A 52,637-nucleotide genomic window follows, 5' to 3' on the forward strand; every position below is an offset into this window, starting at 1 on the left:
ACCAAAGGTTATTAGGAAAGACGAATATATCAGTGATAAGTGGGATGACAGAAACAACAATGACATAAATGATAGGACTTGTAAAACGCAATACATATGGACAGATGTCAGTAAATCGATAAACGGTTACAATATATTCAACAGTCAGATGGTGACAAAATGGTATTTACTATCTTATTTTCGACTTTATTAGTCCACCAGAAATTCTAGAAATTTATCCTAAAGCTAGTTACTAGTGTATACGCTATAACTATTGTCACTAAGTTTGGTGGTTTTATCACTATAACGCATTGATAAGGAATTCCAAATTAGGATAAAAACAGTTGTCCGAAACAATACCCTAGTTTTGAAATGGTATTACAGTCGAGAAGTGTGATTTAATTATTTTTGTATTTGAGTTACAGTTCTATTCTAACGAAGCTAGGTAAGATTCAATTTACTTATCAATGTTTTGAACAGACCAAGGCTAACTGTGATACATGTACTCATTATTACGTTATTACCATTATTTTTGCTACTATTATTATTATTATGGAAGAGTACATAATATTAATATTAGTTTGGTTTGTTCCCTTTTCAAGGTTTACCAAAGATACTACACACATTTCATTTTTATTAGTGACTTGTGACATGAATTGAAACCAGTCATAATATTGTAGGATGTATTCACTTCTCATCAGTGTGTTTCTCACTGTTAAGGGTCTTTAGTTGTTTCTAATCTTTGACACACTTTATTTATTAACGGTTATGAGAAGATAAGTGACTTTTTATGTATTTCCAATCGGTAGGGCTTACCAAAATCTATTGATTATAGTTGCTTCATTGTTTTCAATACAGTGAAACAAACAGATAACAAAATGAAACATTCTGTTTGCAAGTCAATTCGGTCAATATCGTAAATTTAAAAAATGTTATAGATGATAAGGAATTTCATTTTTTGTTTTATCATAATACTTATTTCACTGTTAATAATTATCTTTGTCGTTGAAACCACTAATGAAAACTAGGAATCATTGGACGGTCGTCTCGTTCTAGTATGGGACTCCTTGGCAGCTCTGTTCTACGAGCTGCACGCAAGAATCGAATCCAGGGCCTACATTCTCGTGTGCAAATGCCTAACTTCTAGACTACTGCGCTGGCACTCAATGGTGTCTATATCGAATTTCAATGAATCTACGATGGTGCACAACCTTTCACCCATTCTCTGCTTTGAGTAACTACCTCACGCCCAACAAAGATTTTTCGGATTAATAATCTGGATATATAATTGTAGAACCTGAAGAGAATTTATCGAAAAGAATATCCTTCGTTCAAATATTAGTCTTTTAAAGATTGGACTCCACTTATCACGACTTCTCCTCAGAACTCCAGTAGTACATTTTGAAGCTGGTCACTACTGTGCACACGATTGTTATTAGGACTGTGGATTTGTGGAGAATGTAATATTTTCACTGTTGAAGTCGTCTACAAATCGCCTACACTATTAATAATAACCTGATTTAAACAAAAATAATCTATCCAAACGATTTGATAATAAGTTTCCTCCTATGCATCAAAAAAGTAACTTTTTTCGTTTGAAAATTAGTAATTTAACAGAAGGAAAATTAGACAGAAATCGGGTGAGAGAAAAAATGTTGTCCTCAATCTAAATTGTACGATGACCTGATAAACTCATTATCATTATTCTCTTAACAACAGCTAATGATCTTTATCAAGACAGCTAAACTGAAATATCATGTGGGTGAGATTATTCAAGGAATTGACCTTATAAAAAACGTCTATCAGTAACATGCAGGCATTAGACAATTTAGATAATAATAATAACTAACGACAAATAATACTCATACGTAGAAAGTGTGGTAAGATAATGAATAAAAGTCATCAACTATACACTGGAGACTGAGCATTTATAATGGTTAACATGACCAACATACTTATAACAACAGTAAAATTTAGTAGTTTTCCTAGTTTTAATAAAACTGTATTTTCTCTCGCTTCTGTTGGATTACGTCCATAATTATAGTGATATTCAATATGTTTTGTTTACATGTGTCAGCCATACAAAAGACATTGCTTGTCACATTAGTCACATATTTCCCCTGATGTTATGGCGTGTCAAATATTACCGTAGTTGTTGCATCTTAGTTGTTTGTTTTATAGGTCGCTCCGTTGAACATACTATTCATTGCAGTTCTACATAGATTTTAAGCTAACATATACTTTGAGGGATTTCTTGTTCATTCTAGAATTAAGAACATTGTCCAATATATATATATATATATATATATATATATATATATATATATATATATATATATATATATATATATATATTTATAATTAGACCCGTGAAACTCAATCCTTGGAGTTTCATCTTATTTCAAATAGGTCAGTAAAATAATCATTCTTTGCTCTAATCTATTATATAATGAAAGGTGGATAATTATTATTCTGAACATATATTCTTTCCTCCAAACTTATCTTCAGACTGCTTAATTGTAAGATTTACTTCTTTAATTTTTCAGATATTCTTAAGAATCTCTTGAACGTCACAATAAGTCCTTTTGCTTTGTATTCATTATAACTTACACTGAATTTTTCAGTATGTAATAACATCTGTTTTGGAAAGAAAAACTTATTCAAAAATAATTTAGGTTAAATGATATTAGTACTCGCATTGTTAATAAGCAACTCTTACAGATACTAGATCACAAATTATCATTGACTTTTGAACTCATTGTTTGGATGATAACACTAGAAGACATGACAAAATTAGATTTTTAGTATCAGTTCTTTTTTTATTTTATTTCGGAAGTGCTCATGCTTTTTCTCAAGAAATCACATAGGATAAAAACTATGATTGGAATAAACAATCCTTTACAAATTAGTCAAATGAATAATGTTACTGTTTCTATATAAATGAATGTTGTAAACGAATGAAACTAATAGTGTTTTGGTGAAAAATGTTACGTTCAGTACCAGTCAATCTTTAGGACGATAATAAAAATTAGATCATCATCGTCATCATCGTCATCATCGTCATTATCATCCGAATCATTCTAGTCATCATCTACAAGTGCGTCTCCGAATCTTCAGTAGCTTTCAATCAATTTGATACTACTCAAACCTATTATGGATGTGTCTGGTGTTACTCAGCCGAACAAATTAGGGTCTTAAATTAAATAAAAAACAGGTAACATAAAGATCAAAGAGTGTAATACCTACTAAATGAACAGGACAGTGACTGGAAATGTCAGATTCTACAATATTTAGTTTTTAGTGCCATTATGCATAGAAATTCTAGTGAATGTTTTAAGAAAAAAGGGAAATAAAAAACTGGGTTTATTTTTAAGATGAGAATCAACTGTCTATCGATCTCTACAAAGTGAGAAAGGTGCTAGAAAGCAAAGGTATAAAATATTAAATATTATTATTAAATACATTATTTAGATAGTTTTTATTATAGATTGACCGGGATTTGTAAACGCTTTAATTAGGGACTCCTAATAAGTGTATACAATACTTTTCTGGAACAGAGCTCAGGGAGAAGTCTTTACACTTGAATCACAGAGATAGAATTTGATAATCTAGAATTCCAAATTCAGTCAATTTACGATTATACGATCAACATACTACTCCATCACTTTAAAAGCCATCTAACAAATTAAGTAGGAATTAAATAATTCCTAGAAACTTCTATGTTGTTAAAATAATAATGATAATAATAATAATAACGATAACATTGATCTTCCACTGACCAATGAATAGTTACCAGAAATATTCCCGGGGTTCTGGTGAAAGACTATGAGATATGTAGTCCTCCATTAGATGATAGTTGTGCTATATTTCTAATCGTCTTAGACAGAAAATATGGAGCACTACATCTTGCTTCCGTGATCTGAACATAAGGCGCTTGTTATTAGATCAAGATAGGGAAAGCCGTAATATATTACATCATAGCTAAGTAAAACAACTTACAAGCATGATGTCATAAGAAACATTCCAATTAAATCGACTGACTTTTTACTACTTAACAGCATTGAAATCCGCCATCATTTGAAGTAGTTGACCTTTTGATTTAAAGTAAAACTATTCTGTATCACCCGTTTTGTAATGATGTTCTGACAATCACATATATTTATTACTGAACAGATCATTTGTTAAAGTTCTTTCGTCTTATCAAATAATTGTGTCATTGGTAAACAAACTATGCATTATGATACTCAAACACAACGCGTTAAACATCATACAAATTTTGAACAAACAGTAAATGTTTGAATTGTGGATAGATAGTCATAGTGAACTCAGAATTACACAATCTGTTTACGACTGACGTATATTATCGAGTTTATTTCCATACAGAATTGTTATTATCAACTGAGCTGTAAATATAACAAAAATAGATTTTTAATGAGGTATCGTAGAGTTAAGGTTTTCCGAATGTTGTTACATTTCAATAAGAATTATTCACAACTCGATCACTGCATAGTGTAAGATGTAATTACTAACTTACATATTTATTTCTCTATCTTTTTTTATATATCCAGTCAAACAGGTAGTATCAAAATCATTGAGTAGTATATGTGAATAGGTCTTTTAAATTGTGTGACATATCTCCATAGTTTTTTTACTAAACGGGAACTTTATCGATTATCTTAGTTATTTAAACCAGTCACTAAACTGGCATGTTTTTACTACAGTACAAGAACACACTCGGAGATGATTATGGCAAATCTATCTGAAATTCAGGAAGATAGGTTTATTTCACAGAAAAAAACTTCCATACAAATAAATAGAGCAATTAAAGTTAAGAATCAACAGTACAATAAAATTTTGAACAATTTATATGGTTAAAACGAGTAAAGGCTCTTTATAAGTATATATTTGTTCATACCTTATACCAATATATAAATACCAGTAATGAATAACATTTGAAAAAAAAAGAAAAATGTACTATCTTTCTCATAACTATTGGGAGACATTGTTAAACGGTATAACACCGTCAATAACAACAGTTGCACTAAATTGGAGAAAAACGACAAACAATCGATTTAGGGGAAGGGTAAAGTCCGATTTGCCCTTCCTCATATTGCTCCCTGGATAGCTGGTGATCTTTTTCTCCATGGATTAACGCAAGTGGCACATCAGACACTGGACTGACCACCCACTCTACCAAAGATGGAGATCGGGGTAATCATCCACTCTGTCTTAATTCTGATTAACAAAAGATATATTAAATCTGAATTGAGAGTGTGAATGTGGAGCTCGAGAAAGCTTTATTTTGGTGCCTGAACAGACTGTTTGGAAGAGCCCATAAGGTCTGAGCGGGCCAGAGCGAAGGCCATAAAGTGTTCTGTAACCAGTGCACATAGGTCGACCCTAAACCTGCTTGTGATATGAACGTGATGTGAGCATATCGTTTATGACGACCCATTTTATATACTAATTTGAGTACTTGATATTCATTTAGTGATTAAAGCTTCTAGGCTACGACCTGGGGGTGATCTCATCTCTACCTATATACATTCTGTGGCATGGTTGGCTCTCAGTCTATGCGTTTGATATATGCAGGTAAAATATGTTTGCAAGCAGAAACTTCTGTACCTATCTAGACTCTTAGGAAGAGTGAACTTGTTTGTGCATTTTATGATTAGATGTACCGTATATCAGCAACCGCACTCATCAATACCTATACATGTATCACTGGAATATATGTATTTCTAATGTGAGAATTTCATTATATGCATACATGACATACTTGAAAGTTCCACTTTCTCCACTGGCTTACATAAAACCATTCGACATTGATGGGAAAGTGTAGTGTTGCCAAAATGTGTCCGTCTTCCCTATATGTTGGTTAGTTAAAGGAGTTTGTTTTATTAATTTTGCAAATTATATGGATACGTTAAACTATTGATTAATTAACATTAACCACTGACAGTTATTATTATGATTATCGTTATTATTATTATTGGCTTTATTCAGTATTATACTTTTTGGTACAATGTCGAATTTTCAGCACAAAGTATTTCAACAAGTTTCTTCTAGGAAACTAAAATAGAAAAAAAGCCAATAAGTGCATACATATATACAGAAATAAAGTGAACAATTCACCTAGAATTAAATGAAATGTATTTTTTTTTTTAGGAAGATTAGATATATACACAGCTTTTAATTAGAAACATTTTCAAGAATACAAGTTCGATACAATCAAATTTAATTGTCGACCAAAAGTTTTAAAAAACATATATTTCACTGTATATTTGAATGTCATCAATGATGGAATCAGTGTTTCTGGTATAAACAACTTTTTACCAACAGTCTTGCATTCTCCTTTGTATTTATCCATTGTTGTCTTATTACATTGAACAAATAACAAGTAACGGTCTAACATCACATACAATACAACAGTAGAGTAAAAATTGGTGAGACTATAATTTATGGACAACCATTGAGCAACTCTAAAGTGACCTTGAGAATATTCACTAACTTACTAGAGCTAAATGAGGGTTATAAAGCTGTGTGAAGAATAAAGATTATGATTTACAGTTGATGGTTAAGGTGGGGAATTAGATTTAGGGTTTTCATCACGAACTGATATCAGCTATAATGTCAAAACTCTATTTAGCCAAATGGATGGATGACCTTCGCGCTAAGATCCAAAACCTGTTGTCCTAAATTTGATTGATTCGTCCACAAATTGTAGTCTCGCCATGTTTAAAAGAGAGTATTTGTCAGTATTCGTCTACCATAGTAATAAAATCCTTATTTGATGGCATTATTCACCAATTATTTTTCAATTCATAGTCTTATTTCACAACTAGAAGGACTTTATTAGTTAAATGTTTTGTCATTGATTTTTACGAACCTGAATCTATTGATTTAGTCATGTTGCTACTCAACTCAAGGCCTAAGTTTTCCTGTTACCACACTTTTTAATCTTTATTTTATGACTTTCATAGTATGATAATGAATTGTATTCGTAAGATTTAGTGAGGATTATTAGAATTCAGATGAAATTACAAAACATTGAATATTATGTTACGTGTTTACACTACCTTCTAATCAACTCTGCTTGTTTATTTAATGTATACTTAGGTGCTGCGGACATCCTTTTCGCAGTAAGCTATAAAAAAATAGAGCCATCTTACATTATCATTGTATTTTACTAAGATACGAACTGACGTTTTTCTTACTATTCTATGAAACTTTTTCTGCTTACTTGTAATTGAAATTTTATCACGGCAATGTTTGTCTGCTATTTTACACTGTTTCCATTTCAGTAACAAAGTACGTAAATCATTGGTTTTTTTCAAGCAATTCCACTCCTTAATTAAACACACCAACATATTTACTCATTTTCTCTCAACCATAGAAATTTTACCATTAAATAGTGACAGCAATAGAAAAAAAATGTCATTTAGCAATGACCTATCAGATGCACCAACTAATAGATTTCAGAGGTCTAGAGGACTAGTGTAGTCTGTCAAACCCTAGAAAAAATTGCTTTGATTTGGTTCGCTTGCTTTGCACAGGGTCAAAATTACGCCTCCCCTAGTTTTAGAAACCAGACATGTATGTCAGTTTAATCTGCCTGCCTCTCTAATGTATGAATCAGTCGATTGGCCTAGAGGATAGACAGACACATATAAATTGAAATCGCTCGTGTCACTGAGTCAGCCTGGTCTTCAGGATTGTCCAGTGTTTGAGCCTGCGTGCCAGAATTGGCATCAAGCTTGGCATATGTACTGTAACTATATATAGGTTGTTATTCAGTACAGCTGCAAACGTTCGCTTCTCTCAGGATTCGAATTGGGATTGTTGTTGATGGTGGTCTATTTTGCCTTGCGAAATTGCATAGAATTTCAGTGAATTTGCACATGTTTTCGGTCTTCACATCCCTAAATATCTACTGATTATTACATCATTCCTGCAGCCCATTCTGGCCGTGGATCACGTTAAATCGTTTGCTTCCATGTCAACGACGGTTGTAGGCCAGAGGCCGGCTCCTCATCGCCCTTTCCGAGGTTTAGTTCAAGTGGGCTACACTCCTTCACGAGCTACACCCCCAGCCACGCCTGTTGATGCGACGACAACGCGTGAGGAGGCGCTTCTTGCAACTTCCGTCAATGGATGTATTACTGGTGTCAGTCATATAAAACCTTTCTTCCTACCCCCTCGTGGCCAAGGAGAGGGAAATCATGGCTCTGTGGAGAAAGGTTTGGGCTACGGGGCATTCGGAGTTGTTTGGTGAGTCGTATATTCCTTGTTTTGTTTTTTTAAAGAAATATCACTGATTTTAAGATCTACGTTGTTAACACAATTCCACATATACATATTAGTTTCGTGTACTCGTCAAGTCTTAAAATTCATTTTGGAAGATAAACTGCTACATCGGTTTGTACTTGAATAACTTCGACAACTGTTGTGAGTTTAGTCAGTTGTTAGCATAGTTTTGCCACTAAGCAATATCCTTTTTGAATACATGCCATGAAGCTTTGTAGTCCAATTGAATCTAACTCTGAAAAAAATATGGTTAGCCGATCGTCACTAGTAGGCACTGGTAGTAGTTTACTCTCCATTTTATTCTCTGAATGATTTTAAGGCATCAATTCTGCAAAAATTAAACGCCGCAACTCCTTGCTAGTAGTGAATTTTTATGTAACCGTTTTTTCTCAATTTCCGAAGAAAAAAAACAGTTGTTAATTGACCTTCTACAAGGCTATGCTACAAGAGAACTTCTGCAATTGAATAATTATCATTTTGTCACTGATTCTATTTCATGGTTCTTCCAAACATCGTATAAAAACGGTCATATTGATGTATGATTGTGGTTGAGATTCACGGATGGAAAATCTTAATGGTAGTAAAACACTCCTCTCTAAAAAGCTAAAATGACTGACAACTTTGCAAAGAACGCTTGTAGAAATTTTTTCTTCGTTGGCTTCATTGTCTATTTCTTCGTTAGATTTCGTTTCAAGGATTCAGTTAATGTGTTCATTTTATTCTGTGAACCCATGTTTAAGCTTGTAAGGTAACTTGTTCAATAAATTTTGTAAAAGATACTTAGAATACTCACTTGTTCATGAATGAGGAATTTTTGCTAACAGACAAAAGTTTGACTAAGGCCTTACACCACTTATTATCGATTTTTCTTTTATCAAATTTGTCATGATTGATAAAACTAGTATACGGAGTACTAGATAAATGCATTTTCTCAATCACTCTATTATTTGAGGATAACATACTGGGCATTTACACTTTATTGTTTAAAAGGCAAATATCAAGTAATGAGTTTTGTCATGTTTTACTAGAGGATGACCATAGGGTGTGTATTCTGTCCATAGATTCGAATGTATTTGTTTACTAGAGTGATGAAGCCATTCTAATGTTCACTGTATTTCCGGTGTAGATTTAACTACTTCATCTTGTCTTTTTCTGATAACTGCACATTCGTGATCCTCCATTCTAGCAAATTTGATCAAACTAATCATAGTATTTGGGATGAGTCAGTAATAAGATGGTATAATTTCGCTGATAACCCTTCTGTGAGTGTAACAGTTGTATCTTTTGAGTCGGTAGTTAGGTGAAGCGAACAGAACAGTTTCTTCATGACTTCATTGATATATTTGAGTGCAGACTAGAATACTGCCGAAGCCCACAGATCGAAACAGATATCTTTCTTTAGTGGTCACTCCCAGAGCCTGAAATCCCAATCCACAACCTAAAATTCGTATATTAGGTGAAAATAAATAATAGTCGGTAGGTGTTGTGGATTTAACGCCAGCCCAAATCTATTGAAATAAATGTTTCAATCTTAAGTAATTTTCTTACAAAGATCCAAACGATTGCATTATTGATTCTAATCCAGAATATTCAATCGACAAGTTGAAACTTAGGTCAATATATTTCGGTTAGGTCATCTGGATAGTATTGTTGTCTTTAAAACTGTAGTTCGAAGACGAATACATAAATCTAAATGAATTCCATCATCAAATTATATTTTATGCGACATACGATACTCATACTGTTAACTAATTCATCAAAGGCATTAGTTTCTGTCCTCAAACGTTCAACCAGTAACTTTGTAGATTCTATGTGAGATTTTGTGATGCGTCGAAGGTTTTTAAGAGAAGGTGGAAGTTTACATGAGCGCAAACATTTTAAGAATTGACGTGGGAAACGGCATGACTTGAGACATTCATCAAAAAACTTAAGTCGGGTAATTTCTCTCGATATTCTGCAGCGTATTGTCACTAGGCGATTCAGTGACTTGAATGACTGTGCAGGGAGACGCATTTTCAAAAATTTCATACACATAGTTCCCTTTATTATTTTAAAGAGAGTAAGAACAAAGGTTGGTGCAGAATAATATGAATTCATTTTATTTCGTTAGGTTCTCATCAGCTGCTTACAACCTAAAATATTTGAAATTCAACGTTATTATAGATATTGACATACTTATATAATAGAGGGCGATGAAGGATGAATATATGTAACATAATGTGGTAAAGATTTCGTTAGAGTGATTGAGGTCATAAAATTTTTTTGCTGGTAAGTTTATGGTTTCGTTTGATGTGACATCATTGTTTACAAAAATACCACTTCTTGAAACCATAGACATAATTTGTCAACATCCTGATATCCTACCTCTACCAGCAATAGAATTCAAACGTCTATTACTCTTGTGTACAAAAGATGTTCAGTTCCAGTTTAACAATACTATATACCGACAAACCGATGGTGTAGCAATGGGAAGTCCGTTAGGCCCCGTCCTAGCAGATATTTTCATGGCTAACCTCGAAAGAACCAAGCTCAAAGGAGCGATTGATGAAATGATGTATTATTCGAGGTATGTTGATGATACATTCATCTTATGTAATAATCAACAACATGCAACAAATCTGTTAAAGTTTTTCAATGAAGCTCATCCAAATATTCATTTCACTATGGAACATGAAAAAGAAAACATGTTCCATTTCCTCGATATAGCGATAAAACGAAGAAAGGATGGCACAGTTCAACGCTCAGTTTATAAGAAAGACACATGGAATGGTAGTTATCTCAATTTCAACAGCTTTTGTCCAATCAATTATAAAAAGGCGCTTGTTAAAACACTGTTTCATAGGACAGAAAGAATATGCACTGCAGATACAATAGAAGAGGAAATTATGAATGTTAAAAAGTGTTTAAGAAATAACGGATACCCATTGAAATTCATTGAGAAATATGGAAAACGTGAAGATAAAATACCCAAAGAAACTACAGTAAATAAAAAACTTGTTTTTATTCAACTTCAATTCAAAGGCGATAATGTCACAGGATCGATCAATATGAGACTAAAAACTGCACTGACAAAAACATATCCTGCAGCTAAATTGATTGTCCTGTCCAAAACGACATGTTCTTTGACACAATCAAAGGTCGACAGGTATCCCTTTCATGTTACCACCAACTGTGTATACAAATTTACATGTATCTGCCAAAGCAGTTACATTGGTAGAACAGAAAGGAGAGCCTACGTCCGATTCAAAGAACATATTCCGAACAGTTTGAGATCAAACGGACTAAAAACATTTAGCAGTGCTGTCGCAAGACATCTCATTGACACAGGACACGAAGTCGATATACTGAAGTCCTTCAGGGTGATCAACAAACAATCAAATTCAAACCTTTTGAAATTCGCGGAAGCAATAGCAATCAAACGTTTAAAACCAGATCTTTGTATACAAAAAGAAACAGTAGTAAATCTTTCTTTGCCCTGGTAACATTCACCCCACCCCCCTTTTATTTTATTTATTTTTACTACGTCATTTCAACTCTTTCTGAATTTTATAATTACATCACTCATAACTGACCAATTTCAATTCATATCTCTCTTTATTAACATTAATCTATTTTCAGTTACTTCATTACATAATCGTCTAATGTGTTTTAATTCCATGATTTCTAATCACTATTTCAATTTTCTGGAACCTTCCCTCCCAAACTCTATATATTCGAAACAAAAAGAAACTTTATGACCTCAATCACTCTAACGAAATCTTTACCACATTATGTTACATATATTCATCCTTCATCGCCCTCTATTATATAAGTATGTCAATATCTATAATAACGTTGAATTTCAAATATTTTAGGTTGTAAGCAGCTGATGAGAACCTAACGAAATAAAATGAATTCATATTATTCTGCACCAACCTTTGTTCTTACTCTCTTTAAAATAATAAAGGGAACTATGTGTATGAAATTTTTGAAAATGCGTCTCCCTGCACAGTCATTCAAGTCACTGAATCGCCTAGTGACAATACGCTGCAGAATATCGAGAGAAATTACCCGACTTAAGTTTTTTGATGAATGTCTCAAGTCATGCCGTTTCCCACGTCAATTCTTAAAATGTTTGCGCTCATGTAAACTTCCACCTTCTCTTAAAAACCTTCGACGCATCACAAAATCTCACATAGAATCTACAAAGTTACTGGTTGAACGTTTGAGGACAGAAACTAATGCCTTTGATGAATCAAATTATATATTTTTTGACTTGATAGGGAATTTGACACTACCTACATTAATGTTAATTTCTGTCGTGCCAAATTTTTGATTATTGTAACTTTTAGCTGCTACTTATTCTCAATTATCTGCAAAAACGGTAAAATTGTCACGAACATTACATCATTCCTAGAATTTCATACCCAATGATTCGTACTGTTTTGTTTTAAGTTTGGTATCACTTTCGTAGGTTATGTTGATTATTCCTGGCTCTCTAGATTTTAGTAGATAGAACTGTGTTAAATCTTCATTGATGGGTAAAGTCAAGTACCTAAAACACCGGGCAATCGATATTTATTCATATATCTTCAATGATGAGTTGTAAAAGCGTAATTTGATATCACTTTGGAATTTGGGAATTTCGTCAGTGATTGACTGAGTTTACTGATCAGTGAACAGTTGTTTACATTAATTTGTTCATAACATTTTAAAGATTTATGCGTTGCATATAAAATGAGTTCTATTTAGGCAGGTATTCCGTTTTCAGCTATGAAATTCACATACGAAATCTCTACATCTTTAGTATCGTTTAGTTTTCTCATAACATATATAGTTTGGTTTCTAGAGTACATAAAACTACTTTTCTAAGTACGTCCGGCTAAAAGATTCCCTTTCTACTCATCAGGATTGTTTAGAGGATACTGTGTTTCTGTTGAGTGGGATTAGTTCCTATCATTCTTAAGATACAAATCAAATGGTTCAGTTATTTCTAAAGCTACTTTCATTCAGTTTATCTACCATATTTTAGTATAAAACCTTTTATTTTGAATAATGACAGTAAGGAGTTATAGTATCTTGGTTAATCTGTATTACCATCTTTATTACATACTTATTGAAATGAGATCCTCAAATCGACTATAGACAAAAAATATATCTAAAAAAGCTTATTCGAATATCCCTTTCGTTATTGCAGCAAATACGTAGTGGACATTATACGGAGTTGATGAACGATTTAATCTTTGAATGTTCACTACTCTGATCGTAATTCCAACCCCACAGTCGTTATTGTGTGATGTTGAAAATCATTGTGCCCAATAAAGTTTCTCATAGATGTATGTATCTGTCAGAATTGTACTCTCTCTCACGTCAACAAAACTTTTCATCAAATTCACAGCGTAGCTGTTTGGCTGGTATATTCCATGTACATGCTATTAAAATATTTAGGCATCTATAGTTATTATTGGATCTTTTTTTATTTTGACTATTCTGAAGCGTCACTATCTGATCAAAATGTACGTCAGATGTTTAGTTGAACTTTTTGTAATAATCATTATCTAGTTCTGTGATATCTGACTGCTACTAAATTCTGGTACGTATATGAAGGGCATAAGTAGATTACTATTAATATATATTAGACACCAATTTGTAGTAGAAAACTGGTCATATTAATTTTGTGTGTAAAGTGCGGTGCGTGTGTTCAGACCGAAGGTCCTGGGTTCGAGTCCCGCGTGCGGGATCGTGGACACGTGATTCTGAAGAGTCCCATACTAGGACGAGACGACTGTTTCCAGGTTTTCAATGATAGTCTAACATTGATTTATTCATGATATCAATCTAAAATGTGTGTTGTGTTGAATTACCATATCGTATTTTTTGTAAATCAAAAATAACTATTACTAGCCCTTTTTTAATAAAATACAAAAGAAGTACAACTACTTTTCACCTAACGATTCTCATCCCATTTCCAATCTATGTGTTTGACCTACAAATTTTGAGACCTTTCTCTAACGTGGAAAAATCAAAAGTTACTGGTCAATAGTTTTTGTCTCAAATAAAATCCATTTAAACTCAATCACTACGTTGAATCGCACACACTGAATCACACTTTATTTTTTAGTGTCTTAGGCATCTTATTTCCCTTTGTTAATTTTCTGAAAACTATCTTTTCATCGCTAATTTTATCTTTCTACACTACTGAAGTGTCAAAGTCTAAGCCTATGTACTTTCTTAGGTGCATTCACTCTTCACTTCTCTTACATCATAAGCTTCTAAATTCATCATAATTTTTTATTTCATTAATTTGTATTTAAACCAGTCGAACCTTCCATATCTAATCTTATTACCATAAATACCTTTGCTACCTGTACTACTCTGGGATTCGCCATGACAACCCACTGTGCTAATATGGTACAGTGAATTGAACAGATGTAGACATATGCAAAATTCTGCGTTTTGACTGATCGTGTACTTTCGTACCAGTCTGTATGTTGATATATTTATCTAATAATCACTAAGTCATTAGTCAAAGGAAGCATTTCCGGTTTTTGTAAGTGCGTTCATTATCATTTTCGGAATGTGGAAAGGTATTGTCATTTACAATAATGGAAAACATCAATGTAATTTGTCCAACTTCAATTAAACCAGTTTCAGTCAGTCAGCTACAACGCAGGACTAGACACATGTATGCATCGGTCCAAGTTACAACACCTCATCAGCGCTACACGATGAACACCAGATTCATAGTTAATTCAGTGATGGTAAAATATAAGGACATAATGCAGGAAGAAAGAATCAGTTCGTAGAAATAAAGGTATAAAGCAATTAAACTAGCTTCCTTCATATCCCACTGTTAATTTAGTCTGTATCAACGTGGATATCCTACTTGTCAGTGGAGCGACAACTAATGGGTTTTATCAAGCTACCTACGTGTATAGTGAGTGTTATTGTTTGAAAAGTAAGCTTGCAAGGGTGCTTTCATCAGCGAATATTGTAATTTGGTAGTTCACTTTTTCAGTCGTGCTCCGATTTTCATCAGTCTTTAAAACAAGAATTACGATTAAATGGTTATTGACCGTGGGACTGTTGATAAGTATATATTTCAGCACAATTAAACCAGACTTCTAACATGACATATAATACCCTTGAGTCCTATCTCATTTCATTCATTTTAAATGAAGATTCATTCAGTCAGTGTACATAGATGACACAGTTCCGTTTGCTGGCGAGTAGCAATCTCATGAACACAGGGTAAAAATTCAGAAAATATTTAAATGTATTCCTTACCTCCCCGAATGTAACATAATGCTTCAAAACTGGCATATGTTGGCGCTCCATTTGATAATAAGGAGTCTAATAGTTAAACACTAAATATTTTGATCACTTTGAAATTTCCATCAGTAATGGTAATCTAGTAGTTGATGAATTCTCACCACGAATGTGAAAACCTATTTTAACTTTTGCTAACTATCACATGTGATATACTTTGAAGCCTAACAAAAGACATGCATATCTCATAACAATCCTCTTTGTTTTTTTGTGTGAATGTAAAGCAATATAATATGCAATCATAGGTGTCTTTAAATAATTGTTCGTCTGAGGTTTGGTGTTATTATCAAATGAGCAACCTTGATCTTAGGCATGGAATACTAACCTTGATAAGGTTGTAAATCTTCACTAAGTGATATGGTTGGAGGTACGTGTTATACACTGTTTAGATTTTAACATAACACTAGTAATAAGTCAGTATCTTTCCAGTCATAATCGACGTAGATCCAGGTATATCTGTGAGCTGACCCACCATCTTTTCACTACCCTAACTCAGTAGTTGGTCAGCCAACTAAAACGTAGAACCCGGCGCATGTGTGCATCGGTCTAAGTTGTCATACTCTATCAGCACAGCGAAATGAAGTTGACAGAGTGAATTTTTCGCGAAATTAGAGCATACATATTTGAGCTGCAGTGACGTATCTTCTTATTCGGTCAAACTGGATGGTTTAGAAATGCAGCTTACAGTTGTGTAATGATTGTGTACTCTACATTTTTTATTGACATAGCAGTAAGTAATTTGATACTCCCAAGTGCCCTGGTACGGCCAAGGGTGAGGAGAATCAGCTCTCCCTTTCGAAATGCTCTCATATGGCCACGTGCATACAACCACTGCCAGGGTAGTCCTACTCACTAACTTCTCGCGGCTGGGGTGTTGTTTACGAAATTGAGAGGACAAAAAGCGAATGTCTGGCGCTTTAAAGGGGTCGGTGGATACGGAGGGTCCACCTAGAGGAGTTGGAAAACCTTGATTCCAAACCAATGGTGTACATGGGATTCAGGATCCTAAAGAAATAAATGGTATATGAACCTATTGTTAGTCACTGGCTACCATGAGACTGGATCTCCTTACGTTGCTTTACTGTCTTGTGGATTAGACCTCTAGGTCAAAGGCTCGGTGTGTGGGGCCTCCTTATATGAGTGACTGCGCAATATGAATTTTTATCAGATTCCTTTTCTCATCATTATAATACTAGTGTTCATCTACAAAAATAAATGAAATCTCAATCAGTATTGTTGTAAGATTTATATATGCTTGTCCCCGAATAATTGATTTTCTTATTATTCTCGTGAAAATTCTAGGTCAGTTATCGATCCACGTGATGGTCAGAAAGTGGCACTCAAACGCATACCACGGGTTTTTCATAATCCTATTACAGCTAAACGCGTTCATCGGGAATTAAAAATGCTCTCTTGTCTTAAACATGAAAATGTAAGTCGAAATCAATGCATTGATGATTGTATATTAGATGTTAATCAAAGTCGTGTTGTAAATAATCGTGTTTATTTCGCATAAATATTTCATCTTTATATCAGAACGTGTATCTCCTATACATAAGTCTACCTTTATGTTGATTTAAACTATACGTGAATTATTCCATACGACTAACCCTTGTTTGATGTATATTGTTCGCTTCACTTCGAAGAAAGCAAGAATGAAGTTTTGTGTAGAGCTTACTGGAAAATTGGTTTTCAGTCTTTGACAAATTTGTGTAAGAATTCCTGCATACTTTGCATTGGAGAGGTCTTGGATAGGTGGTGACATTTTTTCGACATATCTAAATATTCACTAATAGTATTAATCCCTCTTCTCAATTGTTCAATCAGTAACTTTTTTAGATTCAGATCTTGGTTTTTGCTCTCGCCAAAATAATATTTGCGAAAAAACCCTCGACGAACTTGATAATTTGACGTTGAGAAGTGGATTTATTCACCTCATTTCTACAAAATAGAATTCTTGATACTTTATTAGATAACTAGTTTAGGTGAACGTGATGTAGTTGAACGCCTATTTCCGTTCTAAAATTGGCCTCAATATTGAAATGAAGTCAATTTGATTTTTTCATCTTGTCAACAGTTGGTTTTTTCAACGTAGTCAGCATATATTGTTCATTGAACTGATAATCTGAAGGATCGTTGGTTCGAAGGCTACTTCTATGATATAAATAACTTCCTTTTAAGTTCTAACCATTCTTAAATTCAATATTAATTTCAATAGCTGTGATCTATTAAACTAAGAATATAAAATAAAGTGTTCGTTGCAACAGAACAGATAATGTTAATAATTCTAATATGGTATTGCAACTTGGATTAACGTATATTTGGACGAGTCTCTACGTTGATTATGACTTACCGAATATATAGTATTTTTAAACCACTACAGCAAAATACACTTAATGGTTGGTAGTATTCGAAATTTTGATAATTTTTTAGTTCAAATTGTTATTTACTGTAATAGTTAGAATGTGGTATTCACTGAATATGCTCCAAAGTTATCTGTGTTGAAGTATATGATTAATAGCGTCCTAAACAAACTAAAAGTCTCTGTGATTTATTAGCGTGGGGAATTGCTTGCTAATTAAGTAGACTATAAGTCCAAACTCTTTCCACTCAGTGAAGTTCGGTCATTTCGATGGTAGGAGATTAGCTTCGCGCACTTTGATTTGTAACCTAAAATATAAATTCCTATGTAGTTCTCAAGTTAATTATTATTTTATATTGCCACATTCCTCGTTGTAGTTATATTTAACATGATTAAAAAATATTTTTTCCTGGAATTAATTGTCTTCAACACTCAAACTACTAAAAATTTACGTGAAATATTTCTTTTCCAATTTAAGTAAACTTTTGTGTCTTGAATCTAATTAGCTTGGTATTACTTTGTGTAACAAATTCTATTTCTTACTTTAGTTAGTAACTGGTTAATTATAGCTGTTTCGAGTATCGCCGGTGAACTTTTGTAGTACATCTCTATATATTTATGGATAAACAATGTATATTTTCTAATAGATAAATATAAAATTAATTTAAACAAATTAGTTTTGATAATATGTGAATAACTAAATGAGTTTGGATATCCCAGACGCTGCGGAATCATTGAAATACAATTATAATCCGCTCAGACCACAATCCAGACGACTTCATATTAATACCGTTGAATAGCTTGGCAACATGTGGTTTAATTGAGCACGTGACTAATTGACTGACATACAAGACCAACTTAGAGCCTGGTATTAACAGTAGCATATCGGTCTATGTTTTGGATAATTTGATTCCATTTGAATTTGAACATTTTCCATCGTGCTTCTAAACAGGGAACGCTTTAACTATTATATTTGCACAGTTTTCTCTTTTGTTTAAAAAAACATGAATAGTGTAAATCAGTTGTTCAAAAGCCTTTTCTAAATAGTTTCTTACTACCTGTTACCCTTCATAAAGCATAGGCCTCTGACCAGGATTCTCCAACCAACTCTGTCCTGGTTTTCTAAACGGTACATTAAGTTAACTTGATATGGGTGCCCGTGAATATATATCCCATATGTTTTTCAGTGTTAAATGTATGTGTAACGGGTGAGGGCTAGATGGATATCAAAGCACTACAGTGGCGTGTTCATAGAAAATATATTTGTGTAGCTTCAGATGACTGAAATGAAATCCGTTGTGAAATTATGCTCTTATATCCAGAACTCACCCATTAAATGAACGTGAAAACCCTAGACTCTACATTTACTGAACATTGAAACAAGTATGGATAACCTCACACCTTAAATTCACTAGTTTTTTTAATCATTTTGTTTGTTATATTTTGAAACAAATGGAATAATACATATCTTGTTTTGGTTTTCGTTTCAGATTGTAAATTTAATCGATGTAGTCAAATCGGAAAGTTATTTGAATTTCGAAGAAATGTATCCTTTCATAATAATCATTATATATCATGGTAATGTTGTGATTATTCTTCTTACTGTAAGGACCAGTAATAAACTCAGCTTTATTTTCGCCGCTTGCATATTCTTTTGAGTTGGATAATTTTAAGAATTAACTAGTCACCAATCTAATGTTGTCTATCATGACAACAATGAAAGTCTTGAAGTTACATCCATCATCCCAAGTATGAGAATACTACTAGTACTATACCACAATAATAAAATCTACAAATTTTCTGCATCACTTCAAAATCGTCTCCTGTTTCGACCATCACTGATTAATAAATTTAATCATAATTCATTTCATGCTTTGTATTTTCTTTCCTATTTATTATTTAGCCTATTAAGTGTGTAGGTTTATCAAGTTGTATTGTGTCGCTCTAAGCCTTGTGTATAATGAATTATTATGCTACATAATATATATAATTTGAAGGAGCCCTTCCTTCATAATAACAATAGCGCTTTATGGTTAGTTCTACGTAGAAAACAGGGTTAATGTTCTTTGTCTTAGTTCTTTTTACCTTATTCTGAATTTTTATGTACACATCAACTGTGCAAACAATATTTCGTATATAGATGAGACTTGCTTATTTATTCAAGTTTTTATTTTCTAATTTTAGTACTATGACTCATCCATTATATCCTGACAATCTATTCATTATCTTCATATGTCCTAAGGTCACGTCCTCTAAACCTCCATATAAATGAATATATGCATGCACATATGTATGAGTGTTCTCCCTCCTCCCTATAAATTTGGTTTAAGGTCAACTGATTCTGATGTTTGGCTGCTTTTTCATCTGTGCCTTGAAAAAAAAGATGGTATGAAAATAGTGGTCTGATATGCATCATGCTTTGTCCACAGTTTTCTCTTCTACTATTGGTTATTGTCGCCTAAGGAAGCTGTGATTACCTACTCATAATAATGATTATTATTATTATTATTATTATTATTATTATTATTATTATTATTGCTATCATGAATTGTTTTTAAATGTTGAGTAAGATTTCTTTGTTCTCAGAATGGGTTTTGTGGAGAGTTTTTTTAGAAATTTCACAGGTTGAAATCATGAGTCGATTGAAGTTAGACCACCATGGAAAACCTGGAAGCACTGGACGGCCGTTTCGTCCTAGTGTGGGACTCAGCACTGCGCATCCACGATCCCGCACCACGCACCACGATTAGTATTTACTGTTATTACAATTATTTTTTTTCAACCATGTAGATAAATCCATAGTACTATACTATTACACCATCTATTAAAAACTGTATCTTACATAAATCACAACCTATCTGAAAACTATTCAACTGTAAATACTAAAACTATAAATCGATTCAATTCGTTTAATTGTGTTCATAGTAGCTAATTTGATCAAAGTTCATGGGTTACGTAATAAATAGTTTATTGTATTGAACTAATTAAATTACAATGAAACATTAAATAGTTATAATTTATTATATATTTTGCATAGATTTTGAACTAACAAAGGTCATAGTGATGTTCTAGTTATTATCGATTTACTAAACGTTTTATTAATGCTTGTTATAATGTATCGATCACATCATATGATGACCAGATTTTGATTGTTTAAATAAATATATATAATACATATTTATATCGGTAAACACAAAATGATCATTATTACTACATAATGAAAGTATTAATAGTGATGTAGATAACTGTTTTTTAGATGTTAGAAATAAGATTTGATAATATGTGTATTATGTGAGAAAATAGTCTCTTTATGTGAATAGATCTGTTAAATTGTAAATAGGGAAATATCATCTTGGCTCACACATAAATAATAAGAAAATCATATTCGTGATTTCTAAATAACAACTTTGTTTTTACATTGTTCTGGGTATGTTATGTAAATACCTAAATAATGTTTAAAGGAATTCATCGGTTTATTTTTATTTGCTTCAAAGAATAATATATAAAAGATTTCTGTAAGCAATGATGGATAGTGGCTAGCAGTGGAATCCAGGACGCGCGTTTCGTTCTATTTGGGACTCGTCAGCTGGATGTACTTGCACCTCAGAGTTGATAACAGATTGATCAACTGCAGTCTTAAACCTCAATGGGAAGATACAAACCAAATAATACCAATTGAATTGGAATTCACCCCATTGCACAAGCAAGTGGCTATCAGAACTCAGTAGCTAAGTGGATAACGCAATGGCGTCTGAAGCGAATGGTACTGAGTTCGAGTTCCAGAATGAACATCAACTCAGGTGCAGGTACATCCAACAGACGAGTCCCAAATAGGATTACACTGCTTGCCACTATCCATCATTTCTTACAAAAAGCTTGTGATTTAAGGTAATATCGAGGCATACACACAGTATACACATATACCAATAACAGACTAATCAATTTCAGTCTTAAACCTCAATGGGAAGATACAAGCCAAATAATACCAAATAAATATAAAAGATTTTGCTTTTATGTTCATCGATTTTCTCTATTCCGTAAAGTATAAAAAAATATGTTTGTTTTCTTCTTAACTAAATTAAATCGATATACGAATTTTCCAATTAGTAGTTAATTGAGCAGTTATGGTCAATTATTCATAGCTTTAAAATTTTTTTACTGTTATTGATTTGTTACAATTGACGCAATCGTGTTTAAACTTGACTATGATGTACATCTTGAATTTTTAGCGGAAATGTTTATATTGTCAGTTAATTTACTTTCTTTTATTCATGATAAAATTATACTTCAGTAAGAGAAGAATTATTCTTTGTTATTAATAATGCTTAATAAGGGTATTTAGGTTTCAGTGTATACTTTTCTAAACAACCTGTGTATAGTAATTACCTTAACTAAATTATTGTTAATTATAGTTACTTTTTGTTTGAATTAATGCAAACGGATCTGCACAAAATTATTGTCTCACCACAGCCATTATCTTTAGACCATGTGAAAATATTTGTTTATCAAATATTACGAGGTAAGTCGATCATTATTATTATTATTATCACCATTATTATTGATTAATATGTGTTGTTATCTTGCCAATATCAAAGAATAATGTATTACTTCTCACTGAGAAACGAGAACTGAATAAATAAATGCAACAGGAAATCATTTGCGATCGCTTCATCTCACTACAAATTATTATACTGAATAAATCAGGTATTACACAGTTAATATTTAAAAGTCTATCATGATCAATTGGTCATCTTCGTGTATAAAAAAATGATTACTTTCCTGAATAGCTCATTACTTATTATAGCACGTACTTATTACTAATTTGATAGTGATGGTCTGTTAACAACTAATGAATGTTTTAAATCACGTTGAAAATACTGTGATTTTCATTTGAATTTCTTCTTTAACTAATTCTTTCGTGTTTTTACTCAATAATAAATAACCAAAATTGTTTGGTTAAAAGTGATGATAAGAAGGCATAAAGTGGATCATTGGAAGATGTGGATAGATGGAAGGACTAGAATGAAAAAAATTCCTGATACTAATGTTTTTTAACATGTTAAGGTAATGATAAATAATGAAGGTGGAGCGGTGGCTTAATGTTTAAGGTGTTTGACTTTCATCCATTAAGTCACAGCTTCAAATTCTGTTCAACTTACATCGGCTTCGACAATTGAACAATAACATTGGCACTCACATGTGGAGTGTACAAATCCAAGTACCTTTTGAATGAGTTAATTAAGACAATGAGCATTTGTATACAACTTAGTCTTTACTCTATAAGCAAACCTGATTTCTGCATCCCTTGATCTCCTAGTCTGTTTATTGGGTTAATACTCGAAATGTGAATGAATGTGTGAGAATAATCTAGTTAAACTGGGTTAATTTTATAATTGGTGACTCTTAAACTAAACATAATAACATAAATAATTTGGTGAAGTAATTTCACGGCATAGGGAACCTAAATAGATCTCAATTCTTTATGACTAACGTTTGTTAAAATCTATTAAACTGAATTCAAATACGTAGCAGATTCGGTAAGGTTGTTGATCTTAGTATTAGTTTTTGCCATCTGAGTACTTCTCATCAATTTTTCGTTATCATGTAGTTTATTTAATAGAAAATGTAATTCAAAACTCATTTATTTTGTGTGTGATATATAGCATCAAGTAACTAGAATTTTCCACATGGAGGACATATTAGATCCCCTGTCATTTATTTATAGAATTACTGTAGTCTACGTGTTTATCTCATTACTTATTCATATTTTATCTAAATGGGTATCAGATGATGTCTTACGATCAGTACTTCTACGTATGATTTTTGTTAATCATTCTGCATAAATATAACTCAAATGTTTTTCATTCTCTAGAATGACTAATGATCTATACTCTTTATGAAAAAGGGCGTGATTTGTAGTCTGGTGCATGAGACTACATTATCTATACATAATTCATAAGCTCAGCCGTAAACACTAAAATACTGATAGAATGTCAGAATACTCATGCTGCCAAAACAACGGTTTTGAATTTATTGTCTATTCTAACCTAAATGTTGATTTAATTGTTAACAATTAACACTTTTTAACCTATAAACTGTACTTAGTTCATCTTAAAAGTGAAATGTATTGTTTAATTCAGTCCTAAGAAGAATAAATATTATTCGAGTGATATTTGTTATAATTTAATTGAAATAACTAACTACTTCACCAACGTTTTATAAAAGGATATTTCTATCTTTAGATTAACCTCTATTTCAGTGGGTTTTTTCCTGTGTTTCTCTTTTGAAAATATGATCATTTTGCTTTGTTTTTTTACTTACCTTTCCCATTATTATATACGGGATACATAGGTTTAAAATATCTTCATTCAGCTCGGATTATACATCGTGATATTAAACCAGGAAATATGTTGGTCAATTCGAACTGTCTGCTAAAAGTAAGCAGATAACAATTTTTCTTGTTTACTATCAGTACAATCCATAAATTTCGTTAGATATTAGTGATTACATAATGACTGGAATATATTTTTTTGCTCATTGTTATGGAGAATCGGTTTAATGGTTAATACATGCAAATTTCAAGGACTGAATTGAATGGTTGGAAACCAGTTGAATAGTATCACATACTCTTATAAGTGTAAAGCAAAGTGGAGCACAAGAAACGGTACTTCATTTTGGAACTTTATCATTTAGTTTTGTGGTTTTCTTATTACAGTTAAGGTTTGTCCTGTTATCATGACTTAAATTCTCTATTCACTATGTTACTTGGGATTCAATTATATTAATCAATTATAAAGTTAGGCAATAGAATATTTGTTTATAGTAGTCTGAACAAAGTCTGAAATGATTTTGACTTGTCGTTAGATTGTAATTATTCTATTCCACTAACTATGCGAACTTAGTCTACGTTTAGTGTGTGTGTGTGTGTGTATGTCTGTGTGTGTAACATCCTCATCAAGTAATATCCATTGTCAGTAAAGGTATCTTAATTAGTGATAGAATTAATCTTTGAACTGCTGTGACGTTATTTGTAAGGGTTTATTTGTCGGTGTTGCTGATGTTAAGGATTGAAATTGGTCAGTTCCTATTGGTATACGTGCTTTCTGAGCGGATTGCCTCGGTGTTTTCTTTTAATTACAAGTTCTTAGTACATTTGTTTTGTAGGTAACAGTGAAATCCTAGGTGTGCATTCTTCCTACTTGAGGTTTGTTATCTGGTTCAGCAGCTTATTGAATAACGCGTTGGCATTTGAAATGATAGGCTCTAGTTTCAAGATCATTACCGTTATATAAATCCATCAAGCTGATGAGTCCTAAATAAGATGAGAAGCACTCACAAGATAATTCCAGTATTAATCTCAATCAAAATATACTACAAACTGTGGCACTGGTTCTACAGCTTCCATTACTCAGTGCTCGTATTTGTAGTTTTAACTAAAGTATAATATATAGTTTACTTATGATATATATATCTGAAACCCAGATAATGTAGAGAAATGAATTTCTGAAGTTTCATTATCTTATTTTTGCGATTCCTTTGAAGAATGAATAACCTTGTTCAAGCTGACAATGGATGAAATAGGAAAAGAGGTGAATAAAATCACGAAGAGTGATGAATATATCTTTAAACAGGCACAAAATCCCGATTGCTGTGCTATTGTCATTTAGGATATAAATGATAGCCCATCATTAACTGTGTTAATACTTGTGAATAGTTACTAAATCTGAGATCTAAAGTATTGGTGAATCATTTTACATGTCACATACATTTGTATCATAAATCTTATGAGCATGAAAAATGAGATAATCCGGACCTATGGTTCTATTACAGTGAAATACTATACCGCGAATATATTTACTGTTAACATTAACGGTCATTGAAGATAACATCTACATATATTAATTAGTCAGATTAGCGAATATTCTTGTTCTATAAGGCTTCAGTAAGGCCTTTCTTTATGGATTTTAATTCTACATAAGAATATTTACAATATAGGCTGAATTATATTCTCGACAACTCACTATGTAGACACAGTTCTGTGTATGAGTTAACAGTAATCTGTTTTGATAAAAATTAAATCATCATTTCACCATTCTTTAAGAATGAAATCAAATAGTTAGAAATCGGTAATTTTACAATAATCATTCGCACTTTGAAGTATCAATTCACTACTCAAATGTTCTGTCACTCGTCTACCACGTAGCACCAGGCACACATACATCGGTCTACGTTACCATACCTCATTAGCACTACACGATGAACACCAGATTCATAGAAGCAGTTATCTCAATGGTAGTACTATATAAAAAAAGATTGCATATAAGGATATAATGCAGGAAGAAAAAAATGATTCGAAGAAAGAAAGGTATAAAGTGATTTTAATCTTACGGTCCAAAGGAAGACAAAGAGTGTATACACCTACGCGATTGTGATCGATTCTGAGCCATGTCATCCAGAATCTCTAACCACTGGTTACGATAGTCGCGCGGACTCCAAACAAGTAGTCTCAAATAGAATATATCCTGACATGTTACTGAAGATGTTTTCAAGATGACCCATTCATTTTTCGAAATAACAAAAATGTATTATTCAAATACATTATCTGGTAACACTGAGGAAGTTTAAATGTTTATATTCAAAAGTTATCAACGTTTGTTGTTTTATTCACTATTTCTTTGTTACTAAATGTGTGAATCTTTCAAATTTGATTAAAAATCTGAACTAATTTAATAGTTAATTTAACAATTTAAGAAATAACTGTTTGATTAATCATTATTTTAGTCAGGCGCTTTTCTTTTCCTTTAATTTAATCATATTTTTTAATTCTATATAGATATGTGATTTTGGTTTGGCACGAATTGATGATCCATTTGGAGAGGCTGTTCTTACACAAGAGGTTGTTACACAATATTATCGATCGCCGGAACTACTTATGGAAGCAACACGTTATTCATATGCCGTAGATATTTGGAGTGTTGGATGTACTTTTGCTGAATTATTAGGTCGACGTATTCTGTTCCCAGTAAGTAAAATAAATTTGGTTTTATCTAGTTGATATAACTCATTTACTAAGTTGAAATTTGTGTACTCGGTTTTTATGAACACCATACGTCGATTAATTAATGGGGATATTAATACTACTAATCGACAATTCGAACTGTAATAAATGGACCAGGGATCAAACTCATTATTTGAAAGTGGGATTTTCTTAACCACTAAGCTACCATTTTATTGTCTAACGACAATTATTTTCCTTTTCTTTCCAAAATCTGATCATTATTTTCTCATGAACTGGTATGTAGATGTCATTGTGAAATTTCTTTTTATCAATTAAAAATAACGTAATAAAATGAAAGATATAGAATTTTAAAGTTTTGTCATACACTTTGTTCCTTTACTGCTTTAAGTATATATATATATATATATATATATATATATATATATATATATATATATATATATATATATATATATATATATATATATATATATATATATATATATAGTATATACTCTATGGTTTGATAAACGAAATGCATAATGTGTGAAAGTAAAAGATAAGTCTAGGCTGCAGGATTTTGGTCACAGGCATCGTCTAACCATAACTCATGCTTCGTGGAGCAACCAAGTGACCAATGTTGAGGTTAGGATGTATAACCTTTAATTTTTGTAGGGAGAAAAATATACTTTTAGACCACTGAATCAGAATCTGTTAGTTCACATCCCATCTTTAACCATCACTAAACCTGAGGTGAAACCAGTGGCCAATGTTTCTCTGGTTAATGTCAATACTCATTGGATGTTCACTTCAATTTAAACAATTTTTCCATAAAGCTTACCATGAATATCTCTAATTTAAACTGTGTGTAATATATGCATTCCTTTCTAATGTTTATCTAAAAATGTACACCACTTTCTGCGTTTCCATACTAACGAATTATTCATTGAAGTAAAATCCCAGTGAGTTTTACTTCTGTATTTACATTTCTTATAGTTTTTTTATGAAGTTGTGCGCTCTGTTTCCTATTCTCCCTTATTATATATATACTTTTGTGTCCGAAGCGATGATGGGAATTACTATTTTTCTTCCTTTCCTTCAACTGATTTATTGATCGAATAACCTTTGTCATCGTTATCATCATTCTGTTACTATTATTATTGTTGTGTTGTTTATGATGTCAAAAATCTAGCTTATTCTATCAGGCCTTAAAATAATCACTTTTTTCAAGTTCATCTGTTTGTTTGTTTATTTATTTATTTCTCTTCTATCCTTGTACATGTATATAAGTATATGAGAAAATGTATTTCAATACAATATACATACATACATGCGCATATTAATCTGTAAAAGAAGAGAAAACACTACTTTTAGTTTTTTTCTAGTAGTACCCTCGAAGTATTTAAACCTATGAGATTAATGTCAGGAAGGGTGGTGTTTCTAAACCCTTTTTTTGTAGAACTGAAAAGTGATGAATATCTGTCCGAAGTCCATCGATAAGAAAGTACATACTTAGTTCACTACAAAAGCAAATCAACTTTCATAAACTGTACAATAAATGAATGGACTGGTTGTCTTATGTATGTACATCGGCTTTTCTAGACTGATTAGATGATGAAATATCATGAAAAACTTAAAAGATTCAGTCGCAGTTTCATTACTCAACCAAACTTTATTATTAGTATAGTTTCATGTAGATTGGAAGACTTTCACAGTTTACATCATAAACTGATCTTCAAAAACCCTATGCTGATAATAATCATGAGCTCATTAGTGACTAGCTTCATAATGTGATTCTTGGAATTCTAGTTAGAAACCGTGATCAGTGAAGTTCAGCTGTATAATGTGTGTGATAGTTATTCATCACAGGCAGTGGAAGATCGTCGTGCAATATCGTGAATCGACTGAAGTTAAACATGTACACTATTAAATAACCAATTCAGTGACCAAAAGGTTATGCGAAATAGAAGGTTCTAAGTCTGGTTCCCTGTGGAAGGGTCTTAAATCCATACTGCTGAGGAGTCTCACATTAGGACAAAAAGGCTCCGGTACTTCTTGGTTTTTAGTAGTGGTCTTACTTACTTACTTACACCTGTTACTCCTCGTGAAGGAGCATAGGTCGCTCACCAGCATTCGCCATCCAACCCTGTCCTGGGCAATCCTTTCCAACTCCTTCCAGTTGTAATTCATCCTTTTCATATCTGCTTCTATTATCCGACGTAATGTGTTCTTTGGCCTTCCTCTTTTCCTCTTCCCTTCAGGATTCCAAGTTAGAGCTTGCCTCGTGATGCAGTTTGACGATTTGCGTAATGTATGTCCTATCCATTTCCATCGTCTTTTCCTAATTTCTTCTTCAGCTGGTAGTTAGTTTGTTCTCTCCCACAGAAGGCTATTGCTGATGGTATCCGGCCAATGGATGTCGAGTATCTTGCGTAGACAGCTATTTATAAATACTTGTACTTTCTTGATTGTGGTTGTTGTAGTTCTCCAAGTTTCAGCTCCATACAGTAGAACTGCCTTGACGTTCGTATTGAAGATTCTTACTTTGATATTGGTTGAAAGTTGTCTTGAGTTCCATATGTTCTTCAATTGTAGGAATGCGACCCTTGCTTTGCCAATCCTCGCCTTTACGTCTGCATCTGAACCTCCATGTCTATCGACGATGCTTCCCAGATATGTGAAGGATTCTACATCTTCCAGAGTTTCGCCATCAAGGGTGATTGGATTGCTGTTCTCCGCTTTGAATTTGAGGACCTTGGTTTTCCCTTTGTGTATACTGAGGCCTACTGATGCAGAGACTCCTGCTACATTGGCTGTCTTTATCTGAATCTGTTCACGTGTACGTGATAGGAGGGCTAGGTCATCTGCGAAGTCCAGATCGTCTAATTGGTTCTGAGCTGTCCATTGTATTCCGTGTTTTCCTTCAGATGTCGAGGTCTTCATAATCCAGTCGACCACCAGAAGAAAGAGGAATGGAGAGAGTAAACAGCCTTGTCTGACTCCGGTCCTTACTTGGAATGCATCTGTCAGCTGTCCTCCATGCACTACTTTGCACTGTAGTCCGTCGTATGAGTTCCGGATAATATTGACAATCTTCTCAGGAACTCCGTAGTGTCGAAGAAGTTTCCATAATGTCCTCCTATCTACACTGTCGAATGCCTTTTCATAATCAATGAAGTTGATGTATAGTGACGAGTTCCACTCAACTGATTGTTCGACGATGATCCGTAGTGTTGCAATTTGGTCTGTGCACGACCGATCCTTTCGGAATCCAGCTTGTTGATCTCGAAGTTGGGCATCTACTGCATCTTTCATCCGGTTCAGCAACACTCTGTTGAAGACTTTCCCTGGTATTGACAGTAGTGTAATGCCTCTGTAGTTTTCACATTTGCTCAGATCTCCTTTCTTTGGAATCTTGATGAGGTGTCCTTCTTTCCAGTCCATTGGCACTTGTTCCTCCTCCCAAATCTTTTTGAATAGAGGGTAAAGCATGCTTGTGGTTACTTCGACGTCTGATTTCAGTGCTTCAGCTGGTATGTTGTCGGGTCCTGCTGCTTTCCCGTTCTTGATTTGTCTGACGGCCATTCTAATTTCTTCCGTCGTTGGTGGGTTGACATCTATAGGAAGATCTGTGTGTGCTGCTTCGATGTTCGGTGGATTCATTGGAGCCGGCCTATTCAGGAGTTCCTCGAAGTATTCTACCCATCTGTTTCGCTGTTGTTGAATTTCAGTGATTGGCTTGCCTTCTTTGTCTTTGACCGGCCTCTCTGGTTTACTGTATTTCCCTGATAGTTTCTTCGTTGTATCGTAGAGCTGTTTCATATTTCCTTCTCTAGCAGCTTTTTCTGCCGTCGTTGCTAATTCTTCCACGTATTTCTTCCTGTCGGCTCTAATGCTCCTCTTCACTTGCTTGTTTGCTTCTATGTATTCAGCTTGTGCTTGGACTTTCTCTGCTCGTGTTCGGCTGTTGTTAATTGCTGTCTTCTTGTTCTTCCTTTCTTTGATCTTGTCCAGTGTTTCTATAGAGATCCATTCCTTATGATGGTGTTTCTTTAGGCCCAGAACCTCTTGACACGTTGAAGTCAATGTTTCTTTGGTGCCTTTCCAGTTGTCCTCCATGGTAGTTTCTTCTTCCTTCAGTAGATCTTGAAAGGCTTGGAATCTGTTGTTGAGAGCTATCTTGAATTCATTGAGTTTGTCAGTATCTCGAAGGAAGGCTGTATTGAACCTTTGTATTACTGTTTGTCCACTTGTCCAGTTCTTTTTTAGCTTCAGTTTTAAATTGGCTACAACTAGGTGGTGATCTGAAGCTACGTCAGCTCCTCTCCTGGTTCTCACATCTTCCATTGTCCTTCGGAATTTTTTTTTTATGCAAATATGGTCTATCTGGTTCTCTGTAGTGTGGTCCGGTGAGATCCATGTAGCCTTGTGTATACGTTTGTGTGGAAATATTGTGCCTCCTATGACTAATTTGTTGAATGCACACAAATTTGCAAATCTTTCTCCATTTTCGTTCCTCTCTCCCAGTCCATGTCGTCCCATAATATCTTCATATCCAGTGTTGTCTATTCCGACCTTGGCATTTAGATCTCCCATCAGAATGGTGAGGTCCTTTCTTGAGCATTTCTCTATGATTGACTGCAGCCGCTCGTAGAATTGATCTTTAATGTCGTCGTTGCTATCAGTGGTGGTCTAGCTAAGGTCAATTCGTGATGCAATCTCTGGTGCATGTAATGTGTTTTTGTCTATCAATGATTGAATTTAAAGTCCCGCTATTGCTTTGCATCTATAAATTTATAGTTATGGTATTCAAGTATTACATTTATTTGTCAATTATTGCATTTGAATATCTGATATTTCACTTAATACTTGTAATATTGTCGAATCAGCCTAGACTAGAAGTTAGTCACTCTCATTTGAATATTTTATGAACATACTATGCAACGAATTACCAGTTATTCATTCACTAAAGTATTTCATCGATCGGTTTTGTTGTCATTAAAATAATTAATATGAATTTATGGGTATTTGATAATTGATTTCTACCTTGTATGTGTATGTTTGGGTATGGCGATACGAAATAATAATCTTCCCTTTACCAAACTGGTAACTACTGCCGAAAACCATTAGTTGAATAATTCATGAGCTTTTGAGTGGAATGATAAATGTGTTTGTATATCATGTACTCTAAACTACAAGACACAAAAACATGTGAAGTAAACTAGATATTACCTGCTTCAGTTTGGGCACCCGGGCAGTATTCCAGCCCTAACACAAATGTCAAAGTGTGGTGCATATGTATTTGGTGCCTTCTTGTACCAATGTTTATATGTTTAAATAAATAAACTAGATATTTAGGTCAAATAATTTTATCACGCGATACTTACACCAATATACAGTGTCAATCCGTATTTTCCAGTGACATATTAACCTTAAAATGTTTAGAAAAATACTTATTTGGTTTTCATTCACTTCACACATCAGGTCTTTATATTTGTTTTATTTAATCGATTTCTGATTGTTACAGTTTTTTGTGCAAATACCGAAACTTAAATCATTATTACATAATATAATAAAAGTATAATATAGAGGTGAGCTTGAGAATTCTTGAAATGATTGATCGATTTGAAGCCACTTTTCAGCCAATGAGTTTAGTCTGTATTTCATAGTGACAATGATGAAACCAGTTATAGTTTAGTAATCTTGTAACGTATATTAGTTTTACAATAGCAATGACTCAGATGCATTCACATTTTATTTTCCGCTCGGTCTTGAATTCCAGGATTCCTTCATATATCACCTTAGTTTATCGTGTTAAGACCGTATTTTCGATGTTTAGTCGTAATTTCACTGGTTTTACGTGGGAACCCAAGCAAAATAAGTGGTTTTCTTGGAAGACCACTTCAAGAGGCTATATTCTCATCCAGTTCCATGGTAGTTGGTGACCGGCACACGTTCATACGCCGTTAGGTCCCTCAGAACTCTGAAGCCTATCTACACCATAGCCTGGTATCCTAACTCTCATAGGTAGTCCCCCTGTATCCACCAACGCAGTCTAAGCACCGAACGTCTTTTTTAGTCATCTTATTCCCGTTTGAACACCACTACCACGTGAAGGTAGTGAGTGGAACTTCCTTGATAGAGACTACAGGTTAATTTAAGATGAAGGATTTGAGACATATTATTTCGTCTTAGTAGAACTCGTGTGAGTAGCCAACACGCAGGTTTTATTTATATCTTTAGGTTCTTTTTCATCAAAATTAATTATTTACACCTAATTTGTCTCAATTTATTCCTTTTTCTAGGCTCGAAGTCCTTTAGAACAATTAGAATTGATTATTAATCTTACTGGAAGTCCTAGTCCTGGAGATTTAGAAAGTTGTCATCCAGATGCATGTTGTTTTGTACTTTCATCAAGGTTACGTGATCCCAATCTTTCTATTCTTTATGCTCTTACACCTGATGTGAATGAATTAACTGTTCATCTGTTGGGTAGTATGCTCAAATTCAATCCGGTTAGTTGAATAACATTAATATGGAAATTTTCTACTATATCTTAATTTTTTTATTGATTAACAAACCAAACATGTATGGTAAGTTCAATATCGATATCCATGTTTCGATTGTTTGAAATGAAAATTTACTAGGTTCACGCATAATCATTTAGTTTTTTTTCAGTGGACCGTCTTATGAAAACGATAAACATGTAACTGTTCTAGGTTTTAGTTTAGTGAGTTTCGTCTGCCTCTAGTTCTTTTGCAGCAAATCCATTTGAAACAATAATATTAATGGTACTTACTTTAAGTTCAATTAAACAAATGACGAATGCTATCTCACGTATTAGGATAATGTTAAAAATTATGGATTTCGGTTGTTAACTATTCACCTGAAAATCTAAATCATCACTCCTAACTTCCGAATTTATCTAAACTAGTAGACTTTATCTCAGGTGGATTGGTGAGCTTTCATTTTCAATGCAAATAAACTTTCTTACTGGAATATTGCATACGTACATACATTTCAGAAATGTAATATGCACACACACACACACACACTAGTACTCATATGAATAGATTTTAAGCTAAAATCCATGTCAGTGTAAGCACAACTGTATGCTGTTTCAAAACGTTAGGAGCCATCAAATGTTAGTACCTGGTTGGCGAATCATAAAAACCCAGCTATAATATCTATACAAAAGTGTCAATCGAAAATCTAATATACACATAGACCAATAAACGTTCAATATAGGCTAACAATCGTAACGCAGAAATCATCGGTACCTTTCCCAGTCTCTTTAAAATACAGACCCAGAAAAACTTATCAAATACCATTGTTTCGAGAGTTGTTTTTTCTTCTTTAAGTAAAATTGCCAACATCAAAACATTAAACAGTATTTAATATTATTTATTTGAACATGGAAGTAAATAAACATTCGTATCGATATCGGTTAGTAGGATTGTTTTTTTCTCCGTCTGATCCATCGATCGACTAAGCGCGAATGACGCATTTTTAGACATGTCCATTTTTGTTAGTAGATAGGTCTGTCTATGTTTAAGTGTGTTTATGCAACTAAATATTGACTACAATTATCATCATTCACATTCACATCACTCTTCCAATCCATTTGAATGAGTAGTTACAATATTTTGTTGTTTCACTCGCCTACACACACACACACACACATTCTCTCATCATCCCTCATGGTTTGGAGATTGGGTATGCATCCTTATTTTTTTTATTCGGTCTGAATCTCATGAGTATGTTATTGTTATTGTCGTATTATTATTATTATTATTATTATTATTATTATTATTATTATTATTATTATTATTATTATTATTTGTTATGTATACACAGGATAAACATGTTCACATTTTAGACTAAACAATTATTGTTACTGACTGACTAGATCTTAACGACACACTACTACTGTATAACCTCATGTTATTTTTTTTATTGAAACCTTTCCAGCTTAATAGAGTGTAGTTTAGTTCTACTCAAGTATATGGCGACAATGATCGACATATTTGTGTGTAGTCAATTTGTAATCCTAAATCATATATAATTACACATATGGTTAACTATTTCACAGATACACTTTCAAAAGTCATACTAACGAGTTACTAGTTATTTTTGCCAGGGACCTGCTTAAAATAACCGCGACGAATTTTCAGCCAGTTCTTAACTAATCAGAAACAGGTTTTGTAAATCGGATAGATTATGGAAAACGAGACAATAGTATTACCGTGTAAACAGACGGCATCTTTAGTATACCCGCTAAAGTCTTCTACAAGCTAACCTACTTGTAAATTGAAAAAGTTTAGATTATCCGTCTTCCCGAATCCTCATAAAGATCCAAACAGATTTTTGTAAATGTCCTCCTAGTTGTTCTTAGTTAGGATTAGATATTTATGGTAAGGATTAAAGGTTTAGGGTTATGGATTTTACCACAGATGGATTTAACGCCAAAAAGCAAGAGGGGTTGTCTGTTTAATTTGTCCATAAAAATAATGTTAACAGTGTTTGTTTCAGGATTAAAGTTTACGATTAGTGTTGATTTGTCTTTTACAATAGTATGTAGCGAGAGAATTGAATATTTATCTCGTTTGCCATCATCATATCTAGTTTTAGTAGGCAAAAACGTATTCCTACTTCTTGTCGTTAAACATGAAATTTGGATTTCACTTAAACGCCTAAAAGTCGGGTTTCTTAGCTCTGATTGACAGGTCCCTATACTATACTATACTTTTACCGTTATTCTATTTTGTAAACATTCCCATCATTCAAATATACCAACACATTTTATTCATTTTGCGCCTAGTCTAGTTTCCATCGAAAAAAATCTTACGTATTCAAAAGACGGATAGAATTTTGCTAAAAGTATCTGGGGTATAGATTTCAGGTCATAATATAAAGCTGGTTAGTGCTTAATTTCTTGTTTTTTTTTGGAGTATTACATTAACTTATTCACCAGACACTTGAGTATGAGCCACTTTCTAAGTTCTAGGGCTAATGATACTACTACCTAGTCACTCAGACCAAAGTAGGTAGAGCTGGGTTCGATCCTGAGACTTCGTGGTTGAAAGTCGAACGCATCAACCACTAGGCAATCACTTCACTAAATTGTCGTGTTTTTCAATGCATTTTTCTTCTGTTTGTGTGTGGACATCTTCTGCATCGGTTATACTTATTTTCATGACCTTCATTTCTCTGTCGTGTATTGAGAGAAATTTTATGATAAAGATGTTTTTCTTACAACTATCGATATCGTCTATTATTTCTACCATTTTGATAACTGACTAATTGAATAAAATGTTTCGTAAATATTATCACAAAACGCTTCTCACATGAACTATTTTCCTCACGATAATCTCATACAATTCCATCACTTTTCTGTTAAAGAACATTGAATGTTGTTTTGTCTGAAACGAAGTTTTCTATTTAAAGTCGATTTATCATTCAATTATTTTGTTAATAAAGTTAAATGATAATTTTTAATATCAACATATCGTAAATTACAAGTTATTGTTTTTTCCATTGTAGTAAGTAAATTTTCCAATCTTAAAATGCAAAGACAAACAATTTACTTCATTTTAAAAATATGTCAGTTTTTTCTACACAAAAATATGTATTACTTAAACATAGTGCAAACTTTAACAAAATTATGAGCTTGTGGAGATAGTTGAGTTTCATTGGAATTAGGAACCGATCTAAGAGAGATTTTTGGTCTCGCATTTGAACACCTAACCCTTAAACCAATGAGTTGAGATCCGATTCTTACATATATATATAAATGTTTTTCACTTTTAGCGTCAGCGCATTTCTGCTACCGATGCATTAAATCATCCATTTCTGGAAGAAGCACGTCTACGTTATCATTCATGTATGTGTTCATGTTGTCATGATGTCACATTGAACTCTGTCAATGATGATAATGTTCAAACAACAGCTGGATTTTGTTGTGCTCCATCATCATCAGCCTCATCATCATGTGCTTCATCATCGACTCCGTCGTCTGATTCAATACAAAGTATTAATGGAAAATGTTTGCATAGATATGAAGCGAAAACTGCTGCTAATGCTATGCCATCAGGTAGTGGGAATTCAACATTTTCTTCTTTTAATGCTACTAACACCAGTGGTCCTACACCTAGAAGACGTTATTTTCATGATCTTGATCCAATTTGTTCAATTCTACTTCCACTTGATTTAGATTCAGGATTTCGTCGTCTCTCCGATGCTAAACGTAAGTTTATTTGTGGAAAGTCAAAATGAACAGATTTATCTAAAAAACAAATGTCACTTTTAAGTGATTATTTTTTAAATCAATTAAGGAGGATAGCTGTAATCATTTGTTTTGTCCTATTCCGCTAGTGTCTCAACCAGTACATACTACTTCATGCATGAGATTAAATCTATCAAATGTAGGTTGTTCAACGAAGACGTGATATTCAGAAAAATTAATGTGTATCCAGTAATTATATATCTAGCTTTATTAAGCAATTATCAAATTACTGTCAAAAAAGTTTGTTTGTACTAGTCAACCGATATAATTTTAAGATTTGAAATTCAAAAGTGCCTATGCTGTAGTTCGAAGATCTTACCAACAAGTACCGTTTTAATTAGCACTCTTCATTAAAAGAAATTTCTTGCATATGGAAAAGGCTTCGTGTGATCTAGGTCTCAGCTGAGGAAGGCAGAGGACCCTAGGTGTCAAAATTTTTTAAATATTACTATAGGAAGATTTGTGGAGATTGTAGAATTTTCGTCGTTCAACTCACGAGCTGATCTTAGACCACTACTAAAAACGCGGAAGCACTGGACGGCTGTTTCGACCTAATATAGCCAATGGTCTAGAGGTTAAGCGTTTGTACGCGAGGTTGTAGGTCTTGTGTTCGAGTCCCAGGTTCATGGCAGTGGATGAGCACTTCTGAGAAGCTTTATACAAAGATAGAAAAACCTTCCAGATATTTAATGGTGGTCTTGCTAAGATCATTTTTCTGCTTTTTCAAATAATCGGGCCTTTAGGTATTTGAATTCACGACTCACCTTTATATATATTATATATATTTAGTCGATTACATATTTGTTTATAAATAATTATCATCGTCTTTTTATTCGTATGAATTGCTTTTTGCAAATTACGGTAACAGGTGTTTTATGGGATGGTATACAAGAATATTATCGTCGAGATGATCGGTTAACAAGGGTTGTGCTCAATCGAAATGCTGCCAATTACAACAGTTTTATTAAGTAAGTATTTACCATTTCAACTGTTTACAGTGTGTTTTGATATTGAAGTTTCGTGTTCTAGACGAAACTTTATTCCGCAATGAAATAATTCTTAACCTATAAACATGTCTCTTAGAATTCAGCTTAGCGATAATGAAACGAATAATATGTCCAAGGAATAACTAGAAAAGCGTTTGTCAGTCATCAAAGTGATGTTCAACCTGATTTAAATTGTAATATCGAAACACTTGTAGTAGCGGTGATATTTACCATTGATTTGAATCAAAAGTTTATTTATTTATTTAAATACATAAACATTGGTACAAGGAAGCACCAAATAGATATGCGCCATATAAATCATTTGATTTATGTTGAGGGCTGGGATACTGCCTGGGTGCCCAAACCGAAGCAGGTTAACAATAGTTGATGGATATCCAGAAACTCATCCCGTCAGGTGCAGAACATGATGAGGGTGAAAGACAACAAGATAGAATGATTAGTGGCCACATTGCAACTTGGTCTATAGGATTCGATCTACAGTAAGAAGGACCTGACATACATGACATTAATCACCACGTAGTGATCAATCAATTGTAAATAAATCTCAGCCCTACGAGAGGTCAGTCGCGGCCTGGATAGCCAAGTGGTAACGTCTCTGACTGTGAAGCTGGGTGACGCGTGATCGAATCCGTCAGGGAGCACCAATCCCCTTAAGATTACAGGTACACTTTGCTGACGAATGCCTAGTAGCACGAAACTTAGGTCCAGGGTTTCCTGTTGACTACCTCCAATCACCATCGTAAATAGGTATCAAGAATTTGAGAGTTAGTGAAAATATTTCTGATAAAGATAGGACAATAATTCACTCTTAGGTAAGATGATTGAAAACTTTGAAGATTATTCGAACTAATCTGCAGCTAATCCACTCGCGTTACACATTCTACTACCGCTAATGCTGTTACCACTTATACCACTCTGACATCTCGCTGTACTGATGTGGTGTGGACATTTCAGTCCCAGGTCTCACGCTGCGTTGGGCTGACTCACTGATGTTTCTATAACGCAAAATCGAAAGTAGTCCATTTCTCCGGTTTACAGTGATAATTTAATTTACCATTATGCTTAAACCACCGTGATTGTTGTGATGGCTTTTTTCTTTCACGATGTTCGCTATGTAATAAATTGTTACCATTTTGGGAAACTAATCACCTGTTTCTTGGACGTTGTATTTTTGTCTGTTTTATTTGTTTCTTTTCTCTTCTTAAAAAAAGTGCTTAGATTTAACTTAGTGCTTGTGTAACGCTTTTTTCACTCACTTTTTGAAATACAACGAGACGTTGTTTTGCATATTCTGTGTGAAAAAATACCTTGTTAGACTAGACATATATTATCTTACTATCAAAAAAAGACAGACTTTCTTTAACGACATATGTGTATGAATTACAACTATCTTTGTCTGATATATGTGCGTATGTATGAGTGAGAGGACATTAGATACGAATTTTGATCAACAGTTGAATTCACTGTCATTACATTGCATGGTGTGGCCTAAAATTATTATTATTACTGCGGTTGTACATATACGTCTATGCCTGAGTATACAAATGGATATTGGTACATTTTTTTCTAATGTTTCAATCAGTCTGTTCGACATATCACTTTTTGAGAACAATAAAAAACTTTTGATTATCAAAGTTTACTATATAGTAAACTTAATGTTGAATTGAACAAGGCCTGAATTTGAAGAAAGTTGAATGAAAAGATATTCCAGGTATTGCTCAAGACACTGGATACTGGCTAGCAGTGGGATCCTCGAAGATGACTCACCTTTTATTCTTTTTGAATCTGGTTAGCTGGATGTACTTTTATCTCATTGTTGTTATTCTTACTGGGATTTGAGACCAATTACCTTTTAAGTCCAACCGTAATATAAGTCATGAAAGGATTGTATACACTTTTCCGGATTAGCCGTAAGTAGTAATGTAATGTTACTGATGATATTCTGTTTAATGTATTATTTTCATTGACTAATTCAGTTGGGTAGTTATTCGGTTGCAAGTTGGAAGATTAGACAGTTGATTTACATTAGTTATGTTATTAACATCGATTTGTTCACTAATTTAATTTGCTCTAATCGTTTCACTTTATTTTGGAAAGTGTAAAAAATATTTAACGCTTTTTTAATGTTTATTATCTCCTTCACAGTTCTTCAGTTGCACAAGCCAAAGAAATCCCTGCTAGTCATCGTTGGCATTAATCGTCAAAACTAGGCAATTACTCATAACGGTTTATCAATATACATGTATCAAGTCGAAATTTGTATGTAACCATTTTGTAAGGTATTTTAATGATAGATGCTGTGTTTTTTTTCTGAAAACGTGATATTTTTCTCATCAAAAAATCACACTGATTGGTAATTGTCTTCCAATACTCTATTATACTACAACAGAAAACCAATAATACACATAGAAAAATGGTGCTTTCCTCCCTATTAGCCATTGTCGCCCACCTTCATCTACTTCACATCAATTTTTAGCGAGAACATAGGACACAGTATGAATATGGGAAAACATTGTCAGAATACTCACTATTTTATTTACTGTCATCTTTATATACATCCATCTGATGGGATTTATAGTTGATCACCCTCTGCTTTACATCATCAATATTGTTGTAATTTAATATGTCTTTTTATTACTTACAAAAACAAACACTTGTTGTCATTGTCTTATTTTTATTGCTTTTATGCCTCCATTTTAATAATTGTCTGAAAGTTTTTGTGCAATTTCTTTTCGCTTGAATTTTCTTAGGTTTAATTTATTTCCGTATATGTATGAGTATCATTTTGATGTGTTCTTTAATATTATTTTTGAAACAAAACATTAATTATTGTTAGTTGTCTGTGCTGTGTTAGTTTGTGCTTTCGTTTATCTCTTTCACCCATCGACCCCACCTAACACGTTATGTTATTATCACCATGATCGCCATTTGTTCTTTGTTTTATTTATTTTTCTTTGCATCACAAACAATCAACAAAGTTATTTGATTTCATTTTTAATTAAAAAGAGAAAGTGTTGCACGTACCGAAACACATAAACTCATACACACACAAACTTGCATTCGCTTCTTACTAGTTTTATAATAATCATATAGGCTTTAGTTCATTATTCAATCATGCCGAAAGAGCTTTCTTTATTTTTTTTCCTTTATTTGTTTCACTCTAATGTTGCAATACTGTGTGTCTGTGTATGACCCGTTCTTGTATTTTTTTAGGTTAAACTAGTTTAATATTTATTGACTTTCTTTATCTCTATGTGTATGTATAGGACAATTTGACTCTAATCAAATCCAAGTACATACACAATACTTAGTTTCGTATTATTGAAGCAGGGAAATACTTTTGATTGCTTGTTTATGAAGTTGGAATTCCTGTTTCTTTCTCTCTTTCTGTGTATGTGTGTGCATCGTAGCTCAGGTTTGAACACAAAAATTTGCACGATTCAAAACTTTTCCACTAAGAAGAAATAACTACTAATTTCTTTTGTTATAACAAGTAATATTCACCTCATATGATATTTTCATGTTCAGGATTATTCAATCAAATCAGTAAATGAGTACAAATATTCTAAACAGGTAGTTTTTTCTATAAAAAGAACAAATCCATTTTCTTCGATTATCTCTTCTTTTGCTTACATAACATAAATATATCATGTACAACCATTTATTTATTTATTCATAGTATGTGTCTAACACTCAATCGTATTTCATTCAAATTAATAATCTCTAGTACACAATACATGGTCTCTTTACCTATACATATATATATACCTATCTCATGTTGCATGCCCTTTATTTTTATTCAAAATTTTACGAATACATTTTTACAATAGGCGCCTAGTTAGTCAACTTCCATCTGGTCTTCATTTTGACTCTACCACTACTACTACTAATACGTACACACTATTATCAACAATATAAATATTAACAACGACTGTTTGTGTACTGTACTGCACTACTTATCGTTATTTCAAACCTATATGTTGATGTTCTTTGATAATTACGACGATGCAATATTGTAACTATATTTCGTAATTAATGGTTTGATTATGTTGCGTTATGATTATTTTCTTGGCTTTTCAATTTTTTAAAATTAATAATCATTTAACTAGGAAAGTTGTCATTAAAAACTGTGAAATTTTTTACACATGGGCAAACTGTTTGGTCTTTCGATATTTATATTTCTTTCTTTACGCGATTGGATCGACTTCAGTGATATGGTTATGTTTATTGTTATTACTACTAATACTACAATCGTTTTTATGGCTACTACTACTACTACTCATATACAATTAATAACGGAGTTTATTCAATACTAAGGGAAGAAGTAAATGTAAGGTAATTTCAGCTGTATCTCTCTCTCTTTCTGAATTAATCGTTGTGCAGGTTTTGCATTTTGTTTTCTATTTTTTTTGTTTGATTTTTTCTAAATAAAAGAACTAGGTGGTTTTTCATTTTTATCTATACGTATACCTCCAAGTTTCTTCATATGTACTTCCCGTGCACTGTGTGTGTGCCACTGTGTGTTTATGCAAATCTTCTTTGACCGAGTTCACTTCTTATTTACTTGTTTATTAATCTCTGGAATGTGTTGAAGGTCAACTAACCACGCATGTCTTGAATTTCACACCTTACATTGCTACTTTGTACACATCACTCTTTTCTAGTAAAGTAGTATGGATTAATCAATCACCATTGTTATCATCATTACTATTATACATATGTGTGATTTATGACTAGTTTTTTGCTAGAAATGTTTTGATGTTATTTTTTTCTTCCCCTTCTCCCACCTCTTCATTCTCTTTTCTTAATATAAACGATGTAGTTTACAGAGTATTTTCTACTTTATTGCTGTTTCGAACATGTGTTGGTGAAAAATGGAGAAATATTTCCTGTTATTGTTCTTCTTTTACTTCACACACACACACACATAGAGCCTTATGATGATTACCAGTATCAAAATATGTACAGTCGTATGCATTACTTCTACTGCTATACTACCTATACATCAATCTAGTTAGGAGTAAACCACTGAATTTTTTTTACAACTGATGTTTTTTGATAGTCATTCTTTTTAAAAAAAACTCGATGTTGATCATGTGTAACAGTGTTCTCTGCGTGTACGTGTGTATTTTACTCATAATTCTCATTGTTGTTTTTGTTGTTATTGCCTTTGTCATAAGCTTTTTCTTAAAGAATTTTTTCTGTGAAATTCCTTGTACAGTTATAATAATAATGGTAAAAGCCAAAAACGATTGCTACTACTGACAATTTCGTTACGCGTTACATGATCTGATGTCTAAAAAATCAGAAAATTTGAACGGCAAATCTGGGATTAATTTTTCTCAACGTACTTATAGGTGTTGCAAACATACTGTTTGTTTTTATATGCAAAAACCACAGTCATTTCTGTGTCTGTCTACGCTTACATATAACAATGATGGTTATCTAATCAAAGTATAAATAGCAGTCATTAGGAAATTATCATATGTTCCGCTGCTTATCAATCAGTGTAATCATTACATGAAAAGTGATACTTCGAGTCGCTTAGTTATGATATAAATAACTGCGTCTTCGATTGTCTTCACATGATCAATCTTACTGTAGTTTCCGAAGAAATGGTTGCACAATACTGAGTTATTTGTTCATCTTATCATTATTTGCAGGTTGATTCTGTGCCTGTAGGAAACACTAATAAATATCGAGAAATAAATTCCTGAGTTAATCACATAGTGGTACTCGGTACGGGACCGTACTTTCCTACACTTAATCGGGTGTAAGGTCTGTAGTGAACATTTCTATAGGATTAACTTATGCCTGATACTCGTGGAGTATAGGTCACTGACCAGAATTTTCTATGCTGGGCTCTTCTTTCCAGTTGTTGCTAACTGCTATTCATTCTCTGTTGATAGTTACTCTGGCCGTCAGAAGGGGAGTAGGACTCATGATTTCGGCTTTCACTGTGAGACATGAAGATCCTTCAACTCCAATAGTAGAGTTTAAATTATTCTTCGGATTAGCATTTTCTTAGCAAGGTTGTTTTCTACGAGATAGGGTTCCCAACCTCATACCCAATTCTCCTCTATACAGGCCTACAACCGACAATAATCCTAGAAAGCCTCCAGGCGAAGTTTCTGTACGATCAGGGATTATTGAGATTCTTGGTTTCTAACATGATAAATAGTGCAAAGGTTTCAACATGTTTTATGGTAGTCTGGCTCAACTCCGATTAACTTTTTATTAATCCTTAGAATAATAGTTTATCAATCACTTGATTTCGGAAAAGATCAAACTGTTTGAACTTCAATCAGAATATCTAGTAGGATAGTCCCTTTTTGGTCAGTACTCGAAAATCAATCAGTTGCTACGTTGCATAATATATAAAAAAAGGAACTAATAAAATATGTTGATGAGAAATCATTATTCTAATAGTTATGTAAAAATCAAGGGACGAATGTTAAGAATAGGTAAAATACAAAAGCGGAAGAAATTCGAAAATAGTTTAAATATTTCTGAAGGCGTGGGTTTCATCGAAGTTTTGCTACAAACTCACTTCTATACTGATGGCCAAGTTAGCGAGATTGGTTGTAAAAACTTCTTTTAGATGCAAAGGTTTGGTTTATGAACATGGATTCCAGTGGCTTCAGCAATATGCGTAATATATATAATGGATAACTTTACTAGCTTTATTCAATTCTACTCGATGACCAGTGACAACCAAGTGAGCGAGAATAGAACACATAATCACTCTTGTCTGTTCTGTGCTCAACCAAGCCGGATGGTGTTCTGCCCTGAGATGACGTCGAATTGTACGCCCTATATAACTAGCTTCACAGAAGTAGTTGAATTGGTAAATACATATAGATGTGGAGAATTCAGGCAATCTGTCTTTATTAACGGTTGCTTTCATGGGGCGGACGTAGAAAACGGCATGGGTACCCAACGAAATTAATCGACAAACATACGAAAGAGATGAAAAGAAGAACAAAGATATCTACCGTTCCGAAGGAAGTACTGTTCTTAAAATTATAATTCCTAAATGATACTACCGAAGAAATTGTGATTCAGAGGTTAAGAAAGGCGGTACAGAAAACATTTAATGTAGCCAGAATGAATGCCGTTTTCTACAACTGCCCCTTAATAAAAACTGTTATTTTATAATCAATATATTATCATATAATTACTGCCTAACATAACTACTGGATGTGTATTATTTCACTGTTGTAAATCATCTGTGTATATATTAGTGTAGAGCCATGATGAAAAACTGATTGGAAATAAATTTCTTCGCTCAGTTAGTTCTTTTTTTTACCAAACATAGATGTTATCTTTCAACAGTGATAAGTATGGTTTATTGATTACATTGTAAAAACACGAAAATACAGTTTTTAGAGCCTTAGAGAGAAGAATTATGTTTAAGTCTGAGTCAACAGTAATGAAATAGAAAAATACTTACGACATTTAGTCAATTACATCGAAACCATATCAAACTTTTATCAATCTCGATATGTATCAAGTTTCACATCAAACTACATACGGAAATCACAAACGCATTTAACAGAAAGTATTGAAAGATCTTAGTTAACGAACGAACACGGTTAAAAAACAGGGAATAACTTCATTTGCTTAAATATCTTGTATGTGAACCGCAACTTCAGTTTCCTAATACATATCGAGTCAGTTAACTAGTGGTTCAGTCTATCTGGAATTAGGCTCTATGAACAAATCGTCAGTTCAGCTAGCTCACTTATTTCGTTATTTCTATCAGTCGTTAAAAACCTCCATAATAATTTTTCTTGAAAGATTGAAGCACAAAATAAAGATAATATTGTCAATATTAATAATAGTAGACAGCTGTATCTTGGTAACGAATTCTGAATAGGACGAAACATTCGTCCTGAATTCATTTGTTAAGTACATATCAAGCATGCTTAAAAAATTTCTTGAGTTTTGGTTGTCAACACTATCACTAGATTGAGTGACGACTTGGAAACAGACTTAATAAAAGAAATACAAGTATGTAGATGGTTACTTAGTCAATATTTTCAGTTGACATTGAGAGATATTTGTTTTCAGGATAGGGGACGAATATTTCTTCCTACCACCCTTAAACCCACTTGACTTTAACTAAATTTTTGGGCTATATTAGAAAGTGAATTTTTATGACGGTAAACATCATCTATTGATCAGTTCGATCAGTTTTAGTTTAACAAAGGAACGATTATTTTCATTTTAAAAATGACCTTTTAATTTCATCTAAAATACTTCAATTAACAGTTGTTACAACCAATGATGACATTGGTTGTAACATGCAACTAAAGTAACCCATTGTGTCATTGAATAACGATAAAGAGAAATCAGAGAGGAAAATTCTTATTGAAATCATGAACCGATCTCCGTTAGATCACAACTGAAAATCTGTAAGCACTGAACGGTTATTTCGTCCCAGTATGGGGCTCCTCAGAAGTGCTCATCCATCTTGTTTACCAGCTGTTTAGAACCAACACGATCTAATGAATTCAAATTATTCTTGCTTAATGTGATTATAATTTAATTGAATATAAGTTCTCTCTCGCCTACTGTCTCGCTCACTCACTCAATGACAGCTCAGATAGCATAAATTCTTCTGATCGTGCCGGGTTATTGATAAATAGCCTATGTCATGTGAATGCATAAACATTTATAGCAGAAACGGTGAAATATTAGACTTAGCATATTTTTGGTGTTAATGAATCCATCCTCATGTACACGATGTTTCCTTGAAACTTGAAAAAAAGTTTACAGAGTTTGCTAATTTCGAAATAAGTGAATGAAACAAAAAAAATATAGTTGGTAGTTTATTGCATAAATTTTGACCCACTTTTGTACAGTAGTTCATTATTTGTTATGAACATATTAGTAAAGATTTGGTGTGTTTGATAATTGTTTCTTCATGTACGATATAGCGGATATTTGTATTTTTGAATGATCTTAAATTTTTATTGAATAGAGGTACTAATTGGTTTCATATTGTTCTACTCGTTGCTATACTTGAAGATCTTGAGTTTGTTTTTGACTGAGTATATAGATTTTTAATGGTGAAGAAAATTTATACATTAGAATAAAATAATTATCTAATATCATTTGGTTTTCATTGATTCTCTAGATAATATCAATTCGTTATAGGAACTATCTTCATATTTGTTTGTGATTCAAACCTAGTACCTGTCACTTTAAATATCAACATGTTATCCACCAAACTGTTTAGATCAGATACCCATTAATTTGTTTAGCGAGTATTGAAGTATTAGACACAGTACCAATGAACCATCAACCAACATTTGGATCCAAGTGTATTCGATTGATAAATTCCAAAAAGAATAAAATACACATTTTGGATTTTACTCCTAGTCATATATCAGAGCATACTTTAATTTGTTTATAGTCGACAAAAAAATATTATTTGAATTCATGAATCTATCTAAGCAAGACCACCATTGAAAACTTGGAGGTATTGAACAGCTGTTTCGTCCTAGTGTGGGACTCTTCAACAGTGAGCATCCACGATCCCGTACTGAGAAGACTCAAACCCAGAACCTTCGGTCTTGCGTATGAACGCTTAACCTTTAGACCACTGAGCCACGATTCAATGGTATTAATATCGAACTTCAATCGATCCATGATCTTGCGCAACTCTTCATCCATTTTCTAAAGTAGATACCTGTCTCTACCCGACATGGAATGGACTCCACTGGTCACGGCTACAATTTTCACAAGCCCCCATTCTGATAAAAAAAAATTATTCAGTGAAAATGAATTTAATTTATTTTATATGTTTCAGTTCTTCTCTTTATTTGTTGTTATTCATTAAAGGTAACAGAAGAAAATAATAAGAAACTGACGAATAACAAAATTCTTAGTTTTATCGATGTTATTCAACTTTTGAAAACTTGATTGTAATATAGACATTAACATTAGAATTCAATGGAATGTGTGATTTATTCTTTACTCATTTTCTGTATATTAACTATTTTAAAGTATAGTAAACTAAATCATAACTTATAATACAGTAATATTTGTTATCATAAAAATATACTATCCATTTATATTCATTTACTTATTTTAAAAATATTTCTTCATGGTGTTTTTATTACTGAAATGGTCGTGTGTGTGAAGGAATATATATGGTTTAGTGCTTTGACAATGGCATAACTATGATTGATAAAGTTACTGAAATGATGAATAAACCGATTGAATTAACAATAGTTTAAAGACGGAACTGATTAACAAAATACTAATCGAATGTTTTTAGAAGATGGAATCACTAAGGCTAAAAAAACTAACTAAATTATTATGATTGCAAGTTGTTTTTTTCTGTCAGTTAATGAATAAACTAACCATTGGAAGGAAATAGCCAATGATATTTACCTATTATTGATCTGACAATTTAATTGTTGTCCAGTTAACATTAAACTAGACATTTGAAAATAAAATCTTTTTATCAGCTGGATTCTAACTTACTGTTATGTCTATCACTTTTATGTCTACTGGATGCGTAACTGGCGTAGCTTTGTTCTGGAACCTTGAATTCGACGGCACATAGCGAAAACCAAAAAGTATTGATAACGATTTATTTGATCTTGGAAATAAATCAAAAATGTGATTTATTAACAGTTAGATTAACAGTCAGATTTGTATAACTTGAAAATGAGTAGTATTTAAATTACTGTGTAAACACATTTACAACATTATATAACTAAGCATTTATAAGTCATATGGTTACTCTTTCTCAAAGTACGATTGCATGTCACAAATGATTAATTTCATATCACTCATACTCAAGTCGATTAAGTCATTGTTCGCCGTATCACTTTCAGGTTTTGTGTGTGAATAAAGCAGAAAATATATTCTTGAATCACAATCTTCAATGGATCTTCACTGTGTAGCGGTACGTTTTGTGAAACTATTATATGTATCACTTGGCATTGTTTACTGTATTGCACACTGTGCGGATATCCAAATAGGACGAAACGCGCGTCCTGGATTCCACTGATAGCCACTATCCATCATTGCTTACAAAAAGCTTGTGAATTAAGGCAATATCGAGGCATACGCACAGTATGCACATATGCCAATAACAGACTGATCACTTGCAGTCTTAAACCTCAATGGGAAGATACAAGCCAAACAATACCAAGTGAATTCAAATTCACCCCATTGCACAAGCAAGTGGCTATCAGAACTTAGTAGCTGAGTGGATAACGCGATGGCGTTTGAAGCGAATGGTACTGGGTTCGAGTCCCAGAGTGAACATCAACTCTGAGATGCAGGCACAACCAGTAGACGAGCCCCAAATAGGACGAAACGCACGTCCTGGATTCCACTGCTTGCCACTATCCATCATTGCTTATTATATGTATCTTTAACATCAATTATTTTTCTGTTACTTGTGATCATGGATTAATATCAGCTGATGAATATTCGATAACTAGTGTGTACTATTTGAAAAAAATGTTTTTTTTAAAAAACTGAACTTGAGATATGTTAACAAACCTGGCCGTATGAGACCACATAACAGATTGAACCTAATAGCTTTACATTTTACAGTGATCAAAGTACTTTCAAATCGTTGATTCGAAAGCCGACAGTTCATACTTTCAGCTTTAATTACCTTGTGATGAATATAACAAGATTCCTTCATTTAATATTATTGATAATGCGTGATATGTCAATCGTCTACATAGTTATTTCCTGTGTACAAAACGTGTTGTTTTCAGAAAAACAAGGACTCATACTCCGTGTAGCAACTAGTGAAAATTTGAGAACAAGATTGTTATACAAGCAACCGGTATATAAGCAAAGAGAAAAGAGACAAAGAGAGTTAAAAACGGTGAAAAACTGCATCTTGATTTTAAAAATAGCAATGAATCGCCTAATTATATGTATGTAGATATATATAATATGCAAATATAAATTAATGAGTTTTCGTTTGATTAAACGAATGAGTCACTGTTTTATTCTTTCCTTTTATTTGTGATATACTACTTTTAACCACTTTTCTAATATGACTCATCAGAAATTCTGGACAACTTTTCATGTAATTATCATAGATGTTTAAAGTAACATTCTTGTTTGAAAATGTGAAATAATCACATAAAAATTAAATATTTTGTTTCATCGTTTCTAACAAGGATTGAAATTCATTCAGCTTTGATGAATATTTAAACACGACAATGGTCACTAACTAACTTCTTCCGGAGCCCTTCTAGAGTTATGGTGGTTACGAAGAAAATTGGACATGAGGTTGGCAACCCCAAACCGTAGAAAACAACGTTGATAAAAAAAACATTAACCAGAATAAACGATTTAAATCGTCTAAACTCGGACTTCCGAGTTGAGGGATCTTCTTTCAGAAGAATTATGATGTCTCATGGTGAAAGCCAAGATTCTTCTGAAATTACTAAGCCCATGACCCTTCTAACAACCAGAGCAACAGTTAATATAGGTACATGGAATGTCCGGACAATGTGAAAGACCGGGAAGACTAGTCAAATAGCTACAGGAATGAGGATATACAAACCATTGGAACAAAGCTGGACAAAAAAGTTAGAATTGCCCACTGAAGGACCAAACCATCCTGATGGGAGACGTAAACGCCGAAGTTGGAGTGGACAACAGCTGGTGTGAAGATATCATGTGGTGACACAAACTGAGAGAAAGGGACGAAAATGGAGAGAGATTTGCGATTGTATGTACCTTTCAACAAAGTTGTTGAACCAGATGGAAAACTCAGCAGACGCTCAACTCCAAGATCAACAGGATTGATTACGTAAGGATCGGTTGTGCACAGATCAAATCGCCACACTACAGATCATCGTTGAACAATCAATTCAATAGAACTCGTCACTATATATAAACTTTCTTGACTATGAGAAAGCATTTGGCAGCATAGATAGTAGGACTTTATGGAACCTTCTTCGACAATATGATGTCCCCCAGAAAATCGTCAACATTATATGGATTTCATACGATGGACTACACTGCAAAGTGGTGCATGGAGGAGAGTTGATATAAGTATTCCAAGTGAAGAACAGTGTCGGACAAGGCTGCTTACAATCGACTCTTCGTTTTCTTCTGATGGTTGACTGCATTTTGAGGACCTCCACATCTCAGGGGAAGCATGTGATATGATGCAAAGTTTGGATGCAGCGAGACGATTTGGGCTTCACAGATGACCAGGCTCTTTTATCCCATACACAGAAACAAATGTTGGTGAAGACAGCCAGTGTAGCACCAACCTCTGTAGTAGTAGATCTCAACATACACAAAGGAAAAACCAATATCCTCAAATACAAAACGGAGGGCACCAACCCAATCACACATGATGGAGAAGCACTGGAAGAGGTAAAAAATTCTAAGTGACTGGATAGCATCATTGATAAAAAATGAGGTTCTGCAGCAGATGTGAAGAAAGGCACGGATTGGCAAAGCAAGTCCAGCACTCATACAACTAAAGAACACATGGAACTCAAAACAACCGTCACACAACACTAAAATCAGAATTTTCGATACAAACTTCAAGATATCTCTACAGAGAAGAGGAGTAACTTGGGGAACTACTATAACCATCATCCAAAAAGGTACAGGTATTTATAAACAGTCGTTCACACATGATACTCCAGATCCGTTAGACAGATATCATCAGCAACAACCTACTGTGGCAGGAAACAAACCACTTGAACAGGAAATTGAGAAAAGAGGCTTGAGGTGAATAGGTCACACTTTAAAGAAACCATCGAAATGCATCACAAGGCACTCCCTAACTGGGAATCTTTGAAGCAAGAGGAAAGGTGACAGACCAAAGAAGAGATTGGGCTGGTAATTAGAGGCAGAATAAATAGTATGAATAGCAGTTGGGAACGACTGGCAAGGAGAACCTGAAACAAAGTAGTATCCTGGTCGGTACCCTATGCTTTACGAAAGGTAATGGGCGTAAGTAACCAAGGTTTCAATCATTGAGTCTTAATCATATGGTACATAGTTCATTCTTGATCCTTATTCTCCACTTCGTCATTGTTTTCATCGGTTTTCTAGTTGATGTCAACTCATATTCAAATTCTGAAAATGATATTTAAAAAAACTAACAATGTATTAACTTTTAGTCTAATAACAAGTGGAAATTATAAAGAATACAATTTTGCAAAATCTACTCATGAAAATAGTTTTTTGCGGAATGTTACATTTATGTAAAACAGTTTTATTTAACCCGTCTTATATATCAGGGAGTGTTAACTTGATACGTTTCCCAGTAGCGTGACTATTTATCTCTTCAATGGACAGGATGGTTTAAACTTTCATCGCATATGCTACGCCACCATTTACCACAATGTATGATCCTAGATCATATAAGAGTAT

General features: G+C 33.3%; 1 protein-coding gene across 1 annotated transcript; it reads left to right on the forward strand.

Annotated features, from left to right (window-relative positions):
• The first annotated feature begins 7,511 nt into the window (after positions 1–7,511).
• On the forward strand, positions 7,512–46,498 carry MS3_00005021 (uncharacterized protein). The gene is made up of 10 exons (XM_051213030.1): positions 7,512–8,250; positions 16,897–17,026; positions 19,447–19,502; positions 22,369–22,475; positions 24,308–24,393; positions 26,790–26,978; positions 33,260–33,469; positions 36,765–37,200; positions 38,108–38,207; positions 40,392–46,498. The coding sequence occupies exons 1-10, from the start codon at positions 7,976–7,978 to the stop codon at positions 40,441–40,443; spliced, it is 1,641 nt and encodes a 546-aa protein (XP_051068967.1). The 5' UTR covers positions 7,512–7,975; the 3' UTR covers positions 40,444–46,498.
• The last annotated feature ends 6,139 nt before the right edge of the window (positions 46,499–52,637 follow it).

Source organism: Schistosoma haematobium, chromosome 3, assembly GCF_000699445.3.
Source record: "Schistosoma haematobium chromosome 3, whole genome shotgun sequence".
Classification (NCBI taxonomy): Eukaryota; Metazoa; Platyhelminthes; class Trematoda; order Strigeidida; family Schistosomatidae; genus Schistosoma; species Schistosoma haematobium.

Excerpts from the sequence above, each read along its gene's own strand:
- MS3_00005021 (XM_051213030.1), top strand. The coding sequence starts at position 7,976 with ATGTCAACGACGGTTGTAGGCCAGAGGCCGGCTCCTCATCGCCCTTTC. Across the intron at positions 19,503-22,368 it reads TATTTGAATTTCGAAGAAAT|TTACTTTTTGTTTGAATTAA; the intron begins GTATCCTTTCAT and ends TGTTAATTATAG. Across the intron at positions 22,476-24,307 it reads TGTTTATCAAATATTACGAG|GTTTAAAATATCTTCATTCA; the intron begins GTAAGTCGATCA and ends CGGGATACATAG.